General features: G+C 49.9%; 5 protein-coding genes across 13 annotated transcripts; 2 read left to right on the forward strand and 3 right to left on the reverse strand.

The window, feature by feature from the left end:
- Window positions 1-22,697: 22,697 nt before the first annotated feature.
- On the reverse strand, window positions 22,698-29,628 carry S100A16 (S100 calcium binding protein A16). 2 transcript variants are annotated; one of them, XM_045876405.3, is made up of 3 exons: window positions 29,487-29,628; window positions 24,720-24,897; window positions 22,698-24,436 (listed from the first exon to the last, which is right to left on the reverse strand). In XM_045876405.3, the coding sequence occupies exons 2-3, from the start codon at window positions 24,870-24,872 to the stop codon at window positions 24,278-24,280; spliced, it is 312 nt and encodes a 103-aa protein (XP_045732361.1). In that variant the 5' UTR covers window positions 24,873-24,897; window positions 29,487-29,628; the 3' UTR covers window positions 22,698-24,277. The 2 variants fall into 2 exon arrangements, with proteins under 2 accessions (XP_045732361.1, XP_045732360.1); XM_045876404.3 differs by lacking the exon at window positions 29,487-29,628 and adding an exon at window positions 25,570-25,727.
- A 973-nt stretch (window positions 29,629-30,601) lies between these two features.
- S100A14 (S100 calcium binding protein A14) lies at window positions 30,602-34,795 on the reverse strand. 2 transcript variants are annotated; one of them, XM_045876411.3, is made up of 4 exons: window positions 33,270-34,795; window positions 32,242-32,350; window positions 31,672-31,818; window positions 30,602-31,458 (listed from the first exon to the last, which is right to left on the reverse strand). In XM_045876411.3, the coding sequence occupies exons 2-4, from the start codon at window positions 32,269-32,271 to the stop codon at window positions 31,321-31,323; spliced, it is 315 nt and encodes a 104-aa protein (XP_045732367.1). In that variant the 5' UTR covers window positions 32,272-32,350; window positions 33,270-34,795; the 3' UTR covers window positions 30,602-31,320. The 2 variants fall into 2 exon arrangements, with proteins under 2 accessions (XP_045732367.1, XP_045732368.1); XM_045876412.3 differs by having other exon boundaries at window positions 32,738-34,795.
- A 152-nt stretch (window positions 34,796-34,947) lies between these two features.
- Window positions 34,948-46,074, reverse strand: S100A13 (S100 calcium binding protein A13). 2 transcript variants are annotated; one of them, XM_064593584.1, is made up of 3 exons: window positions 45,935-46,074; window positions 42,173-42,332; window positions 34,948-35,460 (listed from the first exon to the last, which is right to left on the reverse strand). In XM_064593584.1, the coding sequence occupies exons 2-3, from the start codon at window positions 42,323-42,325 to the stop codon at window positions 35,317-35,319; spliced, it is 297 nt and encodes a 98-aa protein (XP_064449654.1). In that variant the 5' UTR covers window positions 42,326-42,332; window positions 45,935-46,074; the 3' UTR covers window positions 34,948-35,316. The 2 variants fall into 2 exon arrangements, with proteins under 2 accessions (XP_064449654.1, XP_045732366.2); XM_045876410.2 differs by lacking the exon at window positions 45,935-46,074 and adding an exon at window positions 43,054-43,211.
- On the forward strand, window positions 45,969-47,511 carry S100A1 (S100 calcium binding protein A1). Its single transcript, XM_045876413.3, has 2 exons — window positions 45,969-46,109; window positions 47,212-47,511. Exons 1-2 carry the CDS (start codon window positions 45,969-45,971, stop codon window positions 47,353-47,355), a joined length of 285 nt encoding a protein of 94 aa, XP_045732369.1. The 3' UTR covers window positions 47,356-47,511.
- Window positions 47,512-48,486: 975 nt separating this feature from the next.
- On the forward strand, window positions 48,487-57,309 carry CHTOP (chromatin target of PRMT1). Of its 6 annotated transcripts, none has more exons than XM_045876406.2 (6): window positions 48,497-48,835; window positions 49,454-49,535; window positions 51,086-51,239; window positions 54,020-54,206; window positions 55,003-55,140; window positions 56,798-57,309. In XM_045876406.2, exons 2-6 carry the CDS (start codon window positions 49,471-49,473, stop codon window positions 57,001-57,003), a joined length of 750 nt encoding a protein of 249 aa, XP_045732362.1. In that variant the 5' UTR covers window positions 48,497-48,835; window positions 49,454-49,470; the 3' UTR covers window positions 57,004-57,309. The 6 variants fall into 6 exon arrangements, with proteins under 6 accessions (XP_064449653.1, XP_064449652.1, XP_045732365.1 ...); XM_045876407.2 differs by having other exon boundaries at window positions 54,023-54,206; XM_064593582.1 differs by lacking the exons at window positions 55,003-55,140; window positions 56,798-57,309 and adding an exon at window positions 54,351-54,900 and having other exon boundaries at window positions 48,489-48,835.
- The last annotated feature ends 5,963 nt before the right edge of the window (window positions 57,310-63,272 follow it).

Consider the following 63,272-nt stretch of genomic DNA (forward strand, 5'->3'; position numbering starts at 1 on the left):
ACCCCTGAGGGAACACCCGCTCTAGCCCTGGGGTCCAGGGAGGGAGGGAGCTGAGGGAGTGCCTCACCAGCAGGGATGGACAAAAGGTCAGAGACCACAGGAACAGAAGGACTGTGAAGGGAATGAGAGAGCAGAGAGAGAGCCACTGACTACCAGGGGCAGCTCCGGGAGACCTGTCCCTCGCCGGGGACTGAGGCCCCGATGGCGCCCTCAAGTGGCCATATCCCTGAGACGGGCGAAAATCACATTAGTTTGCCACTCACTCGCAGTGTGAGTCAGCAGAGCAGGAGGGCTGGACAGAATGACTCCGGCGTCCAATCCCAGTCCACATTCTCCACTTGGCCGTGAAGGCAGAGAAGCTGGGGCACAGCGGGGCCATGGGCACGTCCCTAGCAATGACTCTGCCCATGCCCAGCCTGAGAAGCTGGGTCATGGCTCTCTGTCCCCCGGGGCTGCTGGGGCCAGAGGCGTGCGGCCTAGGTGGCTGTTTCCCCGCCTGGTTCCTGCCCCCTGGTGGTTGAGACCTGTGGTTGCCAGCCAGCCCCACCTCCTCCCTGCCGCCCTGCCCGGTCCCCAGCCCGGGCCCCGCCCGGCCCCTGACTCACGAAGGCGGAGGCGGTGCTGACTCACCTCCAAGGGGCCTTCCCACACCCACACCTTCACACCTGCCTGACACAGAAGGTGTTTCCTGGACAGTGCCTGCTGAGCAGCACAAGCAGAGCTTGGAGACGGAAGCCCATGTCTAGAAGCTATTAGGAGCCTTAAGGACAGGGGCAGGAGGGAACGAGGTGGCCTGAGTGAGGGACTGAACACCGCCAAGCTCTGCCCACACACCGCTTTCCCCAGGACAATTCGGCAGAAAGAGAAATGGCCCCAGTGTTGGGGCCCCAGGTTGAAGCCCTGGCATTCCCTCTGGCTCACCATGCGACCCTGGCCAGTTGCACTGCGCCCTTGACCTACTTTTCACTACAGGAATCCCTTTTATTAGTCCTCTACCCTCCAAAATATGCTTTGAAATATTTTCTTTTGGGGCGCCTGGGTGGCTCAGTCGTTAAGCGTCTGCCTTCGGCTCAAGTCATGATCTCGGGGTCCTGGGATCGAGCCCCACATCAGGCTCCCTGTTCGGCAGGAAGCCTGCTTCTCCCTCTCCCACTCCCCCTGCTTGTGCTCCCTCTCTCGCTGTGTCTCTGTCAAATAAATAAACAAAAAATCTAAAAAATATATTTTTTTCTTTTTTTTTTTTTGCGATTTTATTTGAGAGAGAGAGAGAACACAAACTGTGGGGGATGGGCAAAGGGAGAGGGAGGAGCAGACTCCCTGCTGAGCAGGGAGCCTGAGACTTGGAGACTTGGGGCTCAGGCTCGTTCCAGAACTCCAGGATCATGACCTGAGCAGAAGGCAGACGCTTAACCGACTGAGCTACACAGGTGCCCTGCTTTGAAATATTTTCTCATAACAAACTGCATTAAATAATTTATCTAACTGCCCCCTGATTGCATGATCAGCACAGGAAAACCTACTGATATCACCGTGCAATGAGCAAATGCATTCCCAGTGCTGGGAGGCTACAAGGCTGACATTACGGCGTACCTACTGTGTGTTAAGTGATCTCTGTATGTTATTCCATTTAATTTACACAACTATCCCCGGAAGTTGGTACAATCTCACCCACTCTACAGAGGAGGAAATCGAGGCTCGGGCAAGTTTGCCCAGGTTCACAGTTAACGAGGCATGACAAACATGGGTAGTCACAATGGTAACACTCCTCTATAAGCCCCAATCCCTGCGAATCCCTGAGAGCTCTAACCTTCCCACTCAGATCGCGACGCTCTGCCATTCTCTCCCCACACCCCCACCTGGCCTCTTGGACTCCTTTCTCAACTTCACCAGGGCCTAGGGGAGCATCTCCTCCACCTGCTCTGCTCTGGCATCTTCAACCACCAGCCCCTTTCCCCTTGCCTTCCAACTGCATTCTGCCTGCATTTAAAGCAGACTTAAAAATAACCTTCCTCGGATCTTCACGTCCCTTAGTACCCCTCTCTGCCACAAATAACACCACCATCCACCTAATGACCCAAACCAGAAACTTGGCTGTCCTCCCAGCCTCCTGCTTCCCCGTCACTGCCCTCCGCCTGCCTTCTCCATGCCACTCATCTCTGTCAGACTGCCTGAGCTGCCGCCGTCCCTGTGCCCCTGGGTGGTTGTAAACACAGCTGGACTCTTCTCTCACCCCAACCTTGCCCCCACTCCAACCCCTTCTCAGCTCTGCCACCAGAGTGATCTCCCTAAATCCAAATCTGAGCATGTCACCCCTCAGGTGAAAGCACCGTGATGTCTCATAACTTTGAGGAGAAGGCTACCAAACGTGACACACCTTCCTAGGCACCAACCTCACTGATGCACAGGCCACGCCTCCCATGCCTCAAAGCCCCACCTAAGCCATTCATTCTCTCCGAGAGCACTTCCTCAGTTTGTTCCCTGTCGACCTCCTAATCACCCTTTCAACTCAACTCTAAGATCATCTCTGTGCCGCACCCTGAATCTACTCCCCAGCCTCCCCACATACTAGAGCACACACACGAACATAGTTAGGTCCTCATGGACCTCACTAGCCCCCTGCCCTATAACAGCAACTTTTATGAGACTATTTCTTTATGTGTCTCCCCCACTAGACTCTGCTGCTGAGAAATAGACACTGAGTATTGGTCATTCCCAGTGTCCCCAGTGCCTGACACAGTGCAGGTGTTTGGAGAATGGCCAGTGTTGTCCCTCATTGCCACCATCCTCCCCCCTCCCTTCAATACCACATTTCCAGACCAGGCTCTACCCCCACCCCAAACCTTCTAGAAGCTGACTTGCTACCATTGCATCCACCCAACTCTCTCCATTGTCACCAGATGCTTCCTTCCTGCCCCTGCCAGTGCTCTGGGGAGGAGGCAATTAAACACCCCACTCCCCAGAAGGGCTTCTAGGGGAGCGGAGCCCTTCCACTCCTCTCTCTGTCAACAAGGAAGAGGTGAGAGTCCACACTATGCTTCTCTCTTTCTCAACCAGCTGGCTGCACCCTCCTTACCTCCCCGGTGAGCCCACCCCGCAGGGCAGGGTACAGCTGGGCAGCGGCTCTCTGTGAGAAGGCAGGGAAGGTCAGTTTGGGAAGCAGCAGGAGAAGAATGCACCATTAACTGGGGTCAATCCTCAGGGGATGTGGTCAGGAACAAACCACTCCTTGTGTCCCCAACCTCCAGCCACCCCCACCAGCATCCATGTCCTCGTGAAGAAAGCAGGCCATCCCCTGGCACTGCAGGACTTCAGGTTTGGGGACTTGCTTCCCCTACCCACAACTCCTTACAGAGGCCTGTAGTGCCTGAGGTCTAGTGTCTGACTCAGAACCCTGAGACACTACCCCCCCCCCCCCCACTCCGCCACCCGAAGGTTCCTCATGGCCTCGCTCAGCCAGCCAGCCAGCAAGCACCCAGGCCTGGGGAGCAGGTTTTTACCATTTGCCAGAATGGAGGTTCCAAGGATGGAAAATGTCATTTGGTAAAACTGGTGCTAACAGGAATCAACATAAAGCAGAAAGAATAGCCATTTTCCCAGAAACACCCAACATGAGAGATGCATTTTGATGTGTTCTAATAAACCCAGGCAACTTCCCAAATCTCAGAAAGGGACTAAGCGCAGCTTCAAAAAAAGAAAGTTGACCCAGGAAGGTGAGCAGTGATTTAAAAAATTACAGGGTGTTGCTCATGAGGAAGCGGTTTAAAGAGAGATGTTTTAAGAAATCGATGTGTAGGGGCGCCTGGGTGGCTCAGTCGTTAAGCGTCTGCCTTCGGCTCAGGTCATGATCCCAGGGTCCTGGGATCGAGCCCCGCGTCGGGCTCCCTGCTCAGCGGGGAGCCTGCTTCTCCCTCTCCCACTCCCCCTGCTTGTGTTCCCTCTCTCGCTGTCTCTCTCTGTGAAATAAATAAAATCTTAAAAAAAAAAAAAAAAAGAGTGTATAATGTGTAATACTAGGAAATGGTGACAGGAGAGAAGACAGATTCTGGGTTCTAACCTTGACCTCTCCATGTTCTCGTTCTATCAGACAGGATCTTCCAGCTGTAAGAAGCTCCATGCAAGCTCACTGAAGCAAAAAAGGGAATGTGTTGTGTTATATAACTGGTAATCTCACTGAGATAATGCAAAGGGTCAATGAACCATAGCCTTGGGGCTAGAAAGGGAAACTCAACACCATGCATCCATCCATCCATCCAAACATCTGTCCATCCTTGCCACATCACTGTTCGCTGTTCATCTCTTTGATGCCGTATTTACTCTTACCGCAGCAGGAACAAGGAACATGGCCAAAGGCCGTCCTAGCTTTGGAAAACCCAGTGTCCATCTATCCCAGGAAGAGCCCTGATTAGCCCTTACTTGGTTCACACACTCAGCCATGAACCAATCCCTGTGTCCAGGGAGCAGGGTGCTATGACTGGCCACTGCGGGTCAGGTTCCCAGCCCTGTGGTCAAGGGACTCTTACCAGAAGAAGAAAGTTATCACAGTCACTACACTAGCCATTTGGCCTTACAGGTGGTCCTTAATCTCCCTCTAAACATCAGTTTCCTCTTCTGCATTGTGAGGATGCTATGGCCCCCTCCTCACAGATCAAATGAGATGATACACATAAAGCACATAGTGAGGACTCAGTGAATGCTCTAGATGCAACAGTAGCAGAAACCATGACGTACAGTAAGAACAGCGTCACTGACGAGATGGGGTTGTTTGACATCTCAGCAACATGAAAGTACAATCAAACCCCGTACATACCCCCAACATTAGAACAATAATTTATTCCTGGTTTCCTTGTCAATATTTATTTGTCCTTTGAACCTTTATTTGGTCATCTGCTAGTATCAGATGTTAACAGTTTAGGAAAAAATAATAAAGTAAATCTTAAAATTGAGAAAAATCTGTTCATTTGCTGGATTCTTTCTCCTAGCTTGGAAATGATCGTATTTTCCCCATTATAACTGGCAAAACACCCAGGTCTGGCTTCAAAAATAGTGGAGTTTGGTGACAGCCTAGCCTGATCCAGTTCAATGCCTCCCTACACCCTGTGTCATAGATAAGGGAACTGATTCCCTGCATAGGGGTAGACACACCATCACGCCAGCTTACTCATGTGACCTGCTAAGATCACCCAACTCCATGTACCCTGGCTCTCTATCCACCAACCAGCCTCTGGTTTGCATTTGGATTCTCAAAGGGACTTTCCTCCTGGGAAGAAATTGAGCTGATTTCTGGAATGTTTGGGTTTGCCAAGCAGTCATAAGAATGAAGAAGAATTATAAAGTAGGGCGCCTGGGTGGCTCAGTTGGTTAAGCGACTGCCTTCGGCTCAGGTCATGATCCTGGAGTCCCGGGATCGAGTCCTGCATCGGGCTCCCTGCTCGGCAGGGAGTCTGCTTCTCCCTCTGACCCTCACCCTTCTCCTTCTCTCTCTCTCTCAAAAATAAATTAAAAAAAAAAAAAAAGAATGAAGAAGAATTAATCTCTCAGAACAAGACCATCACTAAGTGAAGTGATAAAAAATGTCTTTCTGAACCTAGATAAACATCTGCTTTTAAGAAGGAAAGAGGGCAGCTGGCAGGTAGGAAGGAAGAAACTAAAGTTTACTGAGTGCTTACTCTTTGTAGACGTTGTTTAAGTACAATGCATACACCACCTAATTCAATCCTCCCAACCACCCTATAATGTGGGCAATGTCTGTGATTAATAGATCAGGAAACAGAAGCTCAGGAGATTTGGTATAGAGCCAGGATTTAAACTCGGGAGCCCTGCTGCTGAGCACCACTCCTCAGTCACCCTCACTGCCACCTCTCCACCCCAAGTTCCAGCCCTGGCCACTTCCTGAGCCCTCTTCTTATCCCTATGTCTGCTGGTGGGGCTGTCATTAGTCTCTACCCTTTTCTCTCTTGCTTGCTTCCAGTTATCTCCTCTCTGTTTCCCCCTCTTTCTCATAGCATCCTTCAGTTTAGACAACTCCTAAAATGAAAGGATTTGAATCTGCACTCAGGCAGCCCCACCAGCCCAGCCCCAGGTTCTGGTTGCTGCCCCAGTTGTCCCAGCCCCAACGTGGGCATTGTCTCTGCCTTGCTCTGTAGAACCTTAGGCCCAGCCAGGCAGCCTTGCCAGCCACGAGTGCTGCTGGGCTTCCCTGGGGAAACCTGCCTCAATCACAGCTGTCCATTCTGTCACTCACTTGCTCAAAAACCTCTGAGTCTCTCTACTGACCACGACATCTTTTTTTTTTTTAAGATTTATTTATTCATTTGCGAGAGAGAGAGCACGAGCAAGAGGGGCAGAAAGAGACGGAGAGAGAATCCGAAGCAGACCCCACACTGAGTGCAGAGCCCGATGCAGGGCTCGATCTCAAGACCCTGAGCCAAAACCAAGAGAAGGACACTTAACTGACTGCACCACCCAGGCGCCCCAACCACCACATCACTTAGACTCTTCAGTGTGGCTCTCAAGGACCCAACACTCCGCTTCATTCTTTATGCATACACTCAGCAAATATTTATTCAGTAGTGACACCGCACTAGGCCTAGGGATACACTAGTGAACAAGACAGACATAGCCCTTGTCCTGGTGGAGCATGTAATCAAATGGGGAAGATGGGACATAAATGTAAAGTACAGGTTGTAGGAAGGGTTATGAACAACAACGAACAGGTATAATGACAGAATTGTCACCTGGGCAGGTGGTCAGGGAAGGACTCACTAAGGAGAAGGGTTGAAGGATGAGGAGTCGTCCACACAGGGAGGGGAGGGTGTGTTCCAGGCATGGCCCAGGGATGGGAAGGAGTTTGGGGTGGGAAAGGAGAAAAGAGCAGTGTGGGTGGACCATGGATGGTGAGGGGGAGAAGGGCATGAGATGGAATTAGGAAGGTCAGGAAGGGTCAAATCATGCAGGGCCTTGTAAGGCCAGTGTAAGGAGTTTGGATTTTGTTCTAAGTAAAACAGGAAGCCATTGGAAGGGGGTGGGAGACACCTGGCTGGCTCAGTCAAAAGAGTATGCAACTCTTAATCTCGGCGTTATGAGTTCAAGCCCCACTGGGCACCGAACCTACTCAAATAATAATAATAATAATAATAATAATTTTTTAGGGGCACCTGGGTGGTGCAGTCAGTTGAGCGTCCAATTCTTGATTTTGGCTCAGGTCATGGTCTCAAGGTTGTCGGATCCAGCCCCATGGCAGGCTCTAACTCGGCAGGACTTTGCTTGGGATCTGCCCCTCCTCTCCCCCAGTCCACAGAAGCATGCACACACACTCTCTCTCTTTCTCTCTCTCTAAAATAAATAAATAAATAAATCTTTAAAAAGAGAGAGAGATACAAAGTTCAAAGAAAAGATTATAAGGCAAAAGAAGGTGGAGAAAGGAGAATTAGAAGAATTCCAAAATGAAACAAAAGGGAAGGATTAAAATGTCACATAGGGGGCGCCTGGGTGGCTCAGTCAGTTAAGGTCTGCCTTCAGCTCAGGTCATGATCCCAGGGTCCTGGAATCAAGCCCCATATCGGGTTCCTTGCTCAGCAGGGAGTCTGCTTCTCCCTCTCCCTCTGCCTGCCGCTCCCCCTGCTTGTGTTCTCTCTCTCTCTCACTCTCTGTCAAATAAATAAAATCTTAAAAAAAAGAAAAGAAGTGTTACTATCAGGATAATAGGGTTCCCCAAAGAGAGGGGCATAAAGGGAAAGAGGAGAAAACAGCTGAAGAAACAATGGTGACAAATTTCTCAGAATTTCAGATGAAAGGGCTCAGAGTGTGAAATGGGGTAACTGGGCACCTGGGTGGCTCAGTCGGTGAAGCATCTGCCTTTGGCTCAGGTCATGATCTCAGGGTCCTGGGATCAAGCCCCACGTCAGGCTCCCTGCTCAGTGGGGAGTCTGCTTCTCCCTCTGACCCTCTTCCCAGCTCATGCTCTCTCTCTCTCTCAAATAAATAAATAAAAATCTAAAAAAAAAAAAAGAATAGCTTTTTAAAAAATGGGGTAACTGAGGGGAAACACATCCAGATTCATTATATGGAAGTCTAAGAACATCAAAGTCAGATAAAATTCTGAACACCTCCAAAAGCAACGCACAGGGACAAGAATCAAATTGACATCAGACTTCTCAGTAGAAACACTAGACACAGGAAGACAAAGTAGCAAATGTTTTTAAAACTGAAAGAAATCTTGCCTATAGCCAAAGAGTCACTCAAATGTGAAGGTATTAAAAAATATCCTCAGATATAGTAGGCCGAAGCTGTTTTACCACACAAAGACCTACATTAAAAACACTCGGTGGGGGGGCGCCTGGGAGTGCAGTCAGTTAAGCATACATATCTTGATTTCAGCTCAGATCATGATCTCAGGGTCATGAGATTGAGCCCCACGTCAGGCTCCATGCTCAGCACAGAGTCTGCTTGAGATTCTCTCTCTCCCTCTCCCTCTGCCCCTCTCCGCCCCTGCCCCCCCATGCTCACTTGCACAAGCACGCTCGCTCTCTCTCTCTCAAATAAATAAACAAATCTTTAAAAAAAAAAAAAAAAACACTCTGAGAGAAGGTACTCAAATAAGAAGAGAAACAAACCCAAGAGAAATAAATCAGGATGATTCCTGAGATATGAGGCACAAAATTGGCTAAATATAATAAAACTGATTATCTATGGGCTCCTGGATGGCTCAGTCAGTTAAAATGTCTGCCTTCGGCTCAGCTCATGATCCCAGGGTCCTGGGATTGAGTCTCAAATAGGGCTTCCTGCTTGACAGGGAGTCTGCTTCTCCCTCTCCCTCTGCATGCAGCTCCCCCTGCTTGTGCTCTCTCTGTCAAATAAATAAATAAATAAAATTTAAAAATATATATATCAGGGAAGTAATTTTGATATTTGATAAAGGAGAATTCAAGATGAAAAAGATGAGACAAATAGAAACATAATACAAGAAAATATAAATATCATAAACGCAAAAGGACCAATAATATAGCCTCAAAATATATAAAGCAACAACTATCAAATCTTTTGGAAGAAATAAATAAATAATGGTTAGAGATTTTAACACACTCTTCTCAGAAACTGAACAATCAAGGAGATAAAAATAGAGATATAAAATAGCTGAATAATCTTATTTATCAATAAGATTGACTGGCAAGTTACTGGCAAATATAGACTTCTACACCCAAGAAAGAGAAAATACACATTCTTTTCTAACACATGTGGCTCATGTAATATTGAATATGCTCTAGGACACAAAAGAAGTCTCAATAAATTCCAAAGAATCATTATTATATGGACTATAATTATAATTATGCTTTCTTACTCTTATGTAATAAAAATTTCTAATTAATAGATGTTTTAAAAGAAGGAGAAAAAAACTGAAACAGTCCTAATGTCTATCAATAGGTGTATGGATAAATAAATTAGAGCATATTCAAGCACTGAAATATGATACAATAGTGAAAATTAATGAACTCCATCAATATGGATAAATCTCTTATTTTAAGCAAGAAAAGAATTTGCAGAAGAACCTATACATTGTGATAGCACTTATGTAAAGTGCAAAAACATAAAATACTAAATAATATATTGCTTAGGAATATGTACATATGTGACCAAAATTATCTTTTTCAATTGAGGGAATCATAAACACACAATTCAAGATGGTGGCTATGGCTCTCAAGGGGGCCAATGCGATATAGGGTTGCACAGGAAGGCCTTTAACTAGATCTGTAAGTTTCGTTTGTTTTATTTTAAGTGATCTACAGCAAATATTTTTTAAGTGGTCAAATTCAACAAAGCCTATAGCTGGATATTGTGCTATTTTCTATACTTTTCTGTAATATTCTGAAATAGTTCATCATTTATTTCATCATTAAAATAGTAGGGAAAGGAAAAAAAAGGAAGAGAGAGCATCCATGCAGAAAAAGCAAGCCACATATAAGGTAGGAAAAACCAGTTAGCCTGAGACTTTCCCACGGCCCCCACAAGGGCACAAGCAGTTGAGCTAGTCTACAGGGCTCAGAGAGAGTGCATGGCCAAGGAGTCTCTGCTGCTAAGCAGCAACCACCTCAAGCTGAAAGAACTCAGGAAATACAAAAGCCCAGAGCCCTTTGAAATCCCACCAACGAAATGAATCAAATAAAGGCTGCAGGAAAGAAGCAGCCATGCCGAAAGGTCTGTTTGTGAGCACAGGATTCACAGAACTAAGACTAACATTGCGTTGGGGATCGCAGTTACAAAACAGAATGTAAATACCATAAACATCCACATTTTAAAATTAACTAGTGTAACTATCAGAGATTGGTAGATTGGGGCAGGGGAAATGGAAGTGTAAAAGTACTATTTTCCTCATCCTTCCAGCAGAGTCCAAAGATGTTGTCTAAAATGAAAATGTGGCAAGTTGTTTTTTAATCTCTAGAATCTTTTACAAATTAATATTTCTCATGATGAAAAATATTTATCTGAAGTTCAGTAATTCCTTCTCCGTTTGACATTTTTCCCCTTTGTCATCAGCAAGTAAAACATAAATAATACTTTTTATTATAAGTAACATGTATTATGGTCCATTTTTGTGGCTCTTTTCCTGTAAGTCCCTCTCTCAGTCTTTCTAGCTGTATATACTGCAAGAGATCTAAATGGCGCTCATCCAATGCTAGTGCTTATTTCTGGGTGGTGGGATAGTGATTACTCTGTTGCATCAGTATTTGCTGCATTGCTTAATTTTTTGTTGTTGCTGTTGGGGCTAATGGATATGGGTCATGGACACTCTAAAAAAGAAGCAAAAAACAAACAACTAGCAGTTGTCTCTAAGAAGAGGTTGAAACAGGACAAGTGGGAAGCAGGAGACTGGCCCCTGTGGGGTGGGGGTGGCAGGGGTCTGAAATGATGGGAGGAGCATTAGAGAGGGAAAGAAACAGAGAGACTTGAGACTGATTTTTGAGGTAGAACTTGCTGATGAACTGGATATGGGGAGTGAGGGGAAGGAAGATGTCCAGAACTGACCTGAGGGCCTGAGTAGATGGTGGCACCATTACTATGTGGGGGGTAGCGTGGATTTGGAGGGAAAACCAGGAGGGTTTTTTGGGGGGGGGTTGGTCGTTTTTCAGAAACTGCAAGTCATACTGTACCCTTTCTGTGTGCTGGGCCCTGAGGACATCCCCAGAAAACAGAACAGACAGGGCGACCTTCCCTCCTGGAGCTTGGCTGGTGGTGAGGAAAAGCCAGACACCATGAGAGAAGAACAAGGTATTTCAAAAGTTACAAGTGCAATGCAACGGGGGAAAGCCGAAAGGAGGAAGGGCTCAATTTAAAGGAAAATGGTCACCGAAGGCTCCACGGGAACAGCCACGTTAAAGCAAAGGCCTCAAGTGGAAGAGATGGGGTCGCAGGGGAGAATGTGGGGAGGTGGGGGGCAGGTTCCAGGGCTAACGTGGGCCTCAGAGCCACTGAAGGACTTTGGCTTTCACTCTGAGGCAAATGGGGAGCCACTGGGAGATTTTGAGCATAAGAGGGACATGATCTGATTCACATTTTTTTAAAAGAATCTCTCTAGCTGCTGCATGAGTATATAAGATGAAGACATAATGCTGTCATCCCCTGATCTGTGCAGGGTGTGTTTCCAGACCCCCAGGGGATGGCTGAAACTGCCCGTAGTAGCCAACCCTATACGTACTGTTTTTTCCTAGACATGCGTAATTTATGATAAAGTCTAACTTACAAACTAGGCTCGGTAAGAAATGAACATGATGCCATGAAGGAGGTGGATGACGCAGACACGCAACCCACCATGAGGCTCCTACTGACCTTCTGAACACACACATTTTGAACCTGAATTGACCACAGGTAAGGGGGACTGCTGTATATGTCCTTCTAAAGGGGCAGGGGGAGACGCTGGGAAATAATTAGAGAACTATTACGGGAGGCACCTGGGTGGCTCAGTGGGTTAAGTGTCTGCCTTCCGCTCTGGTCGTGATCCCGGGGTCCTGGGATTGAGCCCCGCATCGGGCTCCCTGCTCAGCGGGGAGCCTGCTTCTCCCTCTGCCTGCAGCTCTCCCTGCTTGTGCTCTCTCTCTCTCTCTCTCTGTCAAATAAACAAATAAAATCTTTAAAAAGAAAAGAAAAGGGGCGCCTGGGTGGCTCAGTTGGTTAAGCGACTGCCTTCGGCTCAGGTCATGATCCTGGAGTCCCGGAATCGAGTCCCGCATCGGGCTCCCTGCTCGGCAGGGAGTCTGCTTCTCCCTCTGATCCTCCTCCCTCTCATGCTCTCTGTCTCTCATTCTCTCTGTCTCAAAATAAATAAATAAAAATCTTTAAAAAAAAAAAAAAAAAGAAAAGAAAGACCAAGTGAGAGAGGACAGGATTCCGATGGATGTGGCTGCAGTGGAGGGGGAGAGATGACAATGATTCTGGACGCATTTTGAAGACAGAACTAGCAAGATTTGAAGACAGACTAGATGTGCAATGTGAGATATGAAAGGGGGCAAGAACACTGCATGCTTCTGTCCTGAGAAGCCAGGAGAATGGGGGGGCAGGGGAGAGGCAGAGGGAGTGCAGGGAGAGGCCATCAGGAGGGTGTGCTTGGACATGGGAAGCTGAGCTGCCGGTTGGACAGGCCTCTTCTCGTCTCTTCTCGTTCCAGCTCTACCCCTTGGCTAGCTCATGGGTACCCAGCCCCTTACAGAACTCACTGTTCCTCCTCTCTGTTTAAGGCTTTCTTTATACACCACATGATTTCCTGTTTGTTTGCTGATGGTGTCTCCAGCCAGGCAGACTACGAGCTCCATGAAGGCAGAGGCAGAAGAGTGCCTGGCAGGCAGTGAGCCCTCAGCAAGTCCGTGCTGACCTCAGAATGAGTCTGCACCACCGCCACCCCCGTTCAGGAGACAGTTGTACTTAGGGGCAGCGGCCCCATTATCAGACCACCTGGGTGCCACAGCTTACCAGTTCTAGATCTCCAGCAAGTTACGTAGCTTCTCTGTGCCTTGGTTTTCTCATCTGCAAAACGGAGATAACAGAAGGACTTACTTCATTGGGTTGTAGGGATTAGGGAGTTAATACATGCAAAATGCTCAGAATAGGGGTGCCTGGATGGCACGGTAGGTTGGGCGTCCAACTCCTGGTTTCCACTCAGGTCATGATCTCAGGGTCATGAGATCCAGCCCTGCATGGGGCCCTGCACTCAGCACGGAGTCTGCTTGGGATTGCCTCTCCCTCTGCCCTCCCCCCACATGCGCGCGCGCGCACGCGCTCTCTCTCTCTCTCTCTCTCTCTCTCTCTCTCATAAATAAATAAATCTTTAAAAAATAAATACTCAGACCAGCGCCTGGTATGGAATAAGTACTTGGTAAAATTTAGCTGTGGGCGCCTGGTTGGCTCAGTCATTGGGCGGCTGCCTTCGGCTCGGGTCATGATCTCGGGGTCCTGGGATCGAGCCCCACATCAGGCTCCTTGCTCAGCGGGAAGCCTGCTTCTCCCTCTCCTGCTCCCCCTGCTTGTATTCCCTTTCTCGCTGTATCTCTCTCTGTCAAATAAATAAAATAAAATAAAATAAAATAAAATAAAATTTAACTGTTATTTGCTATTACTTGTTAAAAATTACCTCCTCACTGGTCTCCTTGCATCCACTCTGCCCTTCTTCTCTCAATCTTTTCCATAATGCAGACTGTGATTATTCAAAATGCAACTCTGATCACATTACATGCACAAGTGCACACACACGCATACTTACATTGCTGAAAAAAACCATTCAGGAGCTCCTGGGTGGCTCAGTAGGTTAAGTGTCTGCTTCTTGATTTCAGCTGGGGTCATGATCTCAGGGTCATAAGATCAAGCCCCAGGTCGATCTCTGTGCACCGCATGGAGTCTGCTTGGGATTCTCTCTCTCCCTCTCCTTCTGCCCCTCCCCACCTCTAAAATAAAAAACAAAACAAAACAAAAGCCCAACATTCAGGGGCTACCAATCCTTAACATGTTCCTTAAGTCCTACCCACCTCCCCAGCCTTGCCTTTTATCTCTGTCCATTTTGCTCTTGAGCTTCAGCCACACCCAGTTTCCCTCAGAAACAGGCTCACCATGCTCCCTCCTGCCTCAGGGCCTTTGCAAATGATGGTCCCTCTGTCTGGGAAGCCCTTCTTCCCTCAGGTCTGCCCTTTGCATGTCCTGCTCATCTTGCACATCTCAGCTCCAGCATGGCTTCCACAAAGGTGCTCCCCAATCCCAGACTAAGTTACATTTCTTTGTTAAAAATTACCACAAATGTGGGGTGCCTGGGTGGCTCAGACAGTTAAGCACCTGCCTTCAGCTCAGGTCCTAATCTTGAGGTCCTGGGATGGAGCCCTGCGTCTGGCTTCCTGCTCAGCGAGGAGCTTGCTTCTCTCTCTCCCTCTGCCTGCCACTCTCCCTGCTTGTGTTCTCTCTGTCAAATAAATAAGTAAAATCTTTAAAGGAAAAAAATTACCGCAAATGTGATCCTTCAGAAGTTACCCCCATTCGTAATTATCCATTTGTTTGTGTGATCATGTGGTTATTTGCTGTCCTCCCCTCTAAACTGAAAGGCCTGTAAAATCAGGAAGCATATCTGTTCCTACTGTTTTTGTTGCAGCAAATCTACCTTGTCTGGCACATACAAGTACTATATTCTGAATGAGTGAATGAATGAATGAATGAATGGGTCTTCAGCAGAAGCAGCCAGGGCCAATATACAGGGTCCATAAGGGGGCACTCTTGGCCCTTCGTAGTTCCTGGTGCCAAGCCACTGACTTTGGGCAGTCCACACAGAGGTAGTGAAAGACCTCTGGGCCGCAGGTGCACTGGTAACCGGCAGTGTGTCCTTGGCTAAGTCCTGTCACCTACATGAGCCTCCATGTCTTCATCTGTAAAATGTGGATCATGATTCCTATATCACAGGGTTGTCAGGAGGACCAAAGGAGCTTGGACTAGATAGTGGTTTGTTTGTTTGTTTGTTTGTTTTAAGATTTTTATTTATTTATTCATGAGAGACAGAGAGAGAGAGAGGCAGAGGGAGAAGCAGGCTCCCAAGGAGCAGAGAGCCCGATGCAGGACTCGATCCCAGGACCCTGGGATCATGACCTGAGCCGAAGGCAGACGCTTAACCATCTGAGCCACCCAGGCGCCCAGATAGTGGTTTTTTAAACTTTTAACATTAAACAGTGAAAAGTTGTTTAGTTTTTCAAAAGGAACTTTGCCAGGAACCTAAATGGAAAGAAAAACCAAATATACAAGAAGTATAAAGGCTGACACAGGCAGTTTTAGGCCCCTTACCCCAACTCGACACTTAAGCCAGGTTCTTACCCTGGACAATGACAAGTCTGGCTATAGATGGTTTTCACGGGCATGATTTGTTGGGACCACCTCAGTATCAAGTGGTTTAGACACAAGGCCAGGCCACTGTGAGGCCCTAACAGAGAGACCCATCTCAGCGCAACTCCGGGGCCCCCAAAGAAACCTGCTTCTGCCTGCCCTCCCACCCCCAGGGCTGCTCGGGTCCTGCTCTGGCTGTGTAGTGCAGTCCCTGGACCTCTGGGTGAGGGAGGAAGCACCCCAGCGGCTCAGTCCACACACCCCCCCACCCCGACCGGCCTCAGCCTGACACTGCCTGGAGAGGCCTCGGCTGAGCTGTCTGCCCCTGCAGTGGCTGTTTTCGTCCTCTGGGGCTTCTCTGGCCGGCCAAGCCCCGACTGGCCCCCACTAAAGCTCAGCATCCACTTCAGAGCTCTGGACTTAGTTTTAGACCCCTAGAAACAGACCTCCAACAGGGGTCACACACATAACTTTTCCCACCAGCTATCCTGAAGTCTTGGGGGGCGAGGTCTCCAAACACAAATCAGGGGCAGTGAAGGGAGCATAGCCCCTTCTTTCCAAGAAACAAGAGCCAATCCCAAGGAACAGGGATGGGATTGGCCCCCAGACCCTGGGCTTTCTCTGGTTTCTGACATGGAGATAACATTTCCCTCCGTCCCCAGTCTCCCCCTCCCTTTGGAAGAAGGATGGAAATGCTGAGTGTGTGGGATGGAACAGGCACAGCATAGAAAGTAGGAAATGACTGAGGAGCCGGTTGTCGGAAGAGAGGAGGCAGGCAGGGCTGTTCTATAATTGCCTAGGGCCAGGGTGCCTGGGTGGCTCAGCCGTTAAGCGTCTGCCTTCGGCTCAGGTCATGATCTCAGGGTCCTGGGATCGAGCCCCGCATCGGGCTCCCTGCTCGGCAGGGAGTCTGCCGCTCCTGCTCCCTCTGCTACTCTCTCTCTCTGTCAAGTAAATAAATAAAATATTTTTTAAAAATTGCCTAGGGCTATTCATGGCAAAACCTGGGGCTTCAACTCACGCCACACCTGATCATCATCAGACCTACCGACTAAGTCTGCCCCTCTCCTGCCTCCATTACAGCTCAGCCCACCTCTCCTCCAGAGCTGCCTCAAGTAGCATGCACTCCACACCCCACCTCAGGTGACACCGCGGCTCACGGGAGTAGCGGTCTGTCTTCGTAGGCTTCACTTCTGTGCTCCCTGAGGGAGTTTTGAAAAAAACTATGTACTACAGCATGTATTTTAAGTTGACAACTAAAATTGTTTTGTCATCAGTTTAGATCATCACAGAAGGTATTTCTGATGTTGTGACTTTTTTTTTTTTTAAGTAGGCTCCATGCTCAGTGCGGAGCCCAACGGCAGGTCTTGAACTCACGACCCTGAGATCAAGACCTGAGCTGAGACCAACTGACTGAGCCACCTAGGTGCCCCTAAATGTTGTAACATTTTTTTTAATTCTCTTTTAAAATTTTGATTTATTTACTTGTCAGAGAGAGAGAGAGCCCGAGCACAAGCAGGGGGAGCGGCAGGCAGGGGAGAAGCAGGATCCCCACTGAGCAAGGAGCCCAATATGGGACTCGATCCCAGAACCCTGGGATCATGACTTGAGCCGAAGGCAGATGCTTAACGGACTGAGCCTCCCAGGTGTACCAATGTTGTAACATTTTTAATAAAACCATTAAGACTGTTTTATTTATTTTTTTAAGATTTATTTATTTGAGAGAGAGAAAGGGAGAGAGAGAGAGATCAGCAAGCTGGGGGGAGGGACAGAGGGAGAGTGAAATGCTGAATGTGGAGCCCGACATAGGGGCCGATCCCATGACCCCAAGATATTGACCTGAGCCAGATGCTCAACCGACTGAGCCACCCAGGCGCCCCCATTAAGACTGTTTTAAATGTGTGTTCAATGAAATCTAAACATCACAGTGGTCTGATACCATCCATTGTCTCTCTCTATACACATAATGGAACAACTGGACAGAAGATCAGTAAGGACACAGACACTTGGACAGCACTATACACCAATGCACCCATCAGACACACACAGACTACTCCACACAACAGTAGCAGAATACACATTCTTCTCAATCTCACATAGAACATTCTTCAGGACAGATCACATGTTAGGCCACAAAACAAGTCTTAACAAAATTAAGAAGATTGGAATCATACCAAATGTCTTTTCTAATCACAGTAGAATGAAACTAGAAATCAATAGCAATAGGAAATCTAGAAAATTCAAAAATACATAGAAATTGAACCACCAATGGACCAAAGAAGAAATCACAAGGGAAATTAGAAAATATCTCAAGACAAAAAAAATGAAAACACAGGGATGCTTGGCTGGCTCAGTCAGTAGAACATGTGACTCTTGATCTCGGAGTGGTAAGTTCAAACCTCACGCTGGAAAAAAAAAAAAAAAAAAAAAAAACACCTCACGCTGGGTGTAGGGATTACCTAAAAATTTTTTTAAAATAAAAATAAAAAATAAAGGGGTGCCTGGGTGACTCAGTCGGTTGGGCATCTGCCTTCAGCTCAGGTCATGATCTCAGGATCCTGGGATCGAGTCCCACATCAGGCTCCCTGCTCATGGGGAACCTACATCTCCCTTTCCTCCCCACTCATGCTCTCTCACTCTCTCAAATAAATAAATAAATAAAATCTTTTAAAAAAATAAAAATATAAAAAATAAAGGGGCACCTGGGTGGCTCAGTCAGTTAAATGGCTGACTCTTGATCTTGGCTCAGGTCTTGATCGCAGGGTCATGAGTTCAAGTCCCACACTGAGCTCCACACTGGGCATGGAGCCTACTTTAATAATAATAATAATAAAATAAAAATGAAAACACAGCATACCAAAACATGGGATGCAGCAAAAGCAGTGCCTAAGGGGAAGTTTATAGCAGGAAGCATCTACATTAAAAAAGAAGAAAGAAGGGGCGCCTGGGTGGCTCAGTCGTTAAGCGTCTGCCTTCAGCTCGGGTCATGATCCCGGGGTCCTGGGATCGAGCCCCGCATCAGGCTCCCTGCTCAGCGGGGAGCCTGCTTCTCCCTCTCCCACTCCCCCTGCTTGTGTTCCCTCTCACTGTGTCTCTCTCTGTCAAATAAATAAATAAAATCTTAAAAAAAAAGAAAGAAAGAAAGAAGATTTGTAAGGCAGTGAAAATACTCTGCAACATATTATAATGAGAGATACGTGTCCTTACACATTTGTCCAAACCCATAGAAGGTACAACACCAACAGTGAACCGTAATTTAAACTGCGGACTTTGTGTGGTTGTGAGGTATCAGTGGAGGTTCATCAGTTGTAACAAAGGTACGGCTCTCGGGGCGCCTGGGTGGCTCGGATGGTTGGGTGTCTGCCTTCTGCTCAGGTCATGATCCCAGGGTCCTGGGATCAAGCCCCACATCGGGCTCCTGCTCAGCGGGGAGCCTGCTTCTCCCTCTGCCTCTGCCTCTCCCCCGGCTCATGCTCTCTCTCTATCTCTGTGTCTCAAATGAATAAATAAAATCTTTAATTAAAAAAAAAAAAAAGGTACGGCTCTGGTCCAGGATGTCACTAATGGGGAAAGGTGTGCATGTGTGGGTTCAATTTTGCTGAACATAAAAATGCTCTAAAAAAAATCAAGGCTTAATAAAAAGAAAGAATTTCGAAGAAAAATAAACGAGGGGTGCTTGGGCGGCTCAGTCAGTTGGGCATCTGCCTTCAGCTCGGGTCATGATCCCAGAGTCCTGGAATTGAGCCCCGCGTCGGGCTCCCTGCTCAGCAAGGAGCCTGCTTCTCCCTCTCCCACTCCCCCAATTGTGCTCTTTCTCTCTCTATCAAATAAATAAATAAAATCTTAAAAAAAAAAGCAATAAACATAACACACCACATTAACAGAATAAAAGAAAAAAACACATGCTCATCACAATTGATGTAGAAAAAACATTTGACAAAATTCAATACCCTGGGGTACCTGGGTGGCTCAGTCGTTAAGCGTCTGTTTTTGGCTCTGGTCATGATCCCAGGGTCCTGGCATCGAGCCCCACTTCGGGCTCCTTGCTCACGGGGAGCCTGCTTCTCCCTCTCCCACTCCCCCTGCTTGTGTTCCCTCTCTCACTGTGTCTCTCTCTGTCAAATAAATAAATATATGAAAACCCACAGCTAACATCATACTCAACAGTGAAAAACTGAGAGCTTTTCCTCTAAGACTGGGAACAGAGCAAGGACACCCCCTCTCACCACTTCTGTTCAACAAAGTTCTGGAAGTCCTAGCCACAGCAATTAGGCAATGAAAAGAAATAAAAGACATCCAAACGGGAAAGGAAGATCATGTTTCCAGGCAACATGATCTTATACGTACAAAACCCTAAAGAAACTAATACATTCAGCAAAGTTGCTGGCACAGAATCAACACTCAAAAATCAGTTGTGTTTCTATACACTAGCACTGAACAGTCCAAAAAGGAAATTAAGAAAATAATCTCATTTACAACAGCATCAAAAAGAGTAATATAACTAGGAATTAGCCAAGCAGGCCGAAGACTCCTCTGCTGAAAACTACAGAACACACTGCTGAAAGCAAGAAGAGATGAATAGAAAGAAGCCCTATGTTCATGGATTGGAAGACTTCATATTGTTGAAATGTTGGTCTTACCCAAAGTGATCTACTGATTACATGCATCCCTATCAAAATCCTAAAGGTGGGGGGTTTTTTTGGCAGAAATAGAAAAAAACTATGCTAAAATTCATATTGAATCTCAAAGGATCCCAGGTAGCCAAAAAAATCTTGAGATAGAGGAACAAAGCTAGAGGCCTCACATATTCTGATTTTAAAACATATCACAAAACTACAGTAATCAAAACACTATGGAAGTGGCATAAAGACAGACATACAGACTAATGGAATGGAATGAGGAGCCCAAAAATAAAGCCTTACTTACGTGGTCAAATGATTTCCAATAAGGTTGCCAAGACTACACAATGGGGAAAGACAGTCTCCTCAACAAATGGTATTGGGAAAACTGGACATCCACACGCAGAAGAAGTGGGACCCAGACCTTACACCGCAAACAAAAATCCATTCTAAATGGATTAAAATCCTAAACATAAGACCTAAAACCATAAAACTCCTAGAAGAAGACATAGGGGGAAATCATGACATTGTAATGCGCAATGATTTCTTGGATATGACACCAAAAGCAGCTAGCTAACAAAAGCAAAAATAGACAAATGGGACTACATCAAACTTCAAAACTTCTGCAGAAGAGAGGAAACAACGGGGTGAAAAGGTAGCCTACAAGAGGTGAGAAATACTTGCAAACTGTACATTGAACAAGAGGTTAATATTAAGAATACATAAAGGGACACCCGGCTGGTTCAGTCGGTGGAGCGTGCGACTCTTGATCTCGGGGTGGTGAGTTCAAGCCCCACACTGGGTGTAGACATTACTTAAAAAAAAAGTTTTAAAATTTAAACAATAAAATTTTTTTTTTAAATCTTAAAAAAAAATAATACAGGGGCGCCTGGGTGGCTCAGTCGTTGGGCGTCTGCCTTTGGCTCAGGTCATGATTCCAGGTCCTGGGATCGAGCCCCGCATCGGGCTCCCTGCTCCGTGGGAAGCCTACTTCTCCCTCTCCCACTTCCCCTGCTTGTGTTCCCTCTTTCGCTGTGTCTCTCTCTGTCAAATAAATAAATAAAATCTTTAAAAAATAATAATAATAATAATAAGCACTTAGTAGTTTTAAGAAATAATAATAATAATACAAAAAGAACTACAACTCAATATTAACAACAACAATAAGACACAAATCACCCAGGGCGCCTGGATGGCTCAGTCGGTTGGGCGGCTGCCTTCGGCTCAGGTCATGATCCCAGCATCCTGGGATCGAGCCCCGCATCGGGCTCCCTGCTCAGCAGAGGGCCTGCTTCTCCCTTTCCCTCTGCCTGCCACTCTGCCTACTTGTGCTCTCTAACTCTCTGTCAAACAAATAAATTTTTTTTTTAAATCTTTAAAAAAAAAAGAAAACAAGACACAAATCACCCAATTTAAAATGAGCAAATAGGGGTGCCTGAATGGCTCAGTTGGTTAAGCATCTAAGTCTTGACCTCGGCTCAGGTTATGACCTCAAAGTTGTGAGTTCAAGCCCCATGTTGGGCTCCACGCCCAGCATGGAGCCTACTCAAAAAAAAAAAAAAAAAGAGAGAGAGAGTAAATCGACATTGAATAGACATTTATGCAAAGCAGATATGCAGTCCACAGCACATGAAAAGATGCTCAACATCAGGGAAATGCAAATCAAAACCACTAGATATCACCTCACACCTGTTAGGATGGCCACTATCAAAAAAACAGAACATAAAGTCTTGGCAACAATGCGGAGAAATCAAAACCCTCGTGCACTGTCGGTGGGAATGCAAACTGGTGCAGCCACTGTGGAGGTTCCTCAAAAATTTGAAAAACAGAACTTACAGCAATCCCACTTCTGGGTGTATCTCAGAAGCATTGAAAATAGAATCTTGAAGAGATGTTAGTGCTCCCAAGAAGTAGAAGCAAATTACATGTCCGCCAACAGGTGAATGATAAGGAAAATGTGGTATACATAGAATGGAATATTACCCAGCCTTTAAAAAGAAGGAAATGGTGGTGTATGCAACAAGAGGGATAAACCGTGAGGACATTATACTACGTGATTTAAGCGAACCCTAAAGACAAATATGGCAGGATTCCACTTATCTGAGATATCTAAAGTCATCAAACTCATAGAAACACACAGTAGAATAGTGGTTTCCAGGGGCTGAGGGGTCTGCTGTTTGATGTACAGGGTCTGTCATGAAAGATGAAAAAGTTCTCGAGATCTGCAGTACGACAAAGTACGTGTAGTTAACAACCAGAATGTACCCTTAAAAGATGTTGACGGAGGCGCGCCTGGTGGCTCAGTCAGTGAAGCATCAGTCTTGGGCTCAGGTCATGATCCCAGGGTCCTGGGATAGAGCCCTGCATCGGGCTCCTTGCTCAATGCAGAGTCTGCTTCTCCCTCTGCCCGTAACCCTGCTCATTCTCTCTCTCAAATAAATAAAATCTTGGGGGGGGCAAAAAAAAGTTGTTGAGGGTGAAATTATGTTACATGTTTTTTACCACAATTTTTTTTATAAAGCTTTGTTCATTTATTTATTTTTTTAAAGATTTTATTTATTTGACAGAGAGAAACACAGCGAGAGAGGGAACACAAGCAGGGGGAGTGGGAGAGGGAGAAGCAGGCTTCCCACGGAGCAGGGAGCCCGATGTGGGGCTCGATCCCAGGACCCTGGGATCATGACCTGAGCCGAAGGCAGACGCTTAACCGACTGAGCCACCCAGGCGCCCCTTCACCTGCTATTATTATTTTTAAAGATTTTATTTATTTATTTGACAGAGAGACACAGCGAGAGAGGGAACACAAGCGGGGGGAATAGGAGAGGGAGAAGCAGGCCTCCCGCGGAGCAGGGAGCCGATTGCGGGGCTCGATTCCAGGACCCTGGGATCACGACCTGAGCCGAAGGCAGACGCTTAACGACTGAGCCACCCAGGCGCCCCTTTACCACAATTATATATAGAGACCCCCCCTCAAGAAATGTGAACAAGCTCTTCCCCACTTAGGGTAGCGCAGTGACCCTCAGGACAGGCAAAGGGTAACTGGGGAGGGGTCACTGTAAAGGGGAGTTGCGGAAGGGGACCGCTCACCGCCGTGACTACAGGCCTGTCCTGAGCAGGTTATCTGAAAAACTTGAGGATCTGTAAATGGATTTCAATAAAACTGCCTGCTTGTGCATCTTCGGAAAAGTCTGAAATTTCGGAACACACCATCCCAGGTGGAACACCCTCGATCTGCAGCCTGCTGGCTGGGTTTCCTGCCTTTATTGCTGGCCTTCCGGAGGGTCGGGGTTCTGGCTCACCCAGAGCAAGAACAGGGAGAAGCCAGCATTGTCCCCCCACCCCGCCCGCCGCAGGTCAGCTCTGGCCTCCCACACCCCTTTCCTTCACCCTTACTTTCCCATCCCACAAACTTCTCTGGGTATTAGAAGAATCTGTTGATGAGGATGAGTCAAGGCTGAGGGCTGTGGCTGCCCTCTTATGGAACCGGAAAGAGGCCCAGTGGGACACACTGTGTGCCCAGAAGTGGAACAGGAGTCTGAATGGGGGCTGTGAGGGCCCAGGGATGGTGACACATGGCTTTCGACCCTTCACTGAGCCAGATGGGGATTGCTCCTGGCCTAGGGCTAACAGCACCTGCCAGACCCAGGCATTCTGGCTTCTCTCTCTGGTGAGAGTCTCCCTTGCCTCAGGCCCCAGGGCAAAGACCACCAAGGAATGAGGAGGTTCCAGGGAGCGGAAAGGCTTTAATGAGCATCACAATGGGCCTGGGCGAGGGGTACAGACTCCAAATCCAGCCTCACTGCCATCGCTTCAGTGAGTAGGAAGGTGGGGGCCCAGCTCTGCTCAGCTGTCCCCTGACCCAGAGGCAGCTGGAGGGAAGTCCCTGGGAATCTTTTCTCCCCAGCAAAGGGGGTGAGAGAAAGGGGAAAGGTCTGCTGCTGCCGCCAGGAGCAGGAAGACCTCAAGCAGCAAGCTGACCTCCAGAGGTCAGGAGAGACTCCAAATCAGGCAGAACATCAGCCGCTGGAAGGGTTGATGGGCTAAGCAGGCGAGGAAACTCGTGGAACTCCCCAAACAGCATTGAAAACTCAGAGGGGGCCCCAGAGCCTGCTGGCTCCAGGGACTAAGACCCCTAGGGAGTCACCCCCAGACTGGGACATCACAAAGGGGCCCTTTGCCCTGTTCAGCAAGGGCCAGCAGAAGATCTGGAGGGAGAAGCGAGGATGGGAGCCTGGGTGGGCGGAGGAGGCCGAGGGGAGCCTGGGAAGTGCACCAGGGGCTGGGTGGCAGGCGGCGCCATGAAGGGAAGGTGGGAGGGTCTTCTAGCTGCGGTCCTGCTGTTCCTGCTGGCGGATGAGGTTGGCAATGGGGCTGGTGATGCCGCCTATCAAGGTCCAGTACTCATCGAAGCTGATGCGCCCATCGTGGTTGGCGTCCAGGTTCTGGATGAGCTTGTCGGCAGCCTTTCGGTTCCCCGTGTCCTGGAGAGGAATGGGGGTCAGCAGTGCTGAGGGCAGCGGCCCCACGGAGCCTAAGGCAGGACTCCTGGGGCTCTGGCCTGAGTAGCTGCTGCCTGGGAAGATTCGAACTGAGCCCTCCCTGGTCAGGCCTGGGTACCCTGAGAGGACAGAGGCCTGGGTGGGGAGGGGGGAGACCCTGGTTTGGGGGGTCACTCTGAAAAGACAGAAGGCACAGTGAGGGAGGGTACCATGTGAGGACAAAGGCTTGGGGGGTTGACAAGGCCCTTGGGTTGGGGGACCTCACCGTCAGCATATGGTTGAGCTCTTTCTGAAGCATCTTCCGGAAGCTGCTCTTGCTGATCTTGTTCTTGACCAGGCTGTGTTTAGGCACGTACTTGTAGAAGTTTTCCACCAGGACCACGACCGCCTTCTCCAGCTCCGTGTAGCAGTCTGCCATCTCACCGCCTCACTCCTAGGGGGGCCTGGGCACCATGAACAGGGGAGGTGAGGAGACCCCACAGTCCAAACCGCGTCCGGCCCCCTGCCCTCATCCTCCCCCTGGGCCCCCAGGCTGGCAGGAGGGATGCAGGAGAGATGAGGCAGGAAAAGGGGGGCACCAGGGTGGGCCTGGAATGCGAACTGTGTGGTTGCTGTAATCCAGATGCTCACCAGCTCAACCGCCCCAACAGGTTCCCCCAGCAGCTTCCCCAGGCCCTGCCCCAGCCCCAGGCACTTGGCCTGTCAGAGCCCCAGTGAGATCAGGACGCTCCCGTGGGAAGGGGGTAGAGTAAGTGCCCATCCCTCTGCCCTCTCCACACCTGACCCACACAGGGCCCCTGCCCTGGGAGCAAGCACAGCTAGAAGGGGGCGGGGAGGCCAGAAGCCGTATCCCCCCAGCGGCAGGATTGGCAGAGACCCTGGTCCAGGCCACAGAGCAGGGGGCAGCGACCTAGGCCCTGCCCAGTCCCTTCAGCTGGGCACCAGGACAGGGACCTCAGGAGCCCAGGGAAGGCTGCCCCTCTCTGGGAAAGGGTGATATCCTCATCCATTGATTCAGACTTTCTGCAGACCTCCACCTACACCCTGCTAGGCTGCCCTCCCTCATATCCACCCCAAAATACATAGGAGGACCCAAAGACCCTCCAGCCCATTACCTAAGGAGGAGCTAGGCCTGGTTCTGCCCCAGCTGGAGACAGAGCTGCCGACAGAGGCCACATGCATCACCCCCTCACACCAGGACAAAAGGCACTCACAGTCCAAGCGGATACAGCCTTCTGAATAACAGGATATGAAGGGAACAGGCGGGTCTACTCTGTGAGTCGCCGCCCATGCCCAGGGCCCCCCCAAGTGAACCGGGGCAAATGAGCCTCCCTTCCTGCCCCCAAGCCCAGGAACGTGCTGCAGCTGCCCTGCCCTTGGGTCCTGGCAAGGGAAGGTGGACACAGCCACCATCCAGTCCTGGGCATCCTGCTGCCCAACCTGGAAGAGAGGTCTGCTTCGCCAGGCCTCACCACAGCCGTATCCCCTGCCCTTGGCACCCTGCCTCCCTGGCTCCCAGACTCCCAGGCCGCACTGGCAGGGACTCCCGTCTCTTCCGGGGTCTGGTCTTCCCAGATACCAGGCATTCCTTGAGGCAAGGAGAGTTTCTTACGTGCAGCCATTTGTGTTTTCTGAACCAAAGGGCATGACTCATTGACTTCAGGACCACTCTTTTCAAATCCTAAGTACATAAGCTCCCTGCTTTTAATTTCTGCGTCTCCCCTCGCCTGCATCATCTGGCACAATGGCTTACTTGAGGTGTATGTTCTATAAATATTTTACCTCCTTCCAGCCCTGGTATCAGGTATCCAAAGCCCCTGACCACCCTTCTAAGATACTTCCCTTACGAAGCTCTTTATGAAGGAAGGATGTGACCCAGAGGGATGAAGCCCTAATGGAGGAAGGAGGTGGGGGTTGAGACAGAGGAGCGTCTCTGACCAGGGACCCTGCCTTCTGTCCCTGCCTTGCCCACTTGACCACTCTGGTCTGTGGCTGGAGGATGCAGAATGGAACTGGGACTACATTCTTTCCCCATGCTTTTTGTTTATTAAGTGTGTGACTGGGGGTACCTGTGTGGCTCAGAAAGTTAAGCGTCTGCCTTCAGCTCAGGTCATGATCCCAGGGGCCTGGGATCGGGCATCGGGCTCCCTGCTCATCAGGGAATCTGCTTCTTCTCCCTCTCCTGCTCCCCCTGCAGGAACATGCTCTGGGCAAGTTCCCTCTCCCTCTCTCTCTGTCAAATAAATAAAATCTTTAAAAAAAAAAAAGGTGTGTGACTGTGAGGTCCAATGTAAGACTTTCATGCAAACACCCTAACACTCACAAATGACAAGGGAGAAAAGTTTTGATCCACAAACCACTGTTCTACTGCCCCTGAGTGGGGAGTGGCCCAGGACCAGGACCCGCATTCCTGGGGATTCCAAAAGCTGTACCCACCTCAGCAAGACTGTGCCAAGCCTACTCCCCACAAGCTTTGGCAGTAGGAAGGTAGCTCAGAGAACCCTCAAACCTAAACCACTCCAGGCCTTGTTCCTAAGTTAGGAACCTGTGGGAACTAGTCAGGGAGAGGAAAGAGAAAGAAATCAGGTTTTGGGTCATGTGCCTCTACCCCCTCCCCCTGGCCCACCCACCCTCCTCCCCACCTTTCTTAGAGTCTTATTTCTCTGACTCCTCCTGCCCTTCCTGATACCACATCCCAGCCCCTACCTGGCCTCTGGCAGCCAAGCAGGCCAGACACAGCTGAGCACCCAGGACAGTCAGCTGCCTGCCTCAGCAGCCCTGGTTTTTGGTCCCCAGTAGTCCACCCCCCACCTTCTAGTCAAATGGGAAGGCGGGAGATAGCCACCGGGATGAGCGCTTCTCCGAAGCTTTTTCTGGAGGAAGGATATCAGAGTGGGATAGTCAGGTGTCATTATCCTCTTCCTCCCTCCCTCCCCTGGGGGCCAGGACACAGGCACCTACCCCTCCCACCTGCCGCATTCAGCCACCAACCAAGTTGGAATCAGGCTGGAGAGCCAAGCTGTCCCATCAGTCCCTCCTAGGAAGGGTTGGCAGGAGGTAGGTCCTGGCCTGAGAGCCTGGGGGGTGGGGTGGACATGTACATTAGAGCCTTCCCAAAATGTAGGAGTGGGGGGACCACTTGTCCTCCAAAGGGCCTTCTCACCCAGAGCCCCCAATCCTCCCCCAATGTTCTCCTTGTCCCTTCCTTAGCTGATTCATCCTTGAGCAACCCAGAGGCCCCACCCCCATCCCCGCCCACCTCAGTCCAGCTTGCTGACTTCTCCCAAAGCCTAGGAGCGCTCTGACCCTTGACCCTGGGTCTTGGCCACAGCAGCCCCGCCTCCCACCCCCAGGTTCTAGGCCTCACCCCTCCAATTGCCTCCTAACCACCCCCAGTCCCCTTCAGTCTGGAGCCCTGAACATCCACCACACACAAATCCACCCTCTCTCCCCACTACACATACTCTTCTCAAGTCTCGAATGGTCTCTAGGTGTTGGGAGATGTCCCTGAACTTTTATGCCTCCTGGTCACCGTCCTCTCTAGAGCTTGGCCCACTCTCAAGCCTGAATTTGGCGTTTCCTGTGTCCCTTTCATACACCTCAAATTCGTTCACTCATTTCTTTTATTTATTTATTTATTTATTTATTTATTTATTTATTTATTTATTTATTTATTTGACAGAAAGAGACACAGTGAGAGAAGGAACACAAGCAGGGCAAGAGGGAGAGGGAGAAGCAGGCTCCCCGCAGAGCAGGGAGCCTGATTCGGGGCTCGATGCCAGGACCCTGGGATCATGACCTGAGCCGAAAGCAGACGCTTGATGACTGAGCCACCCAGGCGCCCCAGTTCACTCATTTCTCATCATTTATTTCCTTCGTCATCCATCAGCTCATTTATTCACTCATTCAATCACCTGCTAGTCCTCTCGTTCACTCACTCATTCCTTTCCTTCTTCATTCATTCGTCTGCCCCAAGTGCCTTCGGTACTCAGGGAAGGTGCGATCCGGACTGGCTGGTACCTTGTCACTCTATTTACAAGGCTGTTTCCAATGAATATCTCCAACCTCAACGGCCCCATTCTGTGCCCCCTCTTCTCACTCCTTTCCTGGTTCCAGAGGCTACGGTCTCACACAGGAGCCCCTGCCCACCCCCACCCTCACAGGACTCACTGCACCTAATTCACACATCCACACTCAGAGCCCCCATGCCCCATCCACCCCCCTCTGCTTTAGAGCCTGTCTCTGGAGGAATAAGTCCATCCTCCGGAGCAGCGTCCAGACGAGTGGAGTTGGACTACGGTGTGGACACTCACACAGCCCACTGCCCCTGGTCCCCTGGTCTCACCAACAGCCAAGAGCTCTTTACTAGTCAGCAAGGAAGGCTGAGCCCGGCCCACCGGCACTCGCAGTGCTCCCTCTCAGAGCGCCCCTGCCCTCACCCCCAACCCTGCCGGGCTGGGCACCACAAGGCCCCAACAGTGCAGGTGGCTCCACCAAGCGAAGCCAGTCAAGCCACAGCCTGCCTGGGTCCTGAAGTGGAAACGGCCTCCTCTCCTCGGCTCTCAGGCTCGCTGGGCCCTTCCTGGTTCCTCCTGGACCCCATCACCTCTCCCAGGACACAGTTCCCAGAGCTGGGTGAGGCCTGTGTCCAGGTCTGACCACCTCCCCACCCCCACCAACACGCGTTTGTCCTTTTTCTGTTAAGGGAGGATCGGAGCAGCTGCGACAAAGCTCCTGAGCACTCTGCCTTGTGGCACGGCCCTGGAGAAGAGCCCCGTCAGCCTCTGGGGTAGGGAAGGGGTCTCCCCACCCCATCCACACCTCTGAAGTCCTCTCCAGCCCCCAGCCCCACCAGAAGTCTCCATTCCCAAACCAGCCTGTGGGAAAATTAACAATTAACCGGACCTTCCTGCCCAGTCTCTAGCAGGCCCCCCGCTCCAGGCTCCCTTCACTGCCCCTCCTCCTGGCCCCAAATGCTTGCAGGGCCTCTCCAGCAGCCCCAGACCTCCCAGGATGGGCTGGGGGTGCTCACCTGCCTCCTCGACTGTCTCCTCTCCAGCAGGGCTCTGGGGCCTGGGCTCTGGCACTGCCAAGCAGCTCCCCCCGCCCCGCTCAGCTCGGCCAGGACTCCTCCCCGCTTCGCTCCCAGAATCTGTCCCACTCCCTCAGCAGCGTGCCTGGCTGAGCTGGCTCGGTGGGGAGGTAGTGACTGAGCTCCCTCTTGACTTAGCCCTGGGGTTGGGCCCTTGTTAAAGAGATACACACCTTTTTAACACCCCTCCACCCCCACCCCAAAGGGAGTGGTGGAAGCAGGCACCCCCCCCCCAACTCCACCCTCCTCATCCTGCAGGGCTTGAGCAGAAAGAATCTAGTCGGTGGAGAAGAAAGGGAAGGGCTGTCACCTGCCCTGATCACCTGGATCACTGGGAGCCCAGTTTCAGGGTCCCCCAACAGACAAGTTCAGTGAGCATTCCAGGCCAGCCTGGTTGGCCACAGAAACTTCCTTGCTCTTAGGATTTCAGGAGTAATGCCTGATTTCTGTGGGCCCCAGTCAGAAGCCGCAGCAGAGCCTGGCCCCTGGTCTTGCGACTCCCGTTCCGACCACCAGGAGCTGACACCCATTCCTAGGACCTGTCAGGTGCAGCAGAGGATTCTTCTGGGAACACCCTTCCCCAGGACACCCAAGGGAATTGGCCAGTAGAGACTTCAGCTCTGGGCGCTTGCTCTGTGTCAGACTCTCTTCTAAGGACTTTATGTGATGTGTCCACTATCCTCTTAACAAATCTATGAGAGATATGAAGACCCCATTTTACAGATGAGGAAACTGACACTCCGGGAGCACGCCCAAAGCTCCAGAGATGCTCAGTGGCAGAGCTGGGCGCAAACCCAGGCTGCTTGGCCTGTTTCTCAGCCCTGCCTTTCCCTTGCTGCCAGTCAGCCAAGGTCCAGCACACCGGGGTCCATAAGCGCTTCCCCAGGTGAGCACACATGGCCTCTCTCCTGTCAGAGGACCAGGTCCTTGGCAAAGAGAAGCCTCTCCTTCAGAGAGAACCAGGTCTCCCAGCTTGGGGCCTGGGACCCATCCTCAAGCCAAATCCATGGGGAAAAGTGAGTCCCCACTCACTCCCACTGCAACCACTGCAGCCCCACGTGTCCCGGGCCACCAAGGACTCTGCCATTCACCCCAAACCACCCGTGGACCGAGGTGGGGGGTGGGTGTCCAGTCAAGACAACATTTTTTCTTTTTCCATTTTTTTATTAATCAAATGATACAAAACAACCGTCATTCTTTAAATGCCCAAGCACCCAGCTGGTCCTCTCCCAAAGTAACACCCTCCTCCACCTCTCTTTCTCGTCCCCTGCCCTGGGCCAGGGACAGAGTGCTGGGACAAGGCTGGGGCAGAGCTGGAGGCAGGAAGGTGTAGCACTGGACAGACAGCTACTGTGTGGGTTGGGGAAGAGATTAGGAAGGGCAGGTTCTCAGAGACCCTTTTTAGTAACAAATACCCAGCCCCATTCCCAGCCCCCTTCTTCCAGTCATTTCCGGTAGCCCACCTCCTCTCTGCCCTCCCACCCCCCCAACCGAATTACTTGGCCCTCTCACCATCCCTATCCCTCCAGCAGCTCACCACACCTATCCCTGGCCCCCACCCACCCTGAGCCCCCCTCTGGTGGGGACTCCTGGACCCGTTAGCTCCATGGCGCTCCCAGGGATGAAGTGCACAGAGAGCCCTGGGAAGGGTCACTGAGGACTTGAACCTTGCAGAGGTGAGGCAGGTGCAGACGGGGGAATCGTGTGGTGCAGGTGGAGAGGACTTTTATTTCTAGATCCCAACATCCCCCCCAAGAATTCCAGGAAAAGGTTCTCAGCTGCCCCGGACAGGGCTCTCCAGCTTCACACTCCTGGCTGCTTCTCCAATCAGCTCCCAGAAACTCCCAAACTCCAGTTTAGAATCGGTACAGCTGCCCAAGCTGGCAATTTTCTCTTCCAGCCCACAGTTGCTCTGAAGGGAGGGAAGACACCACAGCTCAGCAAGGCAGAACCTCCAACCTTCCTGCCCCGCCCTGCCCGGGGGCAGGAAGCAGAACCTGTGCCCGGCACTGGCAAGGGGAAGGTCCGGGGCTGCTAATGCCCGGGGCCGGGGCACAGTGGGTGGGGTCTTGGAGACCCTGCTGGGGAAGTCAGGGCGCTGCCTGGGCTGGGGCCCACTCGGTACCTGAATGAGGTGGGGCAGCTGCTGGGTGACCAGGTCCTGTAGTTCGGAGGCGGTCAGCGTCTCCTTCCCACCCTCCACAGAGTACTGGTGGAAGTTCTTGATGAGGGTCTCAATGGCCCTCTCCACGTCGCTGAATTCCTGCGCATCCTGAGGGCAGGGGACATCAGCAGCATCAGGGAGGCCCCACCCACCTAACAGCACCCTGGCTAATGGGGCAGAAGACAGCTGGAAGGCACAGGCGCTCCCACCCACTCCAGAGCCCAGCATCTAGCCCCCTGCCCCCACTGGCCTCTGCCGTGAGCCACAGGCCAAGCAAGGCTTCCTCCCTGTCACTGGCAGCCCCCACGCAGGATGGGTTCTAGCACGAGGCATGGACACCTCTTCCCCGGAGGGCTCCTTGTGTGGACACATCACCCTGTGTAGACACCAGGGAGGAGTTTGGGTCTTCCAGGCAAGGTCTAGGGTACAAGGCAAGGCCAAGGCAAGGCAGCAGAAGTCAAGAGGGACGCAGACCCTCAAGGTGGAGGAGGGGAGCATGGGAACAGAAAGGCCAGGCATGAATGGGCCCACCTCAGCATTGGCTGACCGACACTGTCCCATGGCGCCCAGTGTGCTTATCCTGGTGAGAGTTGTGTTGTCCTACAGCTGGCCGCAGGGGAGCCGATGGCTCATGATCTGCCTAGAGGAGGGAGACCGAGGGGAGGGGAGGGCTCAGCATTTCTTTCTCAACTATCCCCTCTGGCTGTACCCCAGATATTCTGTGCCTCACTCAGGAGGTCGGGGCCAGCTCCACCCGAGGCCCGGTCCCTGGGAAGGATCCAGGCAGGAGCTAAGGTCACAGCCCCCAGGCCCACCCATCCAGAGGGAATCCCTTGGGCCTCACCCTAGATCAATCCTCCCACTTCTTCCCACCACTCACCTCTGCTATGCGCGCGCACACACACACACTCCAGCCTCTAGGACCTGGCCCCCAGCCCTTCTCCTGGCAGGCCAGGGTAGAATAGCCAAGTGTTGCCCTCTGGACAGGGGGCAGCCCATTTAGTTGAAAAGCCCTGTGTCTCCTTACCTGCTGGGAGCTGCTGGGACAGGATGCTAGGAGTTGGCTCACCTGAGCTCGGCTCTTATACCTGGGGGCAGGGAGGGAAGGCAGGGGGCTGGGCCTCCTCCCTAAGCCGCCCCTGCTATTACTGTGGTCTGGGCTGTGAGCCAGCTGTGTGGGCCCCACCCTCCATTGGCCAGAGCTCCAAGAGCCCGCCCACCCTGCCACTGGAGGGGACCATGGAGGGCTGGGTCTGGATTGCCCCTGGCCCCAGACCAGCAGGCAGAGTCAAGGCAAGAGAAAGGGAAGGGAAGAGTGGGGGCTTGGCAACACTGCAGGGTGAAGCCCAGGAGGAAAATCCTGGAGGAATTGTAGGGCAGGGAAGTGGAGGGGCTTTGAGGAGAATCAGAGGCTGATCGAGGCAGGGCTTGTGGTCCAGAGGGAATGAGGGACATGTGAATTGAGAGAGGTCCCCAGGGACCACTCTGTACTTTGCCATATCACACACACGCACTCATACTCCTCCCAACAGGGCCAATTTGGATGGTGACACTCATACCTGCAGTCCCCATGGCTGAGAGGTGGGGAAGGAGCCACAGAAGGGCAGCCTGGTAGAGGGGGCCCGACTGAGTGTTGTCCCGACTCCCCTTCAGCTCCCCTCAGCCAGCAAGCACATGAGTGAGAGAGACCCAGATGGGTTACCTGGCAGTTAACAACCTCTCCAAACAGGTTGGGCTGCCTACTTCTCCCTCCCTCAGAAACCCATGCCTTCCCTAACACCCCCACCCCAATCCAGTGCCCAGGATGACATCCCAGGAAGCCTGGAATGACCCCAGTGGACCTCCTCACCTGATGGGGAGGGGGAAGGGAGAAGGGCAGGTGAGTTAGTGTGGGTCAAGGCAAGGATGGGGTGGGGCCCAAAGCCTGAACTCTGAGGTCAGAAGCATGTCTCCCACACCCCTCCCAGCCCGTCCCTGTGTCTCCTTCTAGGGCTCCCCTGTACTTCTAGAAGTGTCTCCATGAAAATGCCCTCCCAAGAGTTATCTCATCATCTTGTGTTCCTCAGAGGGTCTCAATCTGGGGACCCCCTGAGGGGCTCAATCTGAGGGTTTCTCCAAGAGTGCCTCAAACTTGGATCCCACTGAGGAGTCTCAGTCTGGGGGACCCTCCTAGAGTCTCTCGCTGCGGGGAAGCCCCCTGTGAGATCCCCTCTGGAATGTCTTCAGCCAAATAACCCCTCAGAGTCCCAGCCTGGGGGTCCTTCTGGGGTCTCCCAGTCTGAGGGCACTTAGATGGAAGGTCTCAATCTAGGACCCTTTTTGGTGTGTGGTAGGGAGGTTGTCTCAACCTAAATGTTCCTCTGGAGTAATGGACACCAGACCCTGGCAGTGACAGCCGACGGAAGGCCTCACCCACTGGGCTGCCCTGCCTCTGCTCCCTCTGGTGGCGAGCAATGCAAACCATACGCCCCTCAAGCCAAGAAGGATGGGGAGAAGGGCACCACTGTCCATCCCACAGTCTTCATACCAGATCCTTGTGTCCATTCTTCTGCCTCACCCCTGCTATGCAGGGAGGAAGGAGAGGAGGGCCTAGTGTTCCCAAGCTGCCCATCCAGAGATGATCCTAGTTCATCACAGAGGCTATGGAACATCAACCCAGTTCCACCTATTCTTGTCTTTGTGAGCTCAGCCTCTCTAAAATCTGTCTCCTCATCTCTAATATAGGACCTAAAAATAGCACCTCCCTGGAGGGCAGTGGGCAGGGGATGGGCTAGACGGGGGACAGGCAGTAAGGAGGGCACCTGTTGTGATGAGCACTGGGTGGTGCATGGAAGCGATGAATCACTGAAGTCAATACCACACCATATGTTAACTAACTAGAATTTAAATAAAAATGTGGAAAAAAATAGTACCTACCTCAAAGGGCTGTGAGAATTAACTAACTTAACACAGGAAAAGTGTTTAGTACTGTGCCTGGTACACAGCAAGCCCTCAACCCAAGTTCACTGCTATCCTTACCATCCAATGACACAAACCCCAGGAATAAGAAAAGTGGGAGCTGCGGAGGCACCTGGCAGAATAGGACTCACTACACCTGCCCCAGAGATCTGTTCCTTCCTTTCATATACTCATTCATCAACCATTTACTTATTGAGCACCTACCCCGTCTAAGACCTGGTGCTAGATGCTGTCGAATCCAAAGATGACTAACATTCCTGGTCCTTAAAGAGCTCATAATTTTTTTTAAGACTTATTTATTTATTTGACAGAGAAAAAGCACAAGCAGGGGGAGCTTCAGAGGGAGAGGGAGAAGCAGGCTCCCCGCAGAGCAGGGAACTGACACAGGGCTCGATCCCAGGACCCTGGGATCATGACTTGAGCTAAAGGCAGACACTTAACCAACTGAGCCACCCAGGTGCCCCAAGAGCTCATAATTTTTGGACCCACTCTTGGTTCAGGGCAGAACTTATCCACTGCTTACTCTCAAGAGAAGAAAGAGGGGTAGGGTGGGAATAAGAAACATTTATGTTTCAAGGAAGAGGCTTTTTTTGGAGGGAGTGGGGTTCTGCCTGGCTGGCCCCGCCCAGCACTATCCTGGTCAGGGCTTTACTTCTTCCGGATCTCCAGGGCCCTCTCCTTCCGGATCTCCTTGGCCAGCTCCCCTATCAGTCTCCAGTATTCGTGGAACTTGAGCTCGGAGTCCTGATTCACATCCAAGCTCTTCATCTTCTCATCTAAGGAGCCCACATCCTGAGGAGACACCAAAGGAAAGGGTGGGGTTAGAAGTGAGAGTTCTCAAGACAGGGAGAGAGGCCAAAACTGCTCATCTCCACTCTCTCCATATAGGACCTGCCCGGCTGCAGCCCCCGGACGGCGCTGCCACGGGGTCGGGCAGTTAACCACCTCTCCAAACCAGCTGGGCTGCAATGGCAGGGGGCCCGACTCGTAGTGTTTGCCAGTGTGTAAACACTCCCCCCACGGCTGACTGTGAACCACAAACATGGTGTCTCTGAACACAGAGCTGGGAAGAGATGCACACAGTGGGCTCTCGCCCACAGCTGGTGAGCTCCGGCACAGCACTGCACCTGTGATTTGCTCAAGGACCCACTCTGGCCATCCTCAGAGCACAGGACCTCGGGGGGCCCACGCAGGCACGGGCCCACTCTGGGTCCTCAGAGCCCTCTCAGGCCACCTTCCTCCTTCACAGAAAGCTAGAGAAATTCATGGCCCTAAGCTGCTCATTTGCATAACCCCAACATAGTCTCATTTTTTCCAGTTTGGTTATTAGCCTGGTTGATCAGAGGAATGGCAAAGAATGGGGTATCTGATTTTGTCCTTGACAAAGTCTCGCATGACAGGACTGTGAAATCAAAGGACATATAAACTGGACCCATGATCAAAGGATCTGTTACTAGATAAACAATCACAACCAAAACATAACCTATTGAACGATGGATTGATGTCAAGCTAGAGAAAGGTGCCGCAGGCAGAGCCTAATGCTCAATATTTGAATCAATATTTGCATGAAGGCAGAGCAGACATGCCAAATCCACAGAGGGCACAAAGCTAAAGCTAATTCATAGAAAAGCTAAGCAAGACCTTTGTAAAAGCCACAATCATGCCTTTTTTTTTTTTTTTTTTTTTAATATTTATTTGGGAGAGAGAGACAGCAAGCACAAGTGGGGGGAGAGGCAGAGGGAGAAGCAGACGCCCGCTGAGCAGGGATCCCGACACAGGGCTCAAATCCAAGACCCTGGGATCATGACCCGAGCCGAAGGCAGACACTTAATCAATTGAACCCCCAGGTGCCCCCACAATCATGTTTAATTTAAAACACTATAAGAACTGCCAGTGGAAGGCAAAGATGCCCAGTGTAACATTATATTGGGAGGGAGGAAGACATACAATTAATCAAGAGAAAGAAATAAAAGGTATAAGTATTAGGAAAGGAGAGGCAAATTCACCTCTTATTATATCAGCAGTTATATAATTGCAGACCTAGGAAAAACCAAGAGCGATAATGACCAACATTTCAACAACTGTAAGCACTTAATAGTGCTGACTGTTCCAAGGCTTATGCTAAACACAGGACATGCCTTACTCCATCTAACTTCATAATCTGCTGGAATGACGGGGACCTTGTCCACCTTGTTCCCCATTGTAATCCCAGTGCCAGGGAGAATGTCTGGCACATAGCAGATGCCTGTTCGTCACTGTAACCCAAAGCCTAGGACAGTGTCAGGACAGGACAGAGTAGGTGCTCAATAAATATTGATTGAATAAATGCAATCCAACAAGGAAGGTATTATTAGAAGTCTATTTCACAGATAAGAAATTAAGGCTCAGGGGCGGCTGGGTGGCTCAGTCGTTAGGCGTCTGCCTTCGGCTCAGGTCATGATCCCAGGGTCCTGGGATCAAGCCCCACATCGGGCTCCCTGCTCAGTGGGAGGCCTGCTTCTCCCTCTCCCACTCTCCCTGCTTGTATTCTCTCTCGCTGTCTCTCTATCAAATAAATAAAATAAAATATTAAAAAAAAAAAGAAATTAAGGCTCAGAAGGAGTGGGTGACCAGGGAAGACAAGCTAGAATCCGCATTTGAACCTAGATTTTCTGACTCAAAGCTTAATGCTCTTATCCACTACTCTGTATTTCTTCCCCCCAGTCAGAAAGTATACGAAAGATCCTGTTTAAAAGAGTAACAAATGGGGGCACCTGGGTGGCTCAGTCAGGTAAGCATGTGCCTTGGCTCAGGTCATGATCTAAGGCTCCTGGGATGGAGCCCCGCACTGGGCTCCCTGCTCAGCAGAGAGCCTGCTTCTCCCTCTCCCTCTCCCACTCGCCCTGCTTGTGCGTTCACGCATGCGCTCTCTCTCTCTCTCTCTCTCTCTCTATCTCTGTAAAATGAATAAATAAAATATTTTTTTTAAATAGTAACAAATGAAATAAAGCACTTAGTCACAAATTAAGAAATCGATTAAGCTTCTGTAAAGAAAAATGAACTGAAGAATATGAGAAAACATGAATAGAAAAATGTACCCTTTTTTTGAAAGACTCAATAGTGTAAAGATGTCAATTTTCCCTGAAATATAATTTTATATGATCCTAATTAAGTATCTACAGGATTCCTTTTTTTAAGTTTTATTTTATTTTACTCTTTTTTAGTAACCTCTACACCCAACATGGGGCTCAAACTCACAACCCTGAGTTCAAGAGTCACACACTCTTCTGACTGAGCCATCCAGGCGTCCCTCTATAGGATTCTTTTTAACATGATTAAATGTTTCTAAAATTCTTCTTGAAAAACAAACTGTGGGATCCACCACAAAATTCTGAAAAATAAGAATAATGAAAGAAAACCAACCCTACAGGTAATTAAGGCATATTAAAACTACAATAATCAAACAAAATTGTTAATAAATAATAAAGATTAATGAAACCCAATAAAGAGACCCAAAATACATATGGCAATTGAATAAATAATAAAAGTGGTATTTCAGCAGGAAAATTTTAATAATAAAATAAATTGTTTTTTTTTTTTAATATATTAAACTGAGAAAGACCTTTCCAAACTTGGCATAAAACACAGAAGCCATTGGGCGCCTGGGTGGCTCAGATGGTTAAGCATCTGCCTTTGGCTCAGGTCATGATCCCAGGGTCCTGGGATCGAGCCCTGCCTCGGGCTCCCTGCTAGGCGGGGAGCCTGCTTCTCCCTCTGCCTCTCTCTCTCTCTCTGACTCTCATGAATAAATAAATAAAACATTAAAAAAAAAAACAAACACAGAAGCCATTCACTAGAAGTTTGATAGATTTGACTACAGAAAAATTTTTTATATTCTGTATGGCAAAAACTACCAAAAATAAAGTCAAAGGACAAAGGACAAGTTAGGAGAAAATGTTTGCAACACATACAATAGACAAAAGGCATATTTCTTTATTCTATAAAGAGCTATAATAAATCAATATGAAAAAGAAAATCTCTTAAATAAAAGAAATAAGCAAGCAATTCACAGAGGATTATCCATGTCCATCAAAAAAACTTTTTTTTTTAAGATTTTATTTATTTATTTGACAGAGAGAGACACAGTGAGAGAGGGAACACAAGCAGGGGGAGTGGGAGAGGGAGAAGCAGGCTTCCCGCCGAGCAGGGAGCCCGATGCGGGGCTCGATCCCAGGACCCCGGGATCACGACCTGAGCTGAAGGCAGAGGCTCAACGACTGAGCCACCCGGGCGCCCCTCAAAAAAACTTTTTAATTTTCCATTTCAATCAGAATTCAAGAAGTGTAAATCAGAGCAAGGGATCAGTTTCACATATTAGATTAGCAAAAACCGAGTCTGATAAGACCCGATTTGGGCAAGGACGCAGGGAAATAGGCATTTGTATGCACTGTTGGCCTTGAAACCTTGCTTGGGAGGCAATATCCATGAAAATGAAAAACAAACATGCTTTTGACCTAATATTTCTACTGCCACACATTTACCCTAAATAGTTTCCTCAAGTATGTAAAGAAATGTAAACAAGAATGTTTGCAAAAGAAAGAAAATGGGTATCAGAAATATCCATCAATAGAAACTTAGCTACATAAATTTGTGTTAACCTATATACCATATGTATAGTGCATCATTTTCTTAAAACAGGAAAGTATCCACTTTTTTAAAGATTTTATTTATTTATTTGACAGAGAGAGAGAGAATGCGCACATGCACTTAAGCAGGGGGAGTGGCAGGCAGGGGAGAGGGAGAAGCAGGCTTCCCGCAGAGCAGGGAACCCTTAGCAGGCAGATCCCAGGACCCTGGGATCATGACCTGAGCCAAAGGCAGACGCTTAACGACTAAGCCACCCAGGCGCCCCATGGTTCCATTTTTAAAAAGGTATTTGTAAAACAGTAGTTAAGATGCATTTATTCATTTACTCAACAATTCTTACTCTTTTTTTAAATTTTTTTTTTTTTTAATTTCACTCACTTGATATCTGCTCTAAGTGTTGGAGATAAAACAGTGAGCATATTCCTTTCCTTCATAGGACTTACATTCTTGGTAACATGTAAGTGTGTATGGAAGTCAGGTTGTGATGGGTGTGTTGTGAAAGAAAATAAAGGAGGTAAAGGAATAGAGGACAAGGAAGGTGATCTTTGCATTCTTAGGTGAAGGAAGGCAATGCTGAGGATTTGCCATTTGAGCAGAAATCTGAGTTCAGTGAGAGTAAGACTAGCCAATACCTAAGGAGTAAGCATTTTGGACCAGGAGAGCAAATAAGTATAAGTAACTTTGCTGCGTTTGAGTTTTGCTATAAAGGGGAGCGGAGATATAAGACATAGCAGGAGGGACTTACAGAGCCAAGAGAGAGGGCTGTTTTGGGTTTTGTTTTGTTTTGCTTTCCTTTTTTTAAGATGGGAGATATTACAGAATATTGGGAAACCAATCAGAACAATCCAGTGGAGAGGGAAAACTGATGATGCCAGAGAGAGGAGGAGGAACTGAAAGAGTCCAGATTTTAAGTGGTGAGAAAGAATGGAGTCGGGCAGCAGAGGAGGGTTGCCTTGGGCAGAGACAGAGGCTTCAGGTAACAGGCAGGCCCCGTAAATGCTGCTCTGCTTAGATTTGGGGAGACAGTACACAGGAGTTTCCTGATTGCTCTTAATTTTCTCTAGAAAATTCTCAGTGAGAGGGAGAATGTGGAAAGAGGGACTGGGGTTTGAGGAGAGGAAAAGTTGTGACACTGTCATCTGAAAGAGGTGGTAAATGAACCAAATTGAGAAATGGAGCAGAATTGGCAGGCCGTGCCAAGGGCCCCCTTGGAGTTTGTGGTTCCAGAATTAAAGAGAGACAAGTCAACACTGTGTATCAACTATACTTCAATGAAAAAATAATAATAACAAAAATTATAAAGTGGGACAAGTCAAGCACCTTTTCCTGCAGCCAGATTCAGCTACCCAAGTGCAGAGGCAGAATGGTTCATAGACGACTGATCGGGTTGTTGTTGTTTTTTCTTTGAGAACGGAAATTTTTGTTTTATTTTGGATCTGAGAAAGAATGGTAGATTTAGCCCTCAAGTTAATGGAGGTGAAATACTGGACTTAACCTGAGTTGAGATTCTGTCAACCAGCACAGGGAGAAACAGAACCAAGGGAGCTGAGGGACTGATTGTGTTGCTGAGCCTTAGAACCCAGCTGAGTGAGAAGAGAACTGACACAAGGGGCTGACATGGGAAAGAAAATACGACAGGGTCAGGAGAATGACGGTCCCCATGGAGTCGAGGAAATGCTAGAGTGGGAGGAACAGAACTGGAATGGCAGGAGGTGGTACCCAGGGAAAAGGAGGCTTGAAATTGAGATTCTGGAGGTGGTACATTATTTTGCTAATGACAAGATCTGAAGCAAGAACAAAGGAGTAGACTGATCAGAAGCAGGACAGAATCTTTGGAAGCAAGGAGTTGAAGAAGTTGAAAGGCCCAGGTGTTGGATGAATTTTCTGTGTGCAGACTGAGGACCCCGACAAAAGCAGTGATGAGAAACAGTAAGGCAGAAGCTGAAGGGCGCAGATTCCAAGGAGCTTTGCATAGTAGGAAGAAGAAGAAACTAAGATCTGGAAGCAGTGACAAAAAGCTAAGAGGTCACTTCTTGCATTTCCAGGCCCGGAGGGAGTTGGATTTGGAGGAAAAACCAGTCACTATGTGGCAAGGCTACAGGGAATGTTGAACCTCAGGTGGAGTCTCAAGTCTCCTGAGAGAAGAGGAAGGGAAAAGTCTGAGAAGTCTAGGGATGTACGGGATTTTGCATATGATAGACTGAGTTTCCAAGATGTGTTTGTTGTTTGTTTGTTTATTTTTAAATCCGTATCCACATACTTTCACGTGCCTGTGAATTCTCAGAAAGGGTATAAAAGAAACTTAACAGCCTGCTATGATTAGGCAACTCGGAGTGGATGAAATCTAAACTCCTACTCTGTCCAGCGAGTAGGAGAGAAGGAATGACCTTATCCGGTACGTTATTGAGGGGATTCCCAGAGGCGGTGAGAAGTAGTCAAAGATTACTTACAGGTCCCTCCTACCCTGAGGTTCTGTCACCCCAAGAACTGGGCTATGATTTTCTTTTTGACAAACCCCTTTCTACAGCTGGGCCTCAGTTTCTATACATGTGAGGTGAGCAGTTTGGTCTGTGTTTTCTCTCACCCTCCTTCTAGCACTGATGGTCTACGACTCTCCTGGAAGCCACCTTTGGGCCCACTCCTGTAGTGGAGAGGTAAGACCAGAGAGCAGACACAAGACCCAACAGCTCTGTCTGAGGGGAGTACAAAGTCCAGTAACACACTTGCACTCTCAACAACACAGTGTGGCCAAGCTACACACACCCTTGTCCACCACACACCTGGGGTCACATTATTGTGTCCGGAAACATCACCTCACATCCACAGTGTCCCGCAGCCACTGTCTTCCAAAATCTCAGGCCCAGAGACCCCCACTTACCTTGAGCAAGTGAGGCAACTGCTGAGCGGCCAGTTCCCTAAACTCATCGATGCTGAGGCTACCCTTCCGGCCCCCCTGCCCTGCAAAGGTGAAGAAGGTGCTGACCACTGTCTCAATGGCCGCCTCCAGCTCAGTCAGTGGCTCTGCTGCCATCAGGACTCTGTAGGACGGGGAGGGAGAGAAGGGGAGAGTTAGAATAGACCAGAGTGCCCTGCCCTGGCATTGCCACCTCAGGCCCCTGCCTGGAAGAAGCATTATGGGCCAGCAGAGAGGGGACAGGGATGGAGCCTGGGGCAGGGACCAGGAAACAACAGCTCAGCGTAGGTGGGGGAAGGGGTGTTTGCTTCCAGAAACACCATCCTCTCTAGGTCTGAGCCTGCTGGTCCTTTCCAAGTGTCAGTGCCTTAGGGACCCCTCGGTGGTGGCCCTTCGGTCTGGAGACCCCTCTGAGAGGAGGCACTTTGGAACGGCCCCTCTGTGGCCTTCAGTCCCAAGGGCCCTTTCTTGGAGGCCCACCCGTCCCAAGGGGTCATGAGGCTGCTTGTCTCCAAAGCTTGTTTGTGCAGGGACTCCGCCCGCCCACACGCTCCCGCCCGCTCTTCCCAGCAGACAAGCCCGGGGTCAGGCAAACCGCCGGCTGCGGTCAGCCTGCGATCAGGCCGCAGGGACCCCGCCCCGCAGGGGCAGCGGGCACAGGGCCCAGCCCACTCCTCCAGCCCCTTCCCGCCACTCCCCTCCACGAGGACAGCGGCCGGCCCCCCAAAGCCTCCCGAACCCCAGTCCGAGCTGGCTCGGGGAGACGCCCGGGAGCCCCGGGGCGGGGGTGGTGGGGGCGAGGGGCGGGAAGGCGCCCGGCCCCAGGGTGGGGGCACGGGACTCACCGCGGCAGGGGGAAGTGGGCGCAGGAGCCGGAGGGCAGGAGGCAGCGGAGCCCCAGCCCAGCCCCGAGGTGTCCAGCTTCTGCCTTGATGCCGGAGGGAGGAGACCGCCCAGGCCCGCCTCTCGCCCGCCTCCCGCCCCCCAGCATCCGGGCGGGGTGCCCGGGTCCCCCCGCCCGGCCCGGCCCACGCGCGCCCCTCTGCAGGGGGGAGGCGGGAAGGCGCCTCCCGGACAGACCCCCTCTGGGCACCGGGAGCCCACCGCCCCGGTAGGCTCTGCATCCTAGAGGCCCGAGAGGGAGCCCTGCCCAGGAGTTCAGTCTGAGAAGCACCACTGAGAGCCCTTCCGAATGAGATCCTGAAAAGGACCCTGCAGCCCAAGACCCCCAAGAGGCTCCCACACACAGAGGGGAATCCCGCTGAGACCCCCGTGGAGAAAGATTTCCTGGACCGAAATCTCTCAGCGGGGAGTGAGACTCCCAAGATGAAAGGGATTCCCTGAGAGGTCCCCTCACTGAGACCCCTCAGCAGGATCCTCCCCTTTCCTGCCAGTGCTGGGGTGGGGGTGGGGCGAGGCCTCTCCGGGTCCCTCCCAGGACCTTTCCCAGCCCCTTCCGCCTGGGCCCTGCCTGCTGGTGCCCAGCAGGGAGGGGGGAGGCAACTGAGGCTGGACAAGAGGACACAGGGCAGCCTGTTCTAGCCCAGGAGACAGAGGGCGCCTCTGTCCACTCCTGGCCCCTTGCCCCACTGGGTGTCTGTCTGTGAAGGGGTGGAGCCAGTGGGGAGGGGGGGTCAGTGGGGGAAGGGCTGAAGACAGGTCTCCCCACACAGCTCCCTTAGCCACATTTGCAGACTCGTCTGTCCAGAACCTGCTCCCACCTCGGGTCCGGGCTGACAGTAAGTATCCTGTGTCTCCTGTGCTCGGTCTCTCCTGTGGCCAGCTTGGGGGAAAGGGGACTTCAGCAGGGCTCCTCAGGTCTGGGGACAATAGCATTGTGCCGCACCGAGGGTCTGGGAGGGGTTTGAGTGACAGCAGTTTGGGATTCGGGGGAGACAGGGTTTGGACAGTAGTGCAGGGAAGCAAGTGAAGGTCAGAGGGAGGTCTGTGGTATTCCTCAGAGAACGAAGAAGCCAGTGGGGAGCCCAGCCACCAAGCTTCCAGGAGATCAAGCCCTCCTACCACAGAGCCCTCAGAGTGCCCTCCCAAGGCTCCCTCACTCTCCCGGTGCTGAGGAAGGGAGCCAGCTCCCACCTTGCTTCCAGGCGGGTACGAATAAGAAGGCAAATGGAACTGTTGCTTCTGTCCCCACACCCACCACCACCCAGCCTTGCCAAGGGCTCAGGTCCCAGGGAAATCTGGGGGTGGCAGAGCATGGACCATGTGAGATCAAGAGGAGGGGGCATTAGGGTATTGTACCCACTCCCAACTTTCCTTTCACGTGACCTTCCCTTTCTTGGCTCAGACTTTCAGACTCCTCTTTCCTTCAAGTCTTTCCCTTTGTTTTCCTGTCTGCCCCCTCCCTGCCAAAGTACTCTCCAAACGGCCCCTACATAAAATCCCAGGCTGCTCAAGGGCTCCAGGCAACCTCTAAGTGCCCCTACTGGATGGGGCCAATAACTGAGCCACCAACAGCCCTCCCCCACAAACACTCTTATCCCCTCCATCAGTCCCGGCTTGGGTTCCATCTCCCCAGGTCTCTGTGACAACTGCTTCTCATGTCCAGAGTTCAGGTGACACTCACAAGGTTCCCATTGTAAAGGTGGAATGTCATTTGATCAGGGCCCATTGTTCAGCCCCCCAGGCCTGGGGAAAGACAAGGACACCTGATCTGAGACACCTGAGCTGTCCCCTGAGGCTGTGAAGGGGATGACCATCCCAAGGCCAAAAGAAAGAGGCCCACTGGCTTGGCAGTCCCCTCTCCTCAACAAAACCCTCCATTTTTCTCTTCTTCTCTCCCCTTGAATTCAGAGGACATACTCAGCCTTTTATCTCCCCCAACATATATCAGACCCATTCTCCCACTACCACTGTCCTCACATCATCCAGGCTGGGCCTAGGCGAGGGAGTGGGCAGCAGCAGGGACAAGGCCCCAGGGGTCTCCTCTCCCTCACACTGGAAGCCCTGGCTCTGGGGAAAGGCTTGGTCATTCCTCTCTCGATTCCCACCATCACCCGATGGAAGGCCTGATTGTGCAGAGAAGTAAGAGGAACCAAACTAGAGGTAATGGAGATGCACCCCGGGGAAACCGAAGTGACCTGTTCAGGAGAGAGCAGAGTTAAAGGATCAAAAGAGGCCCCAGTCTGCTGACAGGAAGCTCAGAGGCACTTAGATCCCCGTCCCCATGAAGCCTTGGGCCAGCCACTCTGGCTGCCACTCTCTCCATCAGGCTGGCTGAGGGCACCAGACTGGCTCCTTGCTAGGGGTAGACAGCAGAGTCAAGGCCGTAGGGAACGCAGCTCACCACCCTCAGCAGCAGAGCTTAGCTGTGCTAGGCAGGCAAGGCAGGGTAAAAATAGAGCCAGAGGAAGCTTGGCAGTGTCCTGTGACCATCCCCACCTGCCTGCCCCGCCCTCCTCAGTGTCCACCCAGGCAGCCAGGAGCCACTTCAGAGTCCACTGCAGGCCCCTAGAGCCAGCCCAGCTCCAGCGGCTCTACCTCCATGGCCCCAGTCCCTGACTCCCTCTGGCTGGGATATGGATTGAGGGACACAGAGAACAAGCCTGGATTTAGGCCTGTTTGGGTTCCCACATCCTAAAGTCTCAGTGACAGGTAAATTCCAGTGTGGCTCTGCTCTCAGGGCAACTTCAGGTGCAGGACCAGGGCCAGGTCTGAGGGCTCCCCTCCCCCCAACCCCAGATACCCTGAGCATGGTCCCCAACTTACTTCCATGGTGGGGGGTGGGTAGGTAAGCTGCGCGATGGGCTCTGAGCTGGAGACAGCGATGGAGACTCTCATCAATGTGTTCCATGCCCACTCGGGCAAGGAGGGAGACAAGTACAAGCTGAGCAAGAAGGAGCTAAAAGAGCTGCTGCAGACTGAGCTCTCCGGCTTCCTGGACGTGAGCACAGAGCGGGATACAGGGTGGGATGGGTGAGGGGTGGAGGAACAACAACTGGGGACCTCCCTACCATCTTCCCACCCCACCCCAACTCAGTCCAATCATCTTCTTCTTCTCCCAGACTTCTTTCCTGGATTTTTCTTGGTTCAAGGCAAAATACCCTAATTTGTTAATCACCTGTTAAGTGCTAGGACCCATGCAGACGCATCATTAAAGAAGGCTCACAGTCTAGAAGGGAAAGACTGACACATGGAAGTAAACCATGAATACCAGGAAGTAATCTGTTCAGGAGAGCCCAGAGTTGAAGGATCAAAAGAGGCCCCAGTCTGCTGACAGGAAGCTCAGAAGCACTTACATCCCCGTCCCCATGAATCCTTGGGCCAGCCACTTAGGAACTACACAGAGCTTTAACAGAATTGCCAGAAAGGACTTCGGGACAATACTAACCTGACTGAAGTGGGCTTCTCCAGAGAGGTGGCACTTGAGCCATGGATTTCCACTGGAATATTATTAGGATAAATGTAGACATATTAAGAGGTATCTGCATGAACAAAAGCCTGGAAGAAAGAACATGGAGCATGCTCAGTAGTTTTGACCAGAGTGAAGGATGCAGAAAAGTAGGCTGCAAATGCTGATTATTCTATAATAAAGAAGCCAGGAGAGAGTGCACCAGCTTTGAGGTTTTATCAGGCCTGGGCTCCAATTCTGACCCTGCCACCTTCCAGCTGTGTCACTTAGGCACATTATTTAACACCAACTGTTAATTTGTTTATTCTCTAGTATGCAAATAATGAAACCTACCTCATACTGTTTGTGTTAGAATTAACAATTTTACAAGACAATCCCTGTAAAGCTTCTCTAGGCACTCAACATATGGTAATCGATGTTGTTATTACTCTGCCTTGTTAAGGGGTTTATTCTGTAGGTAACAGGAGGCCACCAGTGTTAGTTTTAAGGAGGGACTCCGAACAGTCCCATAATTAGATGTAGTTCTGCCTCTTGCTCACCTCTGCCTTCTTCCCAATCAACTACCCCCCCTTGCCCCTGATTCAGTACTATTCATCTCCCTACAAACCCACCTCTCCATCTCCTCCCTCCACAGGCCCAGAAGGATGCAGATGCTGTGGACAAGGTGATGAAAGAGCTAGACGAGAATGGAGATGGGGAGGTAGACTTCCAGGAGTACGTGGTGCTGGTGGCTGCCCTCACAGTAGCCTGCAACAACTTTTTCTGGGAGAACAGTTGAGCAGACAGCCCCAGTGGGCAGCGCCCTTCCCCCTCCTCCCCCCTCACCCCACTTTTCCCTCCCTACACTCCTACCCTTGCCCACCCTCCACCAAGGGCGCAAGAGTAGTGGGCCAAGCCTGCAACTCATCTTTCATTAAAGGCTCTTCTCTGGCCAGCTGCTGTCTGTCTCCTTTGGGGTCTGGGAGTGAGGAAATCAAGGTTGCTCACTCCCAATTCACCTTATTTGGGAAGGGATCTTATTCGGAGAGAGGTCAAGGGGACATTACATCTTCCTAGCTGAGGAATGCTCAAGGCCCAGGAAGGTAGGTGTTCAAAGTTCCAGCTGCAAAGACAGAAGAATTTCCCTTCAGTCTGCAAAGAATATTTACTGAGGACCTGCCATGTGCTAAACATTGTGTAGAAACTGGGGGTGTAGTGGTGCACAAAACAAACACGACCCTTACTGTCACATAGGTCAAGTCCAGTAAGGATGCCAGACCATTAAACACACACACACATACACAAATGCTAGGAAGAAAACGAAAGGATCGTGATGCACGCATATGCAGAAGGGCTGAAGATGTGTTCGTTCACTCATTCCTCAAACACCTGAGTATTTTTATTGTGTACCCAGGCATAAGAAAAATCCTGTGTAGGTCTGCATCGAAACGCACAGGACTGGCAGATGGGGAGGGCATGGAAGGGGGAGCAGGGACACAAAGACACCCCCCATAGGGATTTAACAATATTCAGGACGAGAAAACTATGCACAGGCATTGGTGACCGGCGGAGGATCCGGCGCCCTGGCCTTGGCTGGGGCGTCTATGGCTCTTCGCGTCCAGCACCGGGGCCCAGGTGCTCGGGAAGAGGCACCGAGGCAAATCCTCGGTGGATTTGCAGAGTTGTGGATGGTCGCCCTTACCCGGGGCGGGGCGCCGCGACATCTTTCTCCCCGAGACCGAAAGTGCTCTAGGAGGTCCAGGTTACAACCGCCCTGCCTGGACCGAGAACCTCCGAGACCACCAACCGCGAGCACTGGCCTCGCCCCTCCGCGGGCGGGGCGGAGTGTACCTCACACCCCACCTTGGCTAAAGCCCCGCCTTCTCCCCAGGGCTCCGCCCCAAGCCCCGCGCAGGCGTAGCGCTCACCTTCTCCCATCACCCGGCTGTGCGCGGATCTGACGTCCGGCGTAATTGCGTCGACGCCATTTTAGCCGGTCCCGCTCGGCTCTGGGCGTGGCGGCCATTTTGTTTTGGGCACGGAGCGGGAGGCGGCGGCGGCTGTGGTGGCACCGACGCGAGGCAGGGAAGGGCCGGCGGGCGAGCAGGCGGACCGGCCGGCCAGACAGCCGGCTGGCAACAACGAGCTAACCCAGCGGCCTACCGCCTACACCTCTGACCAACCGCCCACCAAGTCAACTCAGGTTCCGCCGGGCCCCGGCCCGCGCGCCGCAGCCGTGGTGGCAGCCCCGGGAGGCGCCCTGGCGTCCGTCTCCTTCGGTGCGTTTCTGTGGCGAGGCGGGAGCGGCGGGGCGGCACCGGCGGGGCCCGGAGGGCGGGGCCGGCGGCGGCGGGGCGGCGGGGCGGCGGCCCTGACCGGGCAGTGGCGGCGGGGCCCTGGCCGAGGCTCCCCCGCGGTGGGGGCGCCGAAAGCCGCTCTGGACGCGGCTCTGCCTGCACCGCGTGTCTCCGTCAGGGGCTCTGCGTGCTGGCTGCGTGTGAGGAGCAGCGAGGGGCCTTCCTCCCGCCGCCCTTGGCCCGCCCCCGGCCTCACCGCCGAGATCGGGGTTCACGGGGGGGGATCCGGGTTCCTTGGGTTCTGAGAGGTTCTGGCAGCCCCGGCTGGAAAGGGCTCCTCCAGAGGAAAGCCCGACTTCCCTCCTGTGGCTCGGTCTGGGTCTGCCGCTGGGGTTAGGGTAGGTGTCTTCTGTGCCGCGGCCTCGAAGTCTGTCTGCGGCAACTGCTGTGAACGGAAGCCCCCAGCGCGAGTCTTGTGGGACCCTCAGGGCCCTCCATCCAGGCCTTTTGTTTCCGTTCGCTGCTGCGCCGGGTCTGTGATGCCTGCGGAAACGAGGGGTCCGGGCTCTGATTTGCTCATCTGCCTGTTGTCCTTTGTAGATTCTCGGGATTTGAAGATGGCTGCACAGTCAGCGCCGAAAGTTGTGCTAAAAAGCACCACCAAGATGTCTCTAAATGAGCGGTGAGGCAGCCAACAGCAACTTCAGCTCGTTCATAAGAAAACATTCCTTAACTTGGCCCTGGGGTCCGATGCACACAAACCAATTTTAAGCTAAATACCAACAGAAGGCTACAGACCTCTGTTTTTAGTTGCATCTTATGTGGTACACGAAACAAATTGGGCGGTTGTTTCAAAACCCCTTATCAGTAGATTTTTATGTTAAGCTGTCTGAAACACTTATCTGGTGGGATGTATTTTAAAAGACTCCTCGCACCCTCCCTCTTCTTCACATTTTTTTTACATTGATACAGGGGTGGTGCAGCTCGGTAGCGTGGTACCTTGGCTGCAGTAGGTTTGCTGCCCAGTCCAAGGCCAGCAGTGTTGCGTCTGGCCTGTAAGAGGCAGGTAGCAAGCTGTGGATATGTCCAAAGGCCCTTGGATGCCATTCTGGGGCCTTGTAAGAGGCACTTGCTTTGCTCCATTTCTCTTTCTTTCCGTCCTGCTTTTAGTTTGTTTCTGTGTTAGATTCTTTGACAATTAAGTGTTCTTCTTTTTTGTGGCATTGAACTTACTTAACAGGACTAAGAGAGGAGTGTCTTCACAAGCTGTTAAGTGATTAATCTGATTTTGGGCGCCTGGGTGGCTCAGTCGGTTAAGCGACTGCCTTCGGCTCAGGTCATGATCCTGGAGTCCCGCGTCGGGATCGAGTCCCGCGTCGGGATCGAGTCTCGCGTCGGGCTCCCTGCTCGGCGGGGAGTTTGCTTCTCCCTCTGACCCTCCCCCTTCTCATGCTCTCTCTTAAATAAGAATCTTTAAAAAAATAAGTAAATAAAGTAATCGGATTTTCTCAGAAGTAATCACTTGGAGTTAGGAAAAGTAATCCTTTGAGACTAAGAAAAGTTAAGGTACTTAAGGTACAGTTTCTATTTCCCAGAGCTCTGTATTGAGTGCCTTTGACCAATGATTTTATTTAGTTGATGTTAGACCACTAAAAGATTGACTTGATTTTTTTTCTTTTCTGAAGCATATGTGCTGCTTCTTATCTCTTAGGGTAGGATATACTGATTGTCCATATTTACATGTTACTAAGCAAACAAATACATAAGAAAATAAGATCTACTCCTATAATTCATATGAGTGTACTATTTCCGTGGGCTCTGAAGGTGCTCTAGGCCTTCCTTATATTTGCTTTTACAGTGCACTCTCAGGTTCCCCCAAGATTTTTGGCTTTCTCTGTTTGTCTTTGAAACTACATTTTCTGTCTTTTGTTGTCATCATATCTGCTTACTGCGTGTTTTTCATACCTTCCACCTCTCTTAAAAGCCGTTACCTGAGCCCTTGTTATCACTTTTGATTGAATGTGCTGCACCTAGCTGCGTTTCTAAGTTTCTGATTCTTGCAAGTTTGTGGAAGCAGAGGAGTCTTTAACCCACTTCAGCCTTGATCTAAGTGTACCACTTTACTTAAAGTTCGTGGGATCTGGAGCTCCTGGTCTAGCAAGCCATGAAAATGCCAATAAATGTTTTGTAATAAAGCTTTTATTTAAACATCCATTCTGTTCGACCTTGAAGCTTTACTAATATGCTGAAGAACAAACAGCCGATGCCAGTGAATATTCGGGCTTCGATGCAGCAACAACAGCAGCTAGCCAGTGCCAGAAACAGAAGACTGGCCCAGCAGATGGAGAATAGACCCTCTGTCCAGGCAGCATTAAAACTTAAGCAGGTGAGAGGATGGGTCTTAATGCTCCAGAAGCAGCTGGTGATCTCTATCAGGCAGTCCACTGAGGCTGTCAGGACGTGAAGGATGATTGCAAGGTGGCTCAGGGCAAAAGCAGAAACTTCTCTGGAGGAAAGAGAAGTTCAGAGAATTCCCATTTTGGCAGGTACCAATAAGTAACTTTTTGTTGTCTTTCTCTTTTAGGTAGTTTGCCATCAGAGTGGCCTATTTCTGTGTTATCAATGAATATTAATCTCTTTTTTTCTGATCCTTTGCCCTTAAAATCGAGTCACTGGATTTTACCACAAAGAAATTTTGGTTTCTGTTTTAGATGACCTTCCGAAAATCCTTTATTTATTCCATGTTAAATGACTTACAAAAGAGGGAAATAATCTTACTCTTTCTCCCCCAGCACAGGAAGTCTGAACAGCCTTAGCCAGAGATTTCCGATGCTAAAATACAGAAAGAGTAGGGTGACCTTCATCTCCACAGCACCTAAGTTTTGTCAGTAAAGTAGAGGGAGAGCATTGAATAATTAATTTAAGAATTAGTGGGTTCTCTGTCAAATTTCCAGTAAGAGGTAATCCTTATTCAGACCTGAAATAAAACCTGCTCTTTATTATTCATAGACCTTATATGCAAGTCCGGACAGTGGCTGTGGAAGGATATGTCCAAGCTGTGGCTGGGCGTCTGGAGGGCGGTGCCATGCAACTGCAAGGACTTTAACTGGTAGCACTGCATGGCTGTGCATAAATTTGGTGTTAAATATAACACCCTCCCACCCCCACCCTGAACTGTTAGGCTCACTGACCAAAAATAAACAAGGCCTTCTGCTTCAGCCGCCTTAAGCCATGGAGTTCTGTATTTGTCCCTGACTCAGGAAAGCAGTGAAAAGGGCCCCACCATTTTCCAAGAGTAGCTATTATAAATTGCTGAAGATAAGTCTCTGACACATCATTCCAAAGGACCTTTCTAGAAGAAGCCTTAAGTATAGGCTGGGCAGAAAGTTGCCTCTGGAGCAGAACTATCTGAGAAGACTTTCCACAGTGAAGGAAATACTCTACATCTGCTCTCCAAATATGGTAGCCACTAGCCAAGTGTGACTGTTGAGCACTCAAAATGTGGCTAGTGTGATTGAGGAGCTTTTTAAATTTTATTTACTTGTAACTTAAATAGCCACATGTGGCTAGTGGCTTCCTTAGCACACAGCACAGCTCTGGAGTGAAAACTAGATGGTATAGGAATGTCTTTTAAGCTTGCCGACTGTGTTAGAGACTACTGTTGCTGGCAGCAAAGGATTAGGAAGGGAGAACTTCTAAGCACTGTGCATTCTCCTCTGAAGCACGGATTTTGGGAGAATATACTCCGTCCGGATCATCGAACAGAAGGGATTTGTAGAATGAAGTCCTGACCTCCTAATTGTGTGCTGTCGGGAGTGATGCGACAGGCTCCTAAGGTTGGTTATGTCTAGGTGCATAATGTTCAGAGCCTGTCCCTCTGCTTAGAAGCAGTTTATTATCTTGTGCTAGAAAGCTAATAACTCACAGCATGTGGTTGCAAAAAAAAAAAAAAAAAAATGGTAAGCCATTTATGGGTGAAGCCTGAGGATACACAGAATTTATTTTCATTCATATTGACTAATGGCTTTATAGGAAAACAGGTTTGCTGGGGCCTTGGTTGTGTTCAAGGCTACACAGTTACCTTTCCTTTGAAGGAATTTAATTCGCTGAGATGTTGTCTTTTTTTTTTTTTTTTTAAGATTTTATTTATTTATTTGAGACAGAATGAGAGAGAGAGAGCACATGAGAGGGGGGAGGGTCAGAGGGAGGAGCAGGCTCCCTGCCGAGCAGGGAGCCCGATGTGGGACTCGATCCCGGGACTCCAGGATCATGACCTGCACCGAAAGCAGTCACTTAACCAACTGAGCCACCCAGGCGCCCTGAGATGTTGTCTTAATAGTTTCTTTGAGGGACAGATTATTGAAAATCTCCATTAGTGGTATGTCCTTGTTCTCAAATACGGCCCTGAGTTTTGTGATTATATCACCTGTCTTAATTCTAATGAAAGTTAGCTTACTCTCTGGAGATACATTTGAGTATTTTGAATTAAAGGTTATTGTCCTGGCTTAATGGAGCTGTTTGCAAGGGGAGACATGGAATTAATAGCGATTTAAGAAATATAAGGAAAGGAGGTTTGACTTTTTTGTGTTTATTTACATCTTAAGGTAAAAAGTGGACCGTCTGGAGATAGATACTCAGAGGAAAAATGGAACACACTGGCCTCTTTGACTGAAAAATCAAATCTTGTTTTTAAGTGACAAGAATTCAAATGAACTTATAATTTAAAATATTTCCCAGAGTGTGATGAACTTCCTATGGTGTTTGAGTAAGCCTTTGAAGACAGTGGTAGTCCTTGGGCAAGTATGAATCAAGTTGTATCATTGTCAACCTGTGGTTCAAAAACAGCAGAATCCAGGATTTGAAATACGGAGTCCTTACTAAAACTTAAGTTCCAAGGAGTGGCGTATGGCTTCTGTAGCCAAATGTAGGTAATTTTTGTTGATATAAATTTAGCTTTCATAAAGGTTCTGGATCACAATTCTGCTTCTTTTTTACCATATCCTGAGGCAAAGGCTAGTTTCTGGTTTAGGATCTTTGTGACATCTACGGCAGGTTTATCTCCCTCCACACAGCCATCTCACTTGCTTCTTTTTCTCTGCACTTTGAGTTGCTGAATCCCACTAGAATGCTTTTTTGATCTCAATCCCCCAACACCTTTTCTTCCAGAAGAGCTTAAAGCAGCGCCTGGGTAAGAGTAACATCCAGGCACGGTTAGGCCGACCCATAGGGACCCTGGCCAGGGGAGCAATCGGAGGACGAGGCCTGCCCATAATCCAGAGAGGCTTACCCCGAGGAGGACTACGTGGGGGACGTGCCACCAGAACCCTGCTTAGGGGCGGGATGTCGCTCCGAGGTCAGTGCTGTGTACCTGATAATTATTGGGCCTACCCCTCCCCTTTTCTCTTGGGCTGCTTATGGACACATTTGTTTTAACATCTTGAAGCCTGAATTTGTATTAATATAATTAATAACTTTTGAAATCACATATTTTTAATAGTGCTGCATGTCTTTTCTCGATACCATTCCCTTTCTGATAATGTGCAATGGTGAGAGGCTATGACCTGCGTAACGACAGGTAATTCATGTCATCTCCATTCCGTCTAAACACCCTGCTGCTGCTTGAATCAAAGCACATGCAAGTTCTAGAAATAAGTCAGATCTAAGAAATATTTGGTCCCTTGGCCTGTATCATAACTAACCATCTCTGTGCTAGTGAAATACGCTGTTATATTTGGAAAAGAGAGGACAAGTTGACCCATAGCTACATGTTACATTTTGGGCACTGTTAACACTGTTCCCTATGTTGTTTCTTGTCCCTTGTAAGAATGTATTGAGAGCAGGAGCCATATCATTTATTTTTAAATCTACAGTAATGCTAGGCACTTACCTGATTATTCAATAGATATTTATTATATGTACTTACTAATTAACTCCCAGCTTCTTCCAAAAATGGGTTTGATGTCAGACTTGTTGAATTGATTGAATAAAGAGCAGTTTGATCTGTTCACACTTGGTGTACAGCTTGCCCCACCCAACCTAAAAATTAACTGAATTAACTCTCATTTAACCCTCACCGCCTTCCTTTGGTTAGAGTCTACTTTGTCTCTCTTGGATTTACCTGCATATACATTGTATGCCTCCTCTCCAAGGTCAAAACCTGCTCCGAGGTGGACGAGCCGTAGCTCCCCGAATGGGCTTAAGAAGAGGTGGTGTTCGAGGTCGTGGAGGTCCTGGGAGAGGGGGCCTAGGGCGTGGAGCTATGGGTCGTGGCGGAATCGGTGGTAGAGGTTAGTCAGCTACCAACTTCAGAGAATAGCTCCCCCTTATTTCTCTCCCTTCAAAACTCAGAGCCACCTTTCTGCACAGCTTCAAGTCATAGGCAGGCTTATTTGTTTGTCTTGTTTTGTTTTTTGAAACTGGCTTATTTTCTAAATTCACATGCTGGTAGTGCAAAAAGTCTGTCATGGGTTGTCTTAAGAGCCAGTCAGGTACACGTCAGAGCCAGATTATGTTCAGGCTTTTTCCACGTTCTTGCAGTTTAAATCGTATTACTAAAATGACAAGATGGTCAGTTTGAGGTTTTACCTTCCTGTGTCCCTGCCCACCACCACACACTCCATCCCATAGCTCAAAACCCAGCTTTGAGTCTAAGAATAAAGAAGAGGGAGATGTACAGAAATGAAGCTGAGTTAAAAAGGATGAGGAGATTGGAGCTGGATATTGACTTTGAAGCCAAGTAAAGTCAAGGTAAAGTTTGTGTCTACAGGAAATCAGAGATGACTTTTTTTTTTTTTTAATCAAGGTAGAAAGCAAGAAGGTACTGTGTCAGTTAACTGACTGACTCTTGTTGATAATGTTACCTTTGAGACTTAGTGATACTTGTTTTGTGACCTCATGACCCAGATAGAAAAGAACTTAATGGTGTTGCTGTCATTAATCCAAATCTCATGGGAGTTTTCTGATTTTAGAGCTTAGTGGAAAACTCTCCAACAACACCTGTCCAAGGGGGTAGAAAATCTATTCCTGTAGCCCCTGTGTATATCTGCTTTGGTCCTTTTATAGTGTGTGGCGGGTCTTCTATAATTTATGACCTTGAAGTTGCCAAAGGATAATAACTGTTAGGAAATTTGATAGCCAAGGACTTGTTTTCTTCTCTCCCATGATATTGTTGGATTAATGAGTGAAGTACAAGCTAGTTTGGGTTTCAGGATGAAATAGTACGTTTCCACATTATCTTGACCTGGTTTCTGATAGAGCATCGCAGGGCTGGGTGGGGGGGGAGTCTAAAGGAGCTTTTCAAAAAGCTGCATATGTTTTGTTAAGTGAATTGAAACCACCTCTCAGATAACCACAATTATAAGGTGAATAGAATCTGAGATAGAACTGGTTGGGACTACTCTAAGTATATCCCCCGTCTTCTCACTTTGTTCTGATGTCAGAACAGCTCCTCAGTCTCCCGATGTGGGGTCAGCTCATTAGGTTTAATAAATTTGAGGAGAGATGAGCTAATTTTCTAGAAAGATCTTCAGTAAGGCTTACTTTAAAAACTGTATAGCCCTGCACCCGTTTCTCTGTGCCCTTGTTACTTCCCTAAGTGGGGTTATCTATAGTGTATTTTAATTATGAACTTACAGTGGGTTTCAAACTTGAGGTAATTTTTTTGTTTTAGGAGAGGTTAAGATTCTTTTAATTGTCAGTTATTTTCCCTTTGTCGACAGAATAAAGTCTTTAAATAGCATTTAGAGATGAGCCTGTAAACAGGGATTCATTATGTGTGCTTTCCATGTGTTGCTTTCTACCCTGTGTTTCCTGTTTTTCCAGATTTCTCCTCTTTGCCCTGCCCTTTCAGCCTTTCTCAGCTAGGCCCTGCTGCTCTGAGGGGCATTTGCCATAACACCCATTAAACCTACTTGTAACTGTCTCCTTTTTTTCCCCTTGGGCCAGGTCGGGGTATGATAGGTCGGGGAAGAGGGGGCTTTGGAGGTCGAGGCCGAGGACGTGGACGAGGGAGAGGTGCCCTCACTCGCCCTGTACTGACCAAGGAGCAGCTGGACAACCAGTTGGATGCGTACATGTCGAAAACAAAAGGACACCTGGATGCGGAGTTGGATGCCTACATGGCACAAACAGATCCAGAAACCAATGATTGAAACCTGCCCACCCTCCTGTGAGAGACTCTTGTTCAAAAGTCACCATATCTGTAAATAGCCTTGAGATAACAGATGGAGAAGAAACCTGATTGATGCTGGAAGGACCTATCACAATAGGCTATGGACTTAACTTGCCACCAGTTTGTGCATTTAGTGTGTTCCTTTTACTTTTTTGATACTGTGTTGTATGAAACTCTTTTCCTCTGACTTGGGTTTTATTTTGTTGTGTTTGGGGTCCCCCCCCCCCCCATCGCTCTGACTTCTCTTTGAACATGAATGTGGTGGCCTTGTGGCTAGAAAACCCTCTTCCCATCTCTGCCTCCCTTCATCTGTCGTATGCTCTCATGTTCTAACATTTCCTCTCGTCATCTCTTTGTCCCCATGAAAAAAGCCCCAGAAAGAACCCATCAGTGTTCCTTCCTGATGCCTAGGTTTCTGAGAGATGGTTCTGTTCTACGTGATCTTTAATATAAAGCCTCTTAGAAGTGTTTAGAAAATGTGGAGCTCAAATTCTGCCGCATTGATAACATTAGTGTAGTAAATTAGGGACACTGACATAGCCACAGGGCCACATAACAGGTTTACATGTGGTAACACCTCTGATTTGATTAAAGTTAACTTCTGTGTACATTGACACCACATAACGAGTGTGCTGGGCTGGGTGTGTGCACTTTCTACCCTGAAATGAGATGTATAAACTTAGCTCTTGGCTTTGTATCATGTCCAAAGAGCTACTGTTGGGTTGGCTTACACTTGTAATAGAGAGGAAATGGGCATTTGGTTTGGGCAGATGCTTCAGAGAAAGGGATAGAATGATGGCAGAAACCTTTTAGGAGTCAGAACATACCCATGCTGGAATGCTATTGTCCTTATGTTTATCCCAAACCAGTCCTGGGCTTCTCCATTCATTGGCTTTGTTTGGCCCTCTTTTTATTTCCCTTTGAAGGTTTAAGTTCAACTATATTCTGTCAACTGTTCCAGTTTTCAGTGGAATCTTGTATTTCTGGTTTATCATAACAAGAAATCGTTTCAAATCTAGTCAGGACTTTTTCTTTTGTTGGGCTCCTTGAAATGCTGTGGTCACTATAACAATGCCCTGACCTACCCCTTGTGGAATTCAGAGTCCTTCTCTTCATAGGAGTATTAAAATCAGGGTTGGGGGGCAGACGGAGATAGGGCCTTGAGCCTGAAAGTGAAGAATTTGCCCTCTGAGTAAGCCTGGCAGAAAACTGGATAGCCACACAAAATAATGTTCTGGCCTGTTTGGCCCATAGGAAGCTCCAGCGGAACAATCTTAGGCAGTATTCTGGACCCTGGTGCTGGTTTCTCTCTTCCCCTGTGCTGTGGGAAAGAACCTAACAACCTCCAACCAAAGCAGTTGCTAGTGAGACACATTGTTCCCTAAACTGTTGGGAGGTGTGTGTGGCATGCTGGGAAGGAAATTTTGGTCAAGACGTCCTGGACTTGAATCCTATCTATATGACTTGGGCTTCTTAGCCTCTGGATTGTGAGGCAAGTGGTTTAGTCCTGTAGAAGAGTGAGATTGAGAAGACCAGGTAGTGGTAGAGGACAACCACGTTTTTAAAAATCCACCTGATCTGGTTTCTGAGTGTGCTGTAATCGCTTCTCTTTATTAAAAATGGACTGTGAGGCTGGAGGTCTTTAGGTCAGACAGGTGTTCATAACATGTAATTGGAAGGGGTGGGGTGGAAAGTATTTTTATCTGGGCGAGTCCAGTTGTAAGGGTAGTCTCTTAGGTAGTCCCTTAGGTTGACGCTTGTCAGCTCCCAAGACTTGTGAGGGAAGTGCTGCTTGGCAGTGGACAGGGTGCCCTTTTCAAATACATCCACTGGTTACATCAGGCACTTTACAGGACACCTTTGGGAAGAAGGAAAAGGAACTGCAGGGTGAGTAGGTCCCTCACCCTCTTCACACAGCTTCCGATGAGCCATTTCTCAGGGGTTATTCTCCAGTCTCCCTAGGTAGCAGGTGCATGCCCCCAAATAGGATATTTATTTTAGAGCGGGAACGAGGCGGGCAGGGGGAATACCAGTAAGACTTGCCACTGAGCATGGAGCCCAATGCTAGACTCCAGGACACTGAGATCATGACCTGAGCTGAAAGGTGCTTAACCAACTGAGCCACCCAGGCACCCCAGTCTGGTGGATTTTGAACCACTTCTTTCCCCATCCCTCTTTTAATCCACTGAGATCCTCTAAGATTCACGAAAGGCTTTGAGGCATATGTGAGGAAAAGGGAACTTGGCCAGGTGGGGGGGAGGGGCCACAGTGCCCCACACACCTCTATGCCCATGTCTCCCCTTCTTTTACTTGCGGATAGCCCCACATACTTTTGGCAAAGTTTCAGAGTAAAAGCAAAATGTTGAGGGAGTTGGGAAATGGGAGAGCAGGACACTAGAATGGTGGCACTGAGCCTCCTGGCACTGCCCTCCAACTCATTGATGGAATTCGCTTGGGAGATTCATTTCAGGACAGTCCCTGAATGTTCCCACCCCCTGAGCTAGAAAAGGAAGGGTGGGGGGCTCTGCTAAGTGGTTTAGCTGCTCCCTCATAGGTCAGCCTCTTCTAGCCCAGACTGCCCCTTCCCCGGGTGCTTCAGCCCTACCATCCTGCTGACTCCAGGCTCCTCTTGCCCACAGGTGGCCATCAGGAGGACTTGCCCCATGTCCTCTACACCCATCACTTGCATGGGCCCAACTTGCAGCGAAGTGAGCTAAGACCAAGTTGGGGCTGCTATTCCCAGCATCTGCAGGAATCTTTACTGTGAACCATCAGGTGGTGGGGGTGGGGGCCCTGCTTTGAAGGTCCCAGTGGACCCTCCACTATATTCGTCCTACCTCATGAAGAAGTTCATTCCCAGCAATGGGCACAAGGAACTTTACCAGCTTCAGGCCCTCCCGGCCCTCCTGCTGTTCACTGCAGTTCTCAGCATCTCCTGAGCCCTGTGCCCACTTCTTCCACCTTCAGTCCCAGCTGAGTGTTCAGGGTAGAGAGGGACAAGGAGATTGAGGCCAGTTCCTGGGTCAGCCTTTTACTCACTGAACCACCATCTGCCAAGGGCTTGCCATGCAGACACTGACTGACAAGGTGTGGTTTGGTAGGAGTGTTAGGGCCCCAGCGGGCTCAGTAGAGCATGTGACTCTTGATCTCAGGCTTGTGAGTTCAAGCCCCACTTTGGGTGTAGAGATTATTTTTAAAAATTTTGTAAAGGGGGTCTTGGGACCGCAGAAAAGAGATTGGTGAGCTGGACCTTGAAAGTCAAGGGAAGGTTTGGGGTGTCTGGGTGGCTCAGTGGGTTACACATCGGACTTTTGTTTTTTTAAGATTTGATTTAGGTGGCTCAGTCATAGTGTCTGCCTCCAGCTCAGGTCATGATCCCAGCGTCCTGGGATTGAGCTCCACATTGGGCTCCCTGCCTGACGGGAAGCCTGCTTCTCCCTCTCCCACCCCCACCCCCTGCTGTGTTCCCTCTCTCACTGTCTCTCTCTGTCAAATTAAAAAAAAAAATTTTTTTTTAATTTGACAGAGCACAAGCAGGGGGAAGTGGCAGGAAGAGGCAGTGGGAGAGGCAGGCTCCCCACTGATCAGGGAGCCCAATGCGGGGCTCAATCTCAGGATCCTGAGATCATGACCCTAGCCGAAGACAGACGCCTAACTGACTGAGCCACCCAAGTGCCCCAAGCATTTGACTCTTGATCTCAGCTCAGGTCTCAATCAGGGTTGTGAGTTCAAGCCCCACATTGGGCTCCACACTGGCCCTGGAGCCTATTTAAAAAAGAAAAGGGAAAGTTTGACAGAGAAGGGGGAAGAATCTCCTAAGTACAGAGAACAACAAATACAAGGGTACAGAGGCCTAAACGTGTGTTGCATGCTGGGGAGTGAGTGTTCAGTGGTCCTCCAACCTAGGGTGGGAGGCACGACTGACAAGATCAGGTAGCCCAGAGCCTAACTGTCTGCTGAAGAGCTTGGGCTTCATGCTTCGGGTGGTGGTGAGCCACTGCGGATTTTCAAGTGGGGTGATACACACAATGCTGGAGGGAGGTGCAGCTGGGTTAGCGGAAGCAACGGTGGACGCTGGGAAACCCTCAGGGCTGTTGTGTTCGTCCAATCACCGGAGTGGACCTGAATCTGGGCAGTGGCAGGGTGGCTGGGGAGAAGCCCACACCCTCAGTGGTTTCCACACTGTCTGACGTCCGGCTGTCTGTCAGACCTGAGAAGGCAGTCGGGGTGGCCTGAACAAGCTGCCAGGGGCAGCAGGGCATGTGTGGTTCCCTCTCCCCTTGATGACCCCATGATGTCTGATCTGGAACCAATGGCACTGTTGCTGCCCACCATCTAGTCCAGCCTCCACCACAGCCTCCCACTCCCCAGGGTTCCAGGCCTCCAGGCAAGAGGGCCTGGCTGAGGATAAGGCCCCTTCCTCCCCTCTTAGGGGCTTCCTGGGGGCTCATCACGTAGCTCCAGCAGCAGGGCTATGCCCAGACCAGCACTGTAAATGGGGCCTGAGAGGCTGTGACCTGGGACGAGGACCTGGCCTGGCCTCTGTATCCCCTCTCCTCTTCCCGTGGGCTGTCCCATTCATCCCTCATGAAGCCCCAGTACCTTTCCCACCAATTCCCCAGGCAATGTGGGAAGAGCAAGAGAGCCCCAGCCTCCATTTCCCTGGGCTCTAGGGACCTTTTAAGGATTCACTCCCTCCCCACAAACACACACAAGGTTGCCACAATGGCGTATCATCTGATTTCTGACCCAGGACCTTCTCAAGACACCATCTCCAGCCTCTTTTTTTTTTTTTTTAAGATTTTCTATATTTATTTGACAGAGACACAGCAAGAGAGGGAACACAAGCAGGGGGAGTGAGAACACGAGGGAGAGGGAACACAAGCAGGAGGAGCAAGGAGCCCAATGTGGGACTCGATCCCAGGACCCTGGGATCATGACCCGAGCCAAAGGCAGACACCTAACGACTGAGCCACCCAGGTGCCCCATCTCGACTCTTTTTTTTTTTTTAAGATTTTATTTATTTGACAGACAGAGACACAGTGAGAGAGGGAACACAAGCAGGGGGAGTGGGAGAGGGAGAAGCAGGTTCCCCACGGAGCAGGGAGCCCGATGCGGGACTCGATCCCAGGACCCTGGGATCATGACCTGAGCCGAAGGCAGACGCCCAACCGCTGAGCCACCCAGGCGCCCCCTATCTCCAGACTCTTAATAGCAATCTCCACACCCCCGGCCTCCTTGATGTTCTGTCTCCCATTTTTACCTGGTCATGCCAGTGGGAGAGATACTCCAGGTGCCACCTGGCTGCCCTACACTCATGCCTGGGTGGGCTCTCAACCTGCACTGTACCCTGACTAGTGAGGGCCCTGACTGACCACACAGCCCAGGGGCAAAGGACAGCAGGATAGGGGGACCCCTGAGGGTGGAGACAGAGGCCAGGACAGCTCTGGGGCCTGTGATGGTGATAGCAGTCTTCAGTCATGGTCCTCTTACTGTGTAGGGCAGGCAGTCCAGCAGGCCTGGTGTAGATAAGGCTCCAGGAAACCTCTTAAAAATATTCACTTGATTATTTAGGTTCGATTTATTGGATTTCTTTACCCTTTAGTGTAAGGTGACTATTGGCTTAAGATTTAAACATATCCATGGTGTGATCTTGTGGTTTATAATAAGAACTATGTATTTAGGGCCCCTGGGTAGCTCAGCAGGTCAAGCGCCCACCTTTGGCTCAGGTCATGATCCCAGGGTCCATGATCCCATCGGGCTCCCTGCTCCGTGGGGAGTCTGCTTCTCCTTCTCCCTCTCCCCCTCTCTCTCTCAAATAAATAAATAAATTCTTTAAAAAAATAAGAAAGAAAGAAAGAAAACATGTATCTAGTCTTGTGCTGGCACAGAAATCCTAAAACCTGGGAAGTTCCTGTGATGAGAGCAATAAAGGGCCTTTTGTTGTGTTAATGTTGACTTTCCAAAAGCCTCTAGGTAGCCTAAGGATGGAGGCTGGTTGCCAGGGGAAACCAACCCTGTGTTGGAACTTCCAGTCCCATCCACCTCCCCAACCTACAGGGAACAGTGGCTGGAGGTTCAATCCATCACCAGTGGCCAAGGAAGCAATCATGCCTGGGTAATAAAGGATGGGGTTCGTGGAGCCTCAGGGGAGAGTGGTGCGCCTGGAGGGCACGGAAGCTCTGTGCTCCTTTCCACAAGGATTTACCCTCTGCATCTCTTCCACCTGACTATTCCTGAGTTCTAGCC

The sequence above is a fragment of the Mirounga angustirostris genome, unplaced genomic scaffold (assembly GCF_029215605.1).
Source record: "Mirounga angustirostris isolate CCGP_5_RB_7025 unplaced genomic scaffold, mMirAng1.0.hap1 SCAF_6, whole genome shotgun sequence".
In the NCBI taxonomy this organism is placed as follows: Eukaryota; Metazoa; Chordata; class Mammalia; order Carnivora; family Phocidae; genus Mirounga; species Mirounga angustirostris.

Coding starts and splice junctions, on each gene's coding strand:
- S100A13 (XM_045876410.2), bottom strand. CDS start 43,199: ATGCTGGGGGGCGGGAGGCGGGCGAGAGGCGGGCCTGGGCGGTCTCCT. Junction 42,333..43,053: donor GCCCACTTCCCCCTGCCGCG/GTGAGTCCCGTG, acceptor CCCGTCCTACAG/AGTCCTGATGGCAGCAGAGC. Junction 35,461..42,172: donor AGTTGCCTCACTTGCTCAAG/GTAAGTGGGGGT, acceptor GTGTCTCCTCAG/GATGTGGGCTCCTTAGATGA.
- S100A16 (XM_045876405.3), bottom strand. CDS start 24,872: ATGGCAGACTGCTACACGGAGCTGGAGAAGGCGGTCGTGGTCCTGGTG. Junction 24,437..24,719: donor AGCTCAACCATATGCTGACG/GTGAGGTCCCCC, acceptor ATTCCTCTCCAG/GACACGGGGAACCGAAAGGC.
- CHTOP (XM_045876406.2), top strand. CDS start 49,471: ATGGCTGCACAGTCAGCGCCGAAAGTTGTGCTAAAAAGCACCACCAAG. Junction 51,240..54,019: donor CAGCATTAAAACTTAAGCAG/GTGAGAGGATGG, acceptor CTTTTCTTCCAG/AAGAGCTTAAAGCAGCGCCT. Junction 55,141..56,797: donor TGGCGGAATCGGTGGTAGAG/GTTAGTCAGCTA, acceptor CCCTTGGGCCAG/GTCGGGGTATGATAGGTCGG.
- S100A14 (XM_045876411.3), bottom strand. CDS start 32,271: ATGGGACAGTGTCGGTCAGCCAATGCTGAG. Junction 31,819..32,241: donor GTCGGTCAGCCAATGCTGAG/GTGGGCCCATTC, acceptor CCCTGCCCTCAG/GATGCGCAGGAATTCAGCGA. Junction 31,459..31,671: donor AGCTGCCCCACCTCATTCAG/GTACCGAGTGGG, acceptor CCCTCCCTTCAG/AGCAACTGTGGGCTGGAAGA.
- S100A1 (XM_045876413.3), top strand. CDS start 45,969: ATGGGCTCTGAGCTGGAGACAGCGATGGAGACTCTCATCAATGTGTTC. Junction 46,110..47,211: donor AGCTCTCCGGCTTCCTGGAC/GTGAGCACAGAG, acceptor CTCCCTCCACAG/GCCCAGAAGGATGCAGATGC.